Source organism: Dermacentor andersoni, chromosome 8 (genome assembly GCF_023375885.2).
Source record: "Dermacentor andersoni chromosome 8, qqDerAnde1_hic_scaffold, whole genome shotgun sequence".
NCBI classification, from domain to species: domain Eukaryota; kingdom Metazoa; phylum Arthropoda; class Arachnida; order Ixodida; family Ixodidae; genus Dermacentor; species Dermacentor andersoni.
In genome coordinates this window covers 127,784,917-127,856,586 of record NC_092821.1, presented here as the reverse complement: position 1 = coordinate 127,856,586, position 71,670 = coordinate 127,784,917, and the positions used below count along the sequence as shown (strand labels likewise).

The window sequence follows — 71,670 nt, the reverse complement described above, 5'->3', positions numbered from 1 at the left end:
GTATGATAAGATTACAGCGTGACGACAGCATGATGGCCACTGTATTACGACGATGAGGTGACGAGAGTCGGATGACAAAGCTAGGATGACGATAATGCAACCATCACGACGTCACAACCACAATCCCATACCTAATGGCCCAGCTATTAGGCAACTTGGGCCGCTGGTTCGGAATAAAAGGCGGCACGATGACGGCATGACGACAGTCAGATGAGGAAGCTGGAATGACAATGATTGAATAATTACGGTGAAATTGCTGTGGTGGTGTGACACTGAATGCGTGACGACTGCATGACGACAATGGCCAGACGACTAGCACGGCAAAAGTCGAATAACAAAGCTGGAATGACGACAAAGCAACAATCGTGACTGCATCACGACCACGAGTTTATACCTAGTGACCCCAGCTATTAGAGAACTTGGGCCACTGGATAGGAGTAAAAGGCGGCTCGACGACGGCGTGATGACTGTCAGATCACGAAAGAGGGATGACAACAATAGAATGACCTCGATGGCATCACGACCACGAGCACATACCCAGTGTCCAAGCAGGTAGACAGCTTAGACTTCGCTCGCTCGCTCGCTCGCTCGATAGATAGATAGATAGATAGATAGATAGATAGATAGATAGATAGATAGATAGATAGATAGATAGATATATAGATAGATAGATAGATAGATAGATAGATAGATAGATAGATAGATAGATAGATAGATAGATAGATAGATAGATAGATAGATAGATAGATAGATAGATAGATAGATAGATAGATAGATAGATAGATAGATAGATAGATAGATAGATAGATAGATAGGCTGGAAACGGCTGAAGTACACAAATAATGCTAATCGCATTAAATAACACACCTAGGTAGAGGCGACTGTCTTACTCAAGTGCCTATGCAGGTCCGAAGCTGCAGAGCTCCTGTCAGTAGAGGAAGCACCCTGAGGCGGTGTGAACATTTCGGGAGGTGTCAGTGTAGGGGTGAAGAGGTCGACGGATGCGATAGGATCGATGGAAACTTGTTTGTTCTTGCACACCAACAATGAATTCGAGGCATTGAGAGCGGCTGGCAACGGGTCACTGTTCCGCGGACTACATTCTAGCTCCTGCATCGAGAGAGAAAAAGGTGTGACACTCTTGATTTGACCGCAACAGTCCAGTTTACTCAGGTAACTAGGTTTACCAGCTGTACTAAGCATCTTTTTGCTAAAATCAGTGCAATGTTTTTCGAAAAAGGGTGGCTAAATTTCCATTTTCGTAAACTGATGTATTGAGCGCTTCTCGGCTTTCAGAAAAGCTGTAGCAGCTAAATGTGGAACAGTACTCACATGACGTTTGTTCCGGTACGTATAGTATGAACGGTACATCAAATATTATATATATATATATATATATATATATATATATATATATATATATATATATATTCACAGCAGAGTGAACCAATGTTTTCGCAAAACATATGGTATTTCACATAGCTTCACACTACTCTTGTGATACTAAATGTGCCCAAATGTAGCGAAGGATTGAAAAGTTCAGCTACCATTGCTTTTTATTATGGTACAGACATCATCATTAGCAGCAGCAGCCTATTTTATGTCCACTGCAGGACGAAGGCCTCTCCCTGCGATCTCTCTTTACCCCTGTCCTGCGCCAACCGATCCCAACTTCCCCCTGCGAATTTCCTAATTTCATCACCCCACCTAGTTTTTTGCCATCCTCGACTGCGGTTCCCTTCTTTTGGCACCCATTCTGTAACTCTAATGGTCCACCGGTTATCTAACCTATGCATTACATGACCTGCCCAGCTCCATTTCTTTTTCTTAATGTCGATTAGAATATCGGCTGTTCCCGTTCGCTCTCCGATCCACACCGCTCTCTTCCTGTCTGTGAACGTTAGGCCTAAGATTATTCATTTCATCGCTCGTTTAGCGGTCCTTACTTGTTCTCCAGCTTCTTTGTCAACCTATAACTTTGTGCCCTATATGTCAGCAACGGTAGATTGAATAGATTGTACGCCTTTTGTTTTCGATCACAGTGGTAAGCTTTCGATCAGGATATGGCGATGTCTGCCGTATTCACACCAACCCATTTTTATTCTTCTGTAAATTTGCTTCTCGTGATCAGGGTCTCCCGTGAGTAATTTACCTAAGTAAACGTACTTGTTCCCATACTCTAGAGGCTGACTGGTGATCCTGAGCTCTCGTTTCCTTGCCAGGCTATTGAGCATTATCCTTGTACTCTGCATATTAATCTTCTACCCCACTCTTACACTGCTTCTGTTAAAGTGCTCAATCATTTGTTGCAATTTGTCCCAAGACATAAAAAAAATACTTACAGGCAGTTGATGACGGAAACTAGATTACATTTTTATATCCGTTATTTTTACCCTTAAAGAAACATGTTTTCCACTCTAAAATCGCAGTGAAAGTTCTGTCGCAGTTCTGCAACGATATCCATTAGGACATTGCAGCGAAAAAAATTTATATGTTCTTTTCCGCTACGGGTAGCGAATAATTTGTAAACAACAAGGGCGAATAACATATATGCAAATTAAAAATTAAATTAAATTAAATTAAATTGGGCCACTTCTGAAGCTCTAATGGATAACGGATACAGTTTACGCAACGACAAGAAAAGTTGATGCTTGATGCTTCACGTTATTTTTTCAAAAGGATTCAAACTATGCAGTGTGCAATTCCATATACAAGTCAGGTTTTCTTTAGAACTCTCCATAATTTCTGGTGCTTGCTATGCAGACGTGTTTCAACATTAGCATCGACCATTAAATCACGTAGCCAAATATTTATTCTCGGTGCCTTTCGCAAGCGAGTAAGTAGGACAAGATATTATCAACGTATTATTGGACGACCAACGTGACACTAATATGAACGCCAAACACCAACTTTATTGTAATGTAAGTTGTCTACCATGCGTTACGCTTCATTCCAAAGAGAACTACGGACGTCAGTTCACGCATCTGTCATCCAGTGACGTCACATCCTTATTGCAACAAAAGTCACCACAACAAATGGCTACGAGTAAGTAGTAAACCATAATTATCGTGACGTTTCACACAAAACAGGCAACGTCTGCTTCGGCAATTTTTGTCAGGCTTCGGTTCTACAGTAGTTTGACCAGCGTGGCATTGGTACTTTCGTACCTGAAGCTTTCCGTGCGGCCCCGGTGCGGCCTTCGGTATGGGCCTGGCACCGGACCCCGCGTCGTCCTGGCTGACAGCCACGGGACACTGCTGGTAGGGAGCGTCGCCCTTTGTAAGTCCCGACGAGCGTCTCGGCTTGAGTATCCCCTTGCCCTGGCTGAGACTGCACTGGGATGCCCTCTTGACAGACTCTTCGAATACCGGCGACATATCCATAGCAGGCTGCAACAGCCTCGGAACTTGCGAGCCTTGTTCAGTCCCGTGCAGTTGAGTGCCACTGGTCGTCGGTGCCACCAGGTGGACGAACCCCGGCCGAGCGCAGACCTTCTCCTTGCCGTCTAAGAAAGATAGCCGCTCGGGAGAATCGCTTTTGGGAGGGCCAGAAGAACGTCTGGGCAACGCTAGTTCGCTGTCCCGCGAAATAGAGCTCCCGGACGCCTTCCTCGCTGGCTGTCCTAGGACTGGCGACATGTCCATGGCGGGCTCTAGCAGCTTAGGACCCTGTGACTGAGTCCCTTGCACTTCCCGTGAAACACTGTTCGTCAATGGCACCAGGTCGAGGAACCCCGGACAAACCAAGGCCTCTTCGCTGGCTAAGAGACACTGCCGGCCCGGAGAATCGCTTTTGGAAACGCCGGAACGCCCGGGCTTTGGTAGTCCCTTGTCCTGGGAGAGAGAACTCCGAGATACGTTGTTCATCGGCTGTCCTAGAACAGGCGGCATGTCTATGACAGAGTCTAACAATTTTGGCACTTGCGAGTCTCGTTCATTCCCGTGCAAGTCTCGCGTACCACTCGTCATCGGAGCAGCTTGGTCGGCGGAGCCCGGAGGAACGAATACTTCCTCTCTGTCAGCTAGGAAGTATTGATGGCCAGCAGAATCATCCTTCACAACGCCTGTAGAAAGCCTGGGCTTCGATAATTCGTCGTAACCCGAAAGGCTGTGCTGTGGCACTTTCTTGGCAGGATCTCCGAGGACCCGTGGCTTGTCTTGAACTGGCTGAGCCGGTTTACCAGCTAGCGAGCTTCGTTTGGTCCCGCGTGCAATCTGCACGCCTGAAGTCACAGGCTTGCTCTGGCCTGTATACTTTGAAGGAGGGCAGTCTTTCTCATGGTCGACGGCTATGAGACCTCGCCGGTCCGAGAGTGCGCTCTGGGAAACGGCCAAGTTGGGTGCGGACTGGGACATCACTTTGGACTGCGAAGGACTGCACTGCAAGGTACTCTTATCAGGCTCTACAAGGTCCAACGGCCTGTCCTGGATGTGCGTCACCAGTTTTGCAGATGGCGTGTTATGTTCGGGAAGATTGTGGTCTGTAGTCGTGGTAGGTATCTCGGCCGTCTTCTTGGCAGGTAAGCCAATGCGCCCACCACTGGAAACGTCCCGCAGAGGCCGCTCCTCGTTGCCACGTCCCCGCTTGCTCATTTCGGCTGCAGCCCTTCGTGTACGGTTCGGCTCGATGGGCCTACCTCAAGCCTAATCTTGCGGGCCCAGTTCCAAAACACTTTGATGTTGCGACAAATGAGGGACGCCGTCGAGAACGATACTAAGACCTCGAGAAAGCGTAGCAGCTGCGCCTTTCCAAGAAAGATCGACTTCTTCGTTCTCCGAAACCCGCGCGCTCACGTGAACGATACCGCGCAACCACTTTTTTTCATCATGCCGACGATATTCAAACCAGAAAAAAGATATTACTTGAAGCTACACTCTGCAAAGTTGGGCTATGATTAAGTACATCAGTAATAGTATCATTGGCGGCCTCCACAATAGATTATAGTCACTGAGACGTTTGTTGCGCAGTGTTTTATTTTTTTTAACTGAGTGAGAACGATTACCCTGCTATAATTGCACATTTATCCTACCTATATGATCAGCATTCATTTCAATGAAATTGGTTCCTCCACATTCTTAGTAGCACTGTCCTCATTCTTTCCTTGATTATAACCGCTTTTAATATTTTCCCTTCAGTTAGTCTGACTGCTCGCGCGCATACTAGTCTAGTTATTCCAGCATCTCCTTTCGTTCTTTCTTTTTCCTTTTAACTTGTTTTTATCTTGTTCAAGTAAGAATGTTCTTAAGCTACCTCCCACCACCCGATTCTTGGCCTATGCCCCTTAATGGGTACGGGACATAAAATACTTGCGTAATCATCATCATCATCATCATCATCATCATCATCATCATCGTCATCATCGTTATCATCAAATGCATCAACTGCTTCTTGGCCAATGCCCTATCGTGGATATCACCCACCCGCGATGCTCAACAACAGCAGCGTGCATGTGCAACTTGGACGTTGGGCCAGCTGGGGGTGTTCGTAATGTGGCACGCTTATCGCATACGCTGTGTCTATCGTCCGTGATGCTTTTCTTCTTTTCGGCGCTGTACTCACTCTATTAGTATTGCTGTGGTCGGGTGATTAGGGTTAGGAATATACTGAGGAGTGTGGAGCTTTAGGCTTTCGATGCGTCTGGGTAACCAAAATAAAAGTTTCATTTTTGGAAACTTAGGCTATCATTCACTTCGATAGCCATTCTGTGTCTCAAACTGGGCATCTGCATTGGGATTCAGCCATGAGGACGCTGTTTATTCAAATGTATGTTCAAACGATTACCTTAATATATTTCCAAAAATGATCTGTTCATTCCTTTATTTTGTGTTTACATTAAGTTCATATTTCTGAAATTGTTTATGCCTTTCAATTTATTTCTGCATTCTGCACTACATTTTAGGTTCTATTTTGCTTAAAAATCAATTAAAAATACATTGACCATTATTTCACCCCTTGAGTACGGACTTCAGTCGGTGCAGATGGGTCGAAATCGGCCAGAACGGGAGGCGTTGTGAGAAGGTCGATTAGATGCGAGAATGCAGAGGCCTCGTTATCGTCCCACTGGAAAGGGGCGTCTTTTTTCAAAACCTCGGTTAGTGGTCGTGCTATGGCCGCAAAATTTTTAACGAAACGGCTGAAGTACGAACAAAGGCCGATGAAGCTGCGCACATCCTTGACACACTTCGGAACAGGGAAGTGCGCAACAGCATGGATCTTGCCTGGGTCCGGTGGCACTCCGTTCGCATCAACGAGACGCCCAAGGACGGTAATCTGGAGACGGCCGAATTGGCACTTCGATGCGTTCACTTGCAGACCGGCTCAACGAAAAACGTCCAGGACTGCTGAGAGGCGCTCGAGGTGCGTAGCGAACGTTGGGGAGAATACTATAACGTCGTCCAAGTAGCACAGGCACGTGGACCATTTGAAACCGTGAAGAAGGGAGTCCATCATGCGTTCAAAAGTGGCAGGAGCGTTACATAGACCGAACGGCATCAGTTTGAATTGATAAAGACTGTCTGGTGTTACAAAAGCAGTCTTCTCGCGGTCGAGATCGTCCACGGCAATCTGCTAGTAGCCGGAGCGAAGGTCAATAGAGGAGAAGTAGCGAGCACCGTGGAGGCAGTCAAGGGCTTCATCAATCCGAGGTAAGGGATACACGACCTTTTTGGTAACCCTGTTAAGTTGCCGATAATCCACGCAAAAGCGCCATGAGCCATCCTTCTTTTACAACAGTACATCAGGTGACGCCCATGGACTACATGACGGTTCAATAATGTTCTCGGCAAGCATTTTGCGAACTTCTGCGTTAATAACTTGACGCTCAGCCGGTGACACTCGATACGGGCGGCGATAAATAGGAGGGGCATCGCCGGTATTAATGCGATGTTTGACAGCTGCAGTTTGGGCAAAAGGACGATCATTAAAGTAAAAAGTATCGTGGTAGGAAAACAGAACGCGGTAGAGCTCACGAGCGTGCTCGGACGGCATGTCGGGCGCAATCATTTTCTGTAAGTCGGCGATGGTACAAGTTGCCGACTGCGATGGTAGAGGAGGATCAGCTGAAATGTCGTCTACTGTAATAGATGCTACTGAGTGATCCTCGAATGAGCAAAGTTGGGCCAGAGACATCCCGCGTGGCAGTACTTGTGTCGTCAAGCCAAAATTGACCACTGGCAGGCAGACGCAATTCGCCGTAATAGATAAAACTGTATGAGGTACTGTGATCCCGTGTGTAAGTAGGACGTCTTGCATAGGAGCCGCGATGTAGTGACCCTCGGGCACTGGTGGGGATGACAATAAGTCAACGTAAGTCAGTGGCGAAGGTGGCAAGCGAACGAAGTCGGCGGAACTGAGGCGACTGGGGTGTGGTTCAGCGGGATCCAGAATGGGCAGGTCAAGGCGGAGAATACTGGCGGAACAATCGATGAGAGCAGAATGTACGGAGAGGAAGTCTAAGCTGAGGATGATGTCGTGGGGACAGTGGGCGATGACTGTAAATAGCACGATAGTGGAGCGATCGGGGAAGGAGACGCGGCCGGCACACATACCAATTACAGGGGCTGTTCCGCCATCGGCGACACGGACAACAGGCGTCGTGGCGGGCGTGATTATTTTCTTCAGGTGGTTGCGAAGGTCAGCGCTCATTACTGACGAATGCGCCCCAGTGTCTCTGAGAGCAGATACGGAAACACCGTCGACTTGCACGTCAAGAAGGTTCCGATGAGTGGGCAAAGTCAGTGGAGGATTTGGCGGCGTAGGAAGCAATGCAGCGTCACCTCGAGGCGCTACATCGTCTAGTTTTCCAGCTGGGAGCGGCGTCCGAAGGGAGTCGGCGAAAAAGAGTGACGGGGCTGGGGAGAGCGAGATTGTCGTCGTTGGGGCGAAGGCGAACGATAATAGGGGTGGTTCGGCGCAGGAGAATCAGTGGCGGCATTATCGGAGTGTGCGACATAGGGACGAGAAGGGCCACCTAAGGGGCGAGAGTAGTCAGTATAAGTAGACCGGGTCGGCGAACTCCAGCGACTGCGACAGTGCCGAGAAATGTGCCCGATTTGACGGCAGTGAAAACAAATGGGCTTGTCGTCAGCAGTGCTCCATTCAGATGGGTTGCGGAAACGTGGTGGGTAATAAGCTGCCGGACGGGGAGGAATCGATGAAGCCGTGTGGTTATCAGGGCGATGGGCCGAGCAGATGGTGTGAAGACCCATGTTTGCGAATTACTGGCGGACAACTGCCTGGATCAGGGAAACCGTGACTGCAGGGGCGTTGGAGTGGCTGGAGTCGATTAAATTAATTAATTAAATTATGGGGTTTTACGTGCCAAAACCACTTTCTGATTATGAGGCACGCCGTAGTGGAGGACTCCGGAAATTTCGACCACCTGGGGTTCTTTAACGAGCACCTAAATCTAAGTACACGGGTGTTTTCGCATTTCGCCCCCATCGAAATGCGGCCGCCGTGGCCGGGATTCGATCCCACGACCTCGTGCTAAGCAGCCTAACACCATAGCCACTGAGCAACCACGGCGGGTAGAAACATCGGCTGGAGTCGAAGGCAGCCAGATAGGCGGCCTCGATCTCACGGCGGACGATCCGGGTAACATCGCCAGTGTTGTTGGGACAAGGAGTGCCGGCACAGGAAGATGTCGCTGGGGTGTTGGGCAGACGGGCAAACTGCTGGTGAATCCGTCGGCTTTTAGCGAGTTCCAGGAGGCGGCACTCTTTTATAACTGCATCCACCGCCGCCACGTTGTTGAAAACGAGCAAGTTGAAGGCGTCATCGGCAATGCCTTTGAGGGTGTGGGAGACCTTGTCGGACTCAGTCACGTGTGCGTCAACTTTGCGGCACAGAGCCAAGACGTCCAGAATGTACGTGACGTAGGGCTCCGTTGACGTCTGCACGCGGCCGGATAGCGTCTTCTGCGCGGCAAGTTGGTGACCGTAGGGGCTGCTGAACAAGTCTCGGAGCTTTTGCTTAAGCGAATCTCAACTGGTGAGCTCATCTTGGTGCGTCCGATACCAAACTCGAGGTGCGCCACCGAGGTAAAAGACTACGTTGGCGAGCACGATAGTAGGGTCCCACCGGTTACTGCGGGTGACGTGTTCGTACAGGCTGATCCAGTCATCGACGTCTTCCCCATCTTTGCCCGAGAAAATGCCAGGATCACGGGGAGCGGGGAGAGTGATGTAGGTCGTCGAAGTCGCAGCAGGTGTCGGAGCCGGCGGAGTCGAGTTGTCGTCGTAGGGAGCCATGAAGAAAGGCTTGACGTACCGTCCACTGCGAAGCTCCGTGACGAGGTACAGGGAACGTCCACTTCCACCAGATACGTTACGTAGGAAGACGCAGACGAAAAACTATATACAAGCATATTTACAAGGGAATACGCCGCACTAGTCTTGTCTTGTATTGTGTCCCAGACAGTGGCGCGTACCCACTATGGGGGATTGGCCAAGAAGCAGGCGGTTTTCCGTAAGTTTAGAAGTATAGACAAACTAGATTTGAATAGTGGAGCGTGGGACGATAGAACTGTAATTTAGACTTGCAATGAAAGTATTGTTAAGAAATTTGATAAAATAATTTAACGTAAAGAAATGAAATAATAGAAACTATGGATAATTGTAGAAAATCAGCAAGGTACTCTTTTTGTCTGTCTAATAAAATTGGCCAAGAGGCAACAGCCCGCGCTAGCCTCTAATCGTCGTCGTCGTCTTCTCACTGCTCGCCTCTACGTCATTGTAAACACTGTTCCGTAGTAATATTGCCATGAATTCTGCCACATAAATTGAAGTGTAATCGGGAAGTCGGATAGCAAAGCTCCATGGTAGTGTTTCAGAGCAAATGCCTATCGTTAGTTTTTCATCCTTTTGTGAGGCGTCCGTGGACACTACTTTATATGAGGGAAATCTTCTAGATATTCATTCAAGAGTCCAACTTGTCTCTGTTTGACTATGAATTTCGTATTCTTTGGAAAGACATATAGAAACTCACAAGTATTACGTGCTTTTATTGAAGTGACACATTAAACTTATCGCAGGTTAACGTTTATCGTTAAAAGGCTCTGCGTAAACATAACCTGGGGAGCTTGTATCTTGGCAACATAGAATAAAAAAGAATAGTGCCGGTTGTGCTACATACCGGTTAACTCGTCCCGGGAACATATTCATATGCTCTAAACAAAGTTTTCACTGTTAGCAGCTGAAATCTCGAAGCTAAATTTGCTATGTTTGGTTTTTGATGCAGCACACAGTTCGCAACATACTTAGGGACGTCAATGCACTGACGTTGGGCCCATGTCTCTATCATAAATAAAGGTTGCAACCTATAATTTGGAGAGCCAGATATCAGCACACAACCTAATTCCAGAACGGGTCCTACATAAGCGCCATAAATGACCCAGCATGGTTGCTCAGTGGCTATGGTGTTAGGCTGCTGAGCACGAAGTCGCGGGATCGAATCCCGGCCGCGCGGCCGCATTTCGATGGGGGCGAAATGCGAAAACACCCGTGTACTTAGATTTAGGTGCACGTTAAAGAACCCCAGGTGGTCGAAATTTCCGGAGTCCTCCACTACGGTGTGCCTCATATTCAGAAAGTGGTCTTGGCATAATTTTAAATTTAAATTTAAAGCGCGATAAATATAAAGCAGATTTCCTTACGCATACCAAATTTCCTATTGTATTTTCTTGTCAACCGATCAAAAGGGATTTCAGCTTTACTCACAGCGTTTTTTATATGAGGACGCCAATCTAGGCCAGTATCTTAAATGGGTCTCAGGTACCTTATAGTGTTTATCTTCGAAATCACTTGATTCTGATACACAAAAGATAAGGAAACCGATTGATGCGAAGGAAATACAAGAAGTGAACTTTTGTTAATGTTGAGGACCATGCACAAATTATCCAGCCAGACCACAAAAAGATTTAAATACGTTTGCAACTTTTGGTAAAGCATGTGAATAACTTTAGCGCAAGCAAATAATGCAATGTCATCCGCATACACAAAGAACGTGACTTCCCGCATAATTGGAATATGATGCAGCAGTATATTAAACATTAGTGGGCAAAACACTGAATACTCAGGTACACCTCTGGTCTGGGAGAACCACTCAGAATGATGCTTTCTATCTAGGCAGAAAAATGTTCTTCCGTGCAAGAAATCCTTGATCCAAGAGATGATTTACGATGGAGGGTTTAAGGCAGCAATTTCTGAGTAGACCATAAATATGGTCGCTTGGCGCAAACAAGGAAGGACGAAAAGGAACAATGGAAGGGCGCCTTTCCGACCTTCCTTATTTGCGCCAAGCGATCATATTTATGGTCAACTCGGCAGTCGGAACCAACTAGCTTAGCAACATGTACTTCTGGTTTAAGGCAGCATGTTTATTCAGCGGAATGCTATATTCTGCTCTGCCATAAGCGTTTTTGACATCTAATGTTTCTTTTAGCTAACCGTATCTTGCTTTCTAAATCGAGATGCGTGGACCAAATACAACAACCACTGCGAAATACCATGTGAGACGTGCTTAATGCAATAATTTTAGAAATGGGCTCTTATAGACGGTTATAAAAAACTATTTCAAACAATTTTACCATATTAGAAGTTAGAGCGACTGGCCGAATGTTGTCGAAATCAAGTCTTTTTCCGGCGTTCTTAAGAAGCAAGATAATTTTAGCAATCTTCCACTTGTTTGGCAGCCATGTTTTCTGAAGGGAAAGGTTCACAAAATTTTGCAACTCTCCCATATCTTGGAGGCTTATAATCATCTTCTTCTTCTTCATCATCATCACCATTACAAGATCATCTAAACACACCAGCAACGAACGCTGACATTCCGACAGAGGCATCGCAATGCGATGAAATCGCTAACATTGGAATATTTTGTCCTGCACGACTGGATTTTTCTTTAATATTACGTAATCTTGTGCCTATTTATTATTCCGGTAGAGTTTAAGGCAGCAGTTCTAGCGCTAAGTAAATTGAACTATCAAAAATTTTAGCTATTCTAACTAATTCACTGTGTGCTTGTTCTTCGATTTAGGTATCTAGTGATTCGCCTATGCTAAATACTATCTCACTCTATACTTCCTGCCCATCTTCAATGCGTTCGTTCCATTGGGGCATCTAGTCATAAAGGTTTCTTTTTACACGGTACTGCCAGTTCATTAGCAAGGACGCCACATTGCGGACCAGTGCTTGCCGGTCTACCACTGCCAGCTCACATCACGGTGGCTAGATTTCGTATACGTTCAGTTTTGAAAGCGTTAGCACACCCACTACAGATTGCTTGTTAAGATTATAAGCAGCGGGTATTTCCCTAGCGTCGCGAATTTTGCAACACAAGGATGCTTGAGGCCTCCCTGACAAAATTGCGTTGCCGCATTCGCTCCCTGGTCTTATATTTGCGCAGGTCAGGTTAGCTGGCCTCCCCGCCACAGTTCTTTTTGTAATGAGGAAGAAACAATTCATCACTTATTTCTATCTTGTCAGCGCTTTACTTTGGCAACAAAATGAAAATTCAAACTATGTCTTCGAGTAGATGACTTGGACTTGACAGAACCTGTTATTTTTTCGTCTGGGGACTCCACTCTGGGATTCAACTAAAGGGATATTTGCTCTGCTCTCCGCAGACTTCTCATGCAATCTAACCGAATGGCCGGTTAGACACTTACTTTTTTCTTTTCTTCCTTGCTTACCTTTCAATTATTGCTTAATTATTTTTCCCGCTATCGTTTCCTTAATTTTAACAGATGATTCCAGCTTCTACGGCACTCCGTCGACAGCGACTTTGAAATTTTATTTGCCATTATAGCTCGCCCATATCGGGTAGGGGCCACGTGTTCGGGAGGCAACGGCAGCGAAAACAACGCTAGGACGCGTCCACGTGAAGCGCGTGCGTTGGTTTGCAGGAGGAAGCAGAAGAAGCAGAATTGCCTCGGAGTGCGGATGCTCTGGTCTCTCGCTCTGGACGGTTCGACTCCCTGCCCTGCGCCAGCCTTTCACCGCCACGACACCCCGCAGTGACTGGTCTGTTACTTCGCCTTCGTCATGTCGTCCAGCGACGACGAACACGAGGTACATGACACCGCCTTTACCTACTAGCGTCTCATTGAAACCAATCGATTTCCATGTTAAGACTGATCGTTCTCCCTCCCAACCATAGCTTTTTTTTTATTTCTTATCTATTATTAATTCTTCTTCTTATTACTATTATTATTTTATACCCGGTTTTTATCTGATTATTTCCTTTTTTCTCCAAACACCAAACGTTTACATTTAAACTTCAACGCTCAAATTGTTAACTCCCTTGTTATTATTTTTTTATGCACCTAATTGAGCCACCGGATTCTCGGCCAATCCCCCACTGTGGGTATGTGCCACGGCTACTCAGGACAACAACAACAATGTCTGCGGACTCTTGTCGGACGCGCTTTTTTCGACATGATTCCGTTCTTGCCTTGTGACGTTGGTAAATGTGTCGACACAGATAGTGGGGTCCATGACTGAGGTCATTTTGTCACTCTATGGGTGATTCTAAAATTTATCGAAAAGCATTAGACACACTAAAGAGAAAATGTAAATCAGCTTCGAATATTAAGATATTTTTTGAGAACTCTGCTTCGAACAATTTTGTGATAATTGGATGATTATGAGAAGGGAAGATGAAAATAAAGTTTAAATTTCTTTCTTAATTTTGCGTTTGAACTCCAACGACGGTGCGCCAGTGTGTAGCCAGGATTTAAAAAAAAAAAAAGAATTTTTGTTCGTGCTGTTTTGGCTCAGTAATAGTTCCTGAAACCTGCTAAGTTTAGTCCTTGGCTCTTACATAATGCAGTGCAGTCCATACTCAGCAATAAAAGATTAACTAGACATGATAACAAAATTGGCTACCGACACTAATAAATCACTTGGTTACGTCAGACCTACCCTTGCGCTGTGCCCCTCATCCACAAGAAAACTAGCTTATGAAACTTATATTTGAAGTAAACTTGAATACGCCTCAGCTATTTGGAGCCCGCACCAAGCTTGCTTAATTAATATGTGAGAATCAATACAAAATCGTGCCGCTAGATTCATCACTTCCAGGTACAGCCGTGAAGAAAATGTCAGTGCGATTAAATCATCTCTAGGACTCGAACCATTGGTGTTGCGTCGGAAAATTGCGAAACTGTGCCTTTTCCAGCGACTTTATTATAACTTCCCCAAACTGCATGGAAGGCTTCTAATCCCACCAACCCGTACATCTCGTCGCCTTTTTAACTCTTGCAGCATCCAGCGCTTGCATGGTTTGCCTAGCGCGATTATAGAGTGGAACAATTTACCAGATAGAGCTGTCAATGAGCGCTACCCCATTATCTTCAAGCAGCTGCTTACTGATCACCTTAAACCCTAACCGTATAATGACCGTACTGTGCTTTCATTCTTTTGCGATTGCCATCTCACATTGTGACTGTTCTGCTGATTTGCTTTTGCATTCTATTCAGTGTGCCTCTTGGCTTTTTGTTGCTGTTGTTGTTGTTTGTTTGTTTGTTTTAATGCGAATCCACAGGCTGAGTCTTGTAAGAAATTGTAACCATATTTTATTTCTATCCTTATCTTCTGTAACTCCCCCCCCCCCCCCCTTATGTAATACCTCGACAGGGGTCCTTAAGGAAAAATAAATGATAATGATGATATTAAGGCATGAGCGCTTCTGATATGAAGGTAAGCATGTGTGGAAACTTCAAGGTGGTTAACTAACTTTCGGGTTAACTAAGGTTCCTTTCGCGGCAAGGGTAGTTTGTCGTTCTTATAGGGCAAGTTCCCAGTAAACATTAGATTAGTTTTCTCTTTAGTGTCACTTAAAAGCATGTTTTCTTCAGTGATGTGAGACTGACACGAAAATGATAAGCGACATGGTGGGGCTAAGCACCTGACCCATTGCGTCATCTCGACAATGTTCAACAAAGTTCGACAATGTTGCACTAATTAAAGGAATTGCACGTGCATTTATGCGCAAGTTGGAACTATTCTGCACATGGGCACACGCCAGGACGAGTGATGGATTGGTGGGGACTAAGAAAAGGCTCCACCCCATCTAAAGTCTTCGTTTGGCAAAGCGGACTTAGAAACGAGGTCTGTGCCTTATAAACCGTGTCCAACAAGGCCCGTACCTGACTCGAGACCCGCTCATCACGTTACGTGAAGTTTCACGAAAAATAGAGGCTTTTCTATTGCGAAATATGATTTGCGAGAGAAAAAATGGGAGATAAGGTATTGGTGTAGATACTAACCTTTCCCATTGTTGACTTTAGCTAGCAGGCTTCAAACATTACTCAGCTTTTTTGTCCGCGCTGTTCTTTTCTTTACTATTGGACGATATTTCTGACGTGTGCATTTGTTTTGTGGCACATCTCTCAGGTGTACGGCCGCAAGCACTACAACAGCCGTGTGCACAAGCTGGCCACCCTGTTCATCATGACTGCTGGCAGCGCCAACGCAAGACAGTTTCCCACGATGTTCATCGTAAACGGAGGAGGTGAGTGTTTTGTAGCTCTCAAGGGGAGTATTGTTGTTTACAGCGGATACCTCTCAAATTTGCTGAATTTATTTCTCACAGACAAGTACGCTCAGGTACATGATGTACAGAAGCAAGCAGGGAAGGAAAGCTGTGTGGATCTGGAACTCCATCAATCTCCGGTTTCATACAAATGTCAAACCAGACATATGAACACATCACACGGCCTGTAGGGCGCGAAAATACACATAAGCAGCACGATTGTTTGAATGCACCAGTAACATGCTGAAAGGAATATTAAGACGCGAAGGACATCAAGAAACGACATCAGGAAATGACATCCCTGCTGCTACTCGTAGTGAGTGAAGTACAACGAGCCTTGTTTGCTTCCTGCAAGCAGATACAAGTTTATTCATAGATTCGGGAAAGTGTTTAGCGTGCTTTCCACTTTCCACATGCAGTGCCGTTCCTGCTGGCGTATCTAGCGTTCCTCGGCGTCGTGGCGTTCCCCATTATGCACCTGGAGAGCAACCTAGCCCAGTTCGCTGGAGATGGGAACTTCGGAGTCTTCAGCACAGTTCCGCTCTTTATTGGCAAGTTCGCGTGGCATTTCCACACCTGAATCGCTATACTTTGAACAATTAATCATTTCGCAGCGTGAAAGAGACTTAAAAAAGCACGTCAATTTGCATATTTTTGAAGTTTCGCTATTAGTTTCACCGTGCGAACTCTCGATAATCAAAATTAATCTGAGCCGCAATAACGCCCTGCCCCCGTTCGCTCTCTAAATCACGCTCGCCTTCCTTCTGCCTTCTGCGCCAAGTTGTGACGACGCTCTGTGTGCGCACGTCGCAGGCGTGGGCTACACGATGAGCCTGTACGCGATCGTGCACATGGTTGCCGACTCGGTGCCGGTGTCCGACCAGCTGTACTACCTGTTCGACTCGCTGCGGCAGGCTGGCGGCAACGAGTGTCGGAACGGAGTGCTGCTGGCGTCCAACCGCACCTGCTACGTGCCGAGGCACACGTTCGTGAGTCTCGCTCGTTGCGAGCGTGGAGTCCTCCGCGGTGCAGTTTGAATTGAGCGGAGTGTGGACCTGATGGATACGCGACGCAGACTCCTCTTGCGTCATATCCGCAGGTTGCGAATCGCAATCAAACGCAACGCCATTTCGCTTTTGAAGATACCTGGGTTTTTGCTCTTGATTCCCTCAAGACGCATGGTGCATTGGAGAGGATTCGGATTACACGCTATAGCTGTGACACACTTCTATGGTGGCACTGTTGGTAATGGCAACATTAGAGGTAGCATCGTTGATTCATTTTATACTAGGGCGGGTAATGAAGGAGTTGAGGTAAGCACTCAAGCAGCAGATGGGCTCCCTTGGCTCAGATTGATGATCAACACATGATACGAAAGGCAAGGTGTTCCTTAGAGGTCGGGTTAGTGTAAACAATGTTATCAGTAAACATAGACGCGAATTCTTGCGCGCATGCAAGATGGCGTAAGCGAAGGCTTAATTTCATAGTTAAGGGCTTAGCATATCGAAGATAATTGGACTGTTCGTACTTCGCCATAAATATTGCGGCGTGTTTTCACCAAGGGTTCTGGAGAAGACTTCGCGGTAAAAGGGGAGCATTGCCTATTTCCCCATTTTTCGTTGCAATCCCCATCGTTGTATTGACAGGCGACAGTAGCTAACATTACGTTTTTGAGCACAGCTTCGTTTAAGCACTGATCTTCCTCGAACGGCATGTGTCGCAGGACAGGTGACGTACTAATATTCCATCCATTTTTGCGAAGATCGTATTGTTGTATTAGGTGTGATCTTCAATTTCCTCCTTCGCGGCTTTCACCATGGCCTCCGAAACTGTAAGCTCCGGGACGCGCCGGCAATCTCGAAGCCAATGATTGCTCTTCATAACATACGGCCGTTTACTTCTCTGTGGCTGTCTCGCAGTCACTATGCAGAACCACCCGTGCTCAGCTCGCACAGGCGTTTCGACGGCAGTCCCTGAATCAAGGAATGCCGGTGGTGGAGTCAGGAAGCAAAGGCGCGCATGTGGTCTTGGTACCTCCCGAGGTCTACCGCCACGACATGGCCGGCTGCCTGCCCGGAGTGTACAACTACCTGCAGCCGTACCAGCCGTATGTCTGTGCTCATAAGCATCACTTGCGGAGACTGATTCGTTAATGAACAAGATTTCTGGACTGGCTCGTTGCAAGTTCAGGGGAGCATGATTTACCGTCGTCAAATACAGATCAGTGAGATGTTCACCACAGACAAACGTCGAGCTTGGCACTTCCGGTAGACAGAGCTACGGAGTTACTGCTTTCTAGAATTGGGAGCAGTAGGGCCGAATATCAGTGTAGACTTGCAGCACCAGACAGCAAAATTGGTTTTGGAAAAACAATATGCTACGCTGGCTAAGCCTACGCCGCACTTCAAATCGTTATCTTCCGCAGGTGGAAAATGGCTAAATGTCACCGAGTCCTCCAAGTGCCACGCTCATCATTTTTATTTCACTCGTATTCCCACAGCCTCCGCCATGCCAACTGGCTTGAGGGGAGCTCCTCGGCCCTGAGCGAGATCCAAGCGCAACCCCTGCTGTCACTGGCCGCCGTCTGGATGGTGGTGTTCGCACTAACACACCGAAGATTCAACAAGGTTAAGTGGGTACGCGCACACAGGTGTTGAAGTGTGTACTTTCGGTGGATACGGGCCCGTGGTTTTGAACAGCTAAAGGTCTTCCGTGTAAACGCTCATATTTCAGGTGAAGTGCCACAAGAAAGAGCTGATAGGAGTTTACTATAAGAATAAAAAAAACAGCATGCAGATGGGACACAGCGGTGAAAGGCAAAGAGAAGTGCTGTCTCCGCACTACTGGCTTTTGCTACTCAGCTACTTACCAGTCGCTGTGGCTTAGTGGCTATGTTGTTGCGACGCTGAGCTTAAGGTCACGGGTTTGATTACCGACCATGTCGGCCCCATCCTGATGGAGTCGGAATGCGAAAACGCTGGTCTACCGTGCGTTGGATGCATGTAGCAAGAATCCCAGGTGGTCAAATTAATTCGGAGCCCGCTACTGCGTTTGCCTCTCATGACCTACTGTGCCGTTTAGAGACGGTAAACCCCAGAATTTAATTGGTCGTTATAGCAAACCCCCGCGTAAGCACAATCCTGATGGGAGTGACGGACTGTCTACAGCTGCTGTACTGTAATTCAGGATGGAGGTGACAGCATCCGCCATATAAAGCTACGTCTTTCCGATGAATTGGTACATTTATCGAACAAATATTGATTGACTGACTGACTTGGCAGGTTCTGTACGTGATGGTTTGCATCCACGTGGCTACCACCCTGCTCCTGCTGGTGCGAGGTGCCACCCTGCCTGGTGCAATGAGCGGCCTCGGCACGATGTTCTACACCGACTGGAGCTACGCCGTCAACTTCGAGGTCTGATGGTCACCGTCCATCAATAGCCTTACTTTCCCATTGCTCAACTCTAAATGCCATCGAGGCTACGGCCATAAATGGGATACCCAACCATCTGTTTGTCCCCAGGCCACTAGCTGTAGCACCCACCAGCTACGGGTTGCTTTCAGTTTGAGACTTCTTTTTGTGCGCCGCCTAAGTGAGACAAAACTCCCGCTATACGTGACATGCGCAATCGGAGCAGTGTTTGTAGACAACCAGCACACCGTGTCACAGTCTTTAGGTGGTCACATGCGCTGCGTAACATCGCCCGCAGATGTGGTCCAACGCACTGTATGTGTCCCTGGAGAGTGTCGGCGTCACCGGCTCCATTTACCTGGGAATCGTTCGGTTCAACAACTTCAAGAACGTCTATCAGCGGTGAGAGGGCTTGCCACTAGCTGGGAGATAATCTTTGGGGCTGTTTCGGTGAGGCTCAAAGGTGAATTTCTTTTTTCGTCACGCGATATCATGTTATATGGGAATTTCGAGACAAGTTGGGCAACGCGAACATCGAGTGTCGACTCGTTTTATTTGTCATGTATGTGTGTTAGTAATTATGAAAGTGTTTTCTTAGCCTTCGTCATCTAGAGTAATGAAGGAAAATTTATTCTGCGGTCACTTCCTAGACGTCTTGTTCGATTTTGCATGATTCGAACTTGCCCGTTAAAGCGTTTCCTGATGTCCAGTTTCAAAAGATTATGCGCCAAAATGTTTAACGAAGTTTGAATTCTTGCTTGTTTTGGGTTGCTTTTGGCTATAGTTATTACAACCATTTGTTGTATAACGCATAACTTAGCTTCTCAATGAATATAATTAGACTGACCTCGACAGCCGACATCAAGGGCTAATGAATACTCGTGAACGTCGCATCTCGTCGCAGGGACATGTACTTCGTGTTAGTTGCGGACACGGCCACCGAGGTTCTTCGGACGGCGATCACGTTCATGTTCCTTGGCCACCTGTCGTCGACCGTGGGAATTGATGTGCGCATGCTTCTCGGCATAGGTGCGAATCGCTGGCGGTGTCTGCCCTCTTACTACGGTTCTTTAGATCAATGCAAAAACAGACGAAGCTGTAAAAGTGAGGTATGATTGTTGAAACTGCTACCTAAAGCGTTTTGTGACAAGCATGAAAAGTTCTTCAGAAAATTTGTGCTACAAGGACACCACAGATGCTCCAGTGTGCCGAAGCGTCCGACCAGCTCCTCAACGGTCGCCCTTCACTGTCACATCTAACCTGGATATTTAGTTCCTTTAGGGTTTTGGCTATTACTTGAAATAAAATTATCGCAGAAAGAGCCACATTCTTACCAGAGCTTGCCATAGCGGTATATAAAGTAATATGCCTGGTGTTGCTCTTTCTAATAGCGAAGCACTTCGACGATCATATATTTTATATAGTAGAGGCGCTCTGCATTCTAAAGACCATACTCGCATGCCCGCTTTACTGACTGCCAAGTTCTTCAACTAGAAGTCTCCTCTTTCTTTATATTTTATACATATATCTATACATAAGAATGGATTTGTCATGCCAACAGCTCCCACTGCGCTGAACGCTCAATTTGATCTGACACAGCTCTGTATATTTCCAGAATCGCGCGTAGTCGTGGGCATCCTGCCGCAAGCCATGAGCGTGGTGCCGTACCAGGAGCTCTGGGGCCAAGTCCATGCCCTCTGGTTACTGTCGACGATGCTCCCAAAGGTTGTGAGTGCACATTCGACCAGGCTTAATTGCCGACAGTGCACCAGCGCCTCCTACCGGTGTGTTCTTTCTGAGGCGGGGGTAATGCCGCATTGCTTGCTATTCTGTTGTGTTATGCGAGTCCTGATAGAAAACGTGGAATGGTGTACGCATAACTTATGTTTTCTCACAATCCTTCGTGTAATATACCATTGAATGAAAGGTTTTACGTTGGCTCGAGCGCTGCGGAGCCTATGAAGCGAAGGCCTTTCCTTGGCTTCTTCGTTTTATAAATAAAAAATGGCTGCTGCGAGACAGCTTGCGATTTCGTAAAGAGTGATGCTGCTCAAGCTGATTGCAATGAAGGTGAATGACGGCAAGCATCTGTGTCGTATGTTTATTCTGATTGCTACACTGAACCACAGTGAAACGGTGACAAAGGTGTGCCTTCCGCTTCTAGAAAAAAAAAATTATACCGTCATAGGGATTGTCGTACAAGGGAGCTGTTCGAGGCGTAGGTTATAATGAATTAAAGCGCGTGTACGTGTTAGCGATCCTTCCATTATACTTGCTCATTGTGAGGTGCAATTTCTTGACAGATGATTGTGACGGCAGCGATTTTAAATCGCCTATCGGCATGATCACATCATTTTGATCATTGTATATCTATGTTATCTTTCACCGAATAAAATTTAGTTGTAAGTCTGAGCGCGTCCTGCCCACTTCTACTTCTGCTGTCCGTGTGTTTGTAGCGCAGTAACCCCCTTATTACAAGATGCGCAGTTATCGAGGCATAAATAAACCCATTACATTATCTTCGCCTCGCGATTTTCGCAGTAACGTTTGATTCAGTGACTTTTGAGAGTGATTCAGTGACAGTTGAAAGAACTCAATTGGCATGCTGTCCCATTTCCCACAGCTCATAGTGCCCGACATCGTCATCGAAGTGCTCACTCCCGCCCAGCCATTCATTTTGTTGAACCGGACGCTGATTTACTTCTTCCTATGCGTATCCTTTCTCATGACCAGCGCGGTCGTCTGCAGTCCGGTGAGTTTTTATGTCCTGTTCCGTATTTACACAACGCCACGTGCTTAGGTTTTACCAAGGAGCGCACTGCACTGTGTTTTCCAAAAGCAGATAAAAAGTGCCTATTAATCCACAATTAATGGTCTGTAGACTCACAGTTTCTGTCACAATACGCTACCTGCATTAACTGCACACGTCACAGTAGCGTTACGCACTGCGTTCTTCCATTATCGACTTTGAGGTCAATGCACTCACACCGTCGTGTCATCGCGCTTGTAGGCAGGCTGTCCTGCGTATCTGAACCTAAGTCATGCGACATGGCATCCCTTATAGGCAACGGTGAAGCTTCATTACCTAAAACCCCGAAAATATTTATATTGCCGCAAGTAGTCATACATGAGCGTCTTGCGTGCTTGACTAGTACGGAAGAGAAAGAAGAGAGCGTCTTTTGTCAGTTGTTGGTGAAGATGTTGGCTCTTAGCAGTTCCTACATAGATTACGCGTGTCGATATTGCTGTGGACGTGGCTTTTGCCGGGCATGAAATTCGACCGGCTATTTAGGTTCCAGGACAAGTAAAGACGACACGACAAGGCACTACTCTCAACTGACATCATCTTATTGCGTCACTCCTTTATAGAGAGCAGAATCTAGGACAACATGCGCAGTGAGCACCATGTGCAGGAACCACTACAACAGCCGATCACCAGAGCGCACTCATGTGACAGAATCCAAGAAAACCACATTCAGCGCCGTACAAGGTTAAAGAAGGCGCACAAATGCACTGCGAACCCAGGGACTATTAAACAAGCTTCCGATAATTCTCGGGCGGTGGTATCACGGCGCTTTTTCGAGATCGTAGTATCATGAAACAAAGATATTACAAAGCTTTTACAAAACAAAGTAATTATGGATTCGCACCAACTAGCCCTCCAACGCATTGTGCTGAACTATCCTTAGGCTCGCCTGTCGCTTTTACAACCACGTGTTCTTCCTTCGGTATCAGAAGCCTTACAGTGAACGTCGTGTTTTAACTTTTTGGAACGCTTCTGGGACATTGCTGGCCGCGGCTGCCGGGAGCTGCAGCCGTCCTGCCCAATTTGAATAGCCGCTTCACAAAAGGTTCGCTTCACATGGATTATAAGGTGTCCGTTGGATCTGCACAGTTTCTTTTATTTACGTATTTGTATCTTGAGGTCCATGTGCGTAAGTTCGTGTACCCAAGTATCTGGACAGAGGGACAGCCGTCGCAATAGCTGAAATAATAAAGGAGCACTCCAGATGTGGCCGTTGTGGATTAATTCGACTTCAAACTGCGACGAACTTCGTCTTTTTCTTGCGCTTTATATTTCGATTTCCCTTCATTAATATGAAGTCGGTGGTAAATTTACCATACTATTTTTAATGTTCTGTGCAACCTGCCATTATATTTCAGGGTGGTGCCAATGTCGCCGCTATTATTGCTCACAATCATGACCAGAACCTGCGCTTCGTGGTGCTTTTTCTGGAGTCCATCGTGTTGCTACAATTCTATGGTAGGTTGCTGCACGATTGCTATAAATTTGTGTGTAAAAATTATGACGGCTATAAAAAAAAAAAAGAAGTGACACAAACGCTCAAGCAGTTACTGCATTTCTCAGAATAACACCTGCAGTCAGTCACGCCGGAACGTACTTAATTTAGCCAAACTAATCCATGCTTTTGCATTTGACATGCTGATCATGATCGTTTGGTTCATCGTCGCTGTTACAGGTGCCCGCCGACTTGATATTGCTTCCAGAATGATGACTGGGCGTGAATGCAGCGAATTCGTGAAAGTCTGCTTGGCATCCGTCATACCGGTAGTAATTATTGTAAGTACAGCCCTTGAATACATAATGACGTGCGCGCAACTGTGTTCAATGGGAACTGCGAGCTTTTGCCATCGCCAGAATTCTTTATAGGAACCGTTAACCCCCTAGCCAACTCATCCATGTTCGGCCTAACGCATACATGTGCACATACGTCACAGCGTCGGCTTCCTAGAGGTGCACGTTAAACGCGTTAGCACGTCAGCAGCGTCGGGGTTTTACTTCCTTTGCTCCGTCACTAACCTCGTGCTCTCGCTGCCGCAAAAGCTTGAAATACTGGTTCCCCATACAATGGGAGTTTTTGTTCGGTTAAGGCTCGGCGCATCAAATTTAATGAATTGCTATGCAAGTCGCAAAAGCTAGCTGCAGCACATTGGAACGTTCAATTACAGGCTTTGTGCGAACGTGCTGTGGGAATTCGTTTTTTTTTTTTGTTCTTTTTTTTTGGGGGGGGGGGGGGGGGAGGGGCATATTCTGTGTCCCGTTAACATTGGTGGCTGATGGTAGGTTTCTTGCATGCTAACGCTGCATCTTCTCGACTGGTCAGCGGTTCTGTGCACGTTATGCGAAAGTGAAAAAGGAAAACAGCAAAAAAAAAAAAAAAAAACAGGGAGGACAAGACCACTGTGTTATCCCTCTATACTGTGTCAGTTATTCTGTTTGAGAACAATATGTACAACTACACCAACAAGAAGTTCCTCAGGGAACAACGGCACCTTGGTGGCTTAGTGAACTTAGGCAGGAACTCATTGTCCCGAAGCCGTGATCCAATTAAACGGTCTAATGGATCGTGTGCTGACAGGTAGTGTTGGAATGCATGTTGCAAGTCGATACGAAGACGTTGTTTGGTCTACGTGGGTTTGCGTGTCACCAGTGGAAAGTCTACTCACTCGAGTTTTCGTTGCAGGCAAGATTACCAGTGAAAATGAAGCATTTAAGGTTCTCTTTGTGCGGTTCTTAAACGAGATAGTGCGCTCCAACTACGAAACGTCCGTGAGCACTCGGACATAAATGGACGAGTTCTTTCTGTATTGCACGCGTCTAGCTTTTGCCCTACCGTGTGGTCTTGCTTCTCGCGAGCTCGGTCCCACAGTCAAGGTCTCTCTCTCTCTCTCTCTCTCTCTACGCTCCTTATTTTCCAGATTCTGTTTTTAGCCAAGATCGCGTCAAAGCTGTGGGAAGGCGGTAATTACCCGATATGGATTTACGCCGTGATCACGTGGTTCTGGCTCGTTGAATTGAGCTTCATCCCTGTGTTCGCCGTTGTCTTGTTAAATGATCAAAACCTGGTGAGCAAGTCCTCGCTCTTCGTTACCTTTGCGTGTGTGTGTGTGTGTGTGTGTGTGTGTGTGTGTGTGTGTGTGTGTGTGTGTGTGCGTGCGTGCGTGCGTGCGTGCGTGCGTGCGTGCGTGCGTGCGTGCGTGCGTGTGTGTGTGTGTGTGTGTGTGTGTGTGTGTGTGTGTGTGTGTGTGTGTGTGTGTGTGTGTGTGTGTGTGTGTGTGTGTGTGTGTGTGTGTGTGTATGTGTGTGTGTGTGTGTGTGTGTGTGTGTGTGTGTGTGTGTGTGTGTGTGTGTGTGTGTGTGTGTGTGTGTGTGTGTGTGTGTGTGTGTGTGGTTCTCGCTATTCTAAAACTGCCAAATAGTTGACAGTATTAGAATACTGCCAATTGTAAATTGCCAGTCCAGTGTATGCATTTCAAGGAACATAACACTAATGGGAAAGAACAAGATAACCAAAAAGCTATTTCCATGATAGCAATGTGAAACTCATTGTATGATTACCATTTATTTATTTATTTATTTATTTATTTATTTATTTATTTATTTATTTATCTATCTATTTATGTATTCATTCATTCATTATAAGGGTCTTATTTATTATAATTGCCTATTGTCGTCCATCTTATCTTTGTATAGTTTCAATAAATTTAGTAATATCCATCAGTGATCTTGAATATGTAAGGCACATATTGCATTTAACTTAAAGAGGCAAGGTGTTTTACATAAACACTTCCAACGAAATGCTCAGCTTAACGCCCACGGTTTATCTGGTTATCGTGTTGTGGTGTTGGAGTTTGGTTCCTGGCCTCGGAAACCGCGTTTCGATGGGTGCTTTCGAAGGCAAAAAAACGCTGTCGTTAATAGCATATGCGTAGCTTCGGAACCCGACAAATTTACAGATTACAGCTCTGCTGCCCAAAGTAGGTTAGTCTTAAGGTGAGCGTGGTACTAAGAAAAAATTTAAAAAGCAAACGTGGGTGGCCAGATGCCATTTCAAGATTCCCGCACCAGCAGATCATGACGTGTGAATTTTGAGTGCCTCTCTCCCAAGCTAGCTAAGCGTTGATCGATCAAGAATGTTTACATTCCACTCGAAAGTCTTATGTGGCAACTTTTGGTAACACTTCCGGCTCGAAGACGGCTGATACGCAAACAAAATGAAAAAAAGTCGCAGTTTCTCCCGAAAGGAGAAGCATCGATTGCGATAAGAAATTATTTGACAGCTATACGAACTAAGGAAGGTAGTTTTGCCGGTCCTATGAGCTTGTAACTATTTCCTTACTACCTAAATTAACAAGCATGGCGTCACGCGCGCAGGCAAACATGAACAAACACATCTCACTCGACGACCGCGGACACTCCCTGTCAAAACACTAGCGTGAGGAAGAGCGGCAGCAGTAGCGAGCGAATGGATCTGCGTGCTGCCTCTCGCATCAACGCGAACAGAGCGCACACGAAGCTATTAGCACTCGGCGCACTCTTTCCCCGTCGCAGGTTTTCAAGATGGATTCCGCGCGACCGCGCAGTGGCGCCAGAATAGGACCCATCCCCCCCCCCCAACGCCAACAAAGCCCTCCCCCCTTTACCTTGCGCGCGATGGAGGACGATTCGCTTCCTCTCCGCCTTCCTCCCCTGCAGGTGCGAGATCGAGTCATCCTCTGCTCACCCTCGCAAGCTTTCACTCGCACACACACCATACGGCGTTCGGCCACGATGTTATCACCCTTGGACTTTATACGGAACATCACGGTGACGCCGACGACGTAAATGCGCCTGGAGTGTCCTTATAATTGCTATTGCAATAAAGGTGTCATCGACGTCACGCTTAAGCCGTCGATATTTTGATTGGGACGCAGGATTTAAGAAAGGAAGTCTGCCTTTTATTTCTCCAGTAGGAATCAACATTTTAACGCCAGAGCACTGCTAAGTGTGTTAAATAAATTATAAGACAAAGCATGTAGACTGCGAAAAAGTTAAAACCCTTTTACTGTTTACCTTGCTCTACAACAATATTCGTCATCAGTCTTGCATGCATATCCTTTCGTTTACGCAGAGCATCTGTCACTTTTCAGTCTCAAAGGTATCAGATAAGCTCAGGAAAGCGTTCCTGAGAAATAATTAATGATCATAGAGCGTCAAATAAAAATGCGTACAAAATGTTCACCATGACTATTGCTGAGAGACAATATGAGCTCCAAGAGGTGCACAATTATTTTCCGACGCATTGTTTTGCTTAAGTGTCATTATAAGTAAACGTGAGGCATTATAGAGAAACGCTTTTCTTTCGTACCATGCCCGGACAGACTTGCGAAAACTTACTAGTTCCGTTGCCCACGTGGGTTCCACTGAACTGGGAGCTGGCCATGTATTACCGGAAAACCCTCGTTGTCGAAGGGTTCGACTCGAACGCCGTGAAGAACCCCGAGGCTCGGCCACCCGTCAAGGCGAGTTGTTATGGTTGCACATTTTTACATTTCGTCTCACTCTTAATTTCTTCTGGTGTCACAGTTCTGCATGCAGCTGCCGTAACGTAAAAACAGGTGTTCATGGCAACTGCTCCCAGAAATTGCTGTGGAGTTCGACGTGCTAAAGGGCAGCCTGAATTTCAGGCTGCGTATGGGGGAGATAACGAGTGCTTTTTCAAGTAGCACGTTTCGTAAGCATTTGACTTAAGTAATATATGGTTTAATTTAGTGGTATCCCTCGAGAAAGCCAACATGAAACGAAAAAAGACGATAGTAGGCCAAAGCTCCGTCAGTATTTTTGAACTAGTGTTCTTGAAGGCAAGGTCTTCTTTGCTTAATTTATGCGGGTTTGGCGTATCTGTATGGTATGTGGCTATCTGTGCATGTAACCTCTTAAGAAAAAGGGCAATTTCGCTACTTTGGAATGTCATAGCGAGTCGCAAAAGTATTAAATTTTTTTTTAAAAACGGGATTTTTAAAAAACGAGACCTAGTCGCAGAGAGGGTAAAATAAAAGGGCTGGTGTAATTTGCGCCAACATAGTAGGCGGAACTATCTCCGGTATCGGCCCAACTAGCTTCTTGGTAAAGAAATGTGTCAATAAAAGCCGACGCGAAAGAAGACAACTTAGATGCACATGCACTTAAAAAAAATGCGATTGAGAAAACTCGACCTGAATAAAATAAATCGAAGGTCCGGGAAGCAAATGTAAGATCTGACAAGGTAACGCAGAAAAGAATACAACATCAAGAAAAATTCTATGCAATTATTCAACACTGCATCAGCTTTCATGTTCCCCATGCAGCACATATAAATGCATATACTATCGACTACGTCGACCTTGTCTTCTTTTGGAGTCGTCTTCGTGTGACATCTTTTTTTCTACATGAACTTTGCGATTCGGTCGCGCTAAGTTGCGCCGCCGTTATCCATAAGGGACACTTGGGGGGGTGAAGGGGCGAAGGGGGGCCTGAAAAGAAATATAAAGAAAACGTAAAAATAAAGTTTCGCTTTAGTTCCGCGATGTCCAAATGCAGGTCCGTGGCAAGTAAACTAGCACAGCTTTTTAGTCTTTATTTCTGACCTTGTAAAAAAGATTAATAATCGTTATCTAAGTTAAAACTTCATTACTGTAGTATTTATTAACTATAATGGGTCTGCTGAACAAATCACGATTGAGAGCTCGTTCTTAGGGAAAACTCTACTATAGGGTAGGCGTTCAGCTTGCGGCGCGAAAATTAGAATTTTTAGGTATAAGAACGGTGTATACAGCGTAAAGGATTTCGTGAGCATTACAGTAGTGAAACATTTGGATTGCACTTCAAGATACTCGCACGCAAGATGAAAACAACCAAAATAAATTTTGTAATTTCTGCTTAGATTTGCCTAAATAGGGTATAAACTTCTGCATGATTCAAAGAAAGCCGTTAAGAGCAACCTCATCACTTTGCCTTTCCTAGAACACGAGTATCGAGGTTTTGAAGTGGAAGCTATGAATACTATTTTTGTGTGGCTTAACGTTAAAGACCCGCAATTCTTGTTCTAGGTAAGGCACATCAGTAATGTTGTTCTTACGGCATTTCTTGAATAATAATGTAGAAGACATTCATACCCTGTTGAGCGATATTGCAGGAACTGATATTTTGCAAATATTTTACGAAAGCATTATTTAATGGAAGCTCGCGTAAAAACTACAACCAGAGGAGAAAAAGAAAAATGGACCGCGTACGCAAAATAAGCACGTAACATCGCACAAATGTAACAAAATTTCAGCGTTATGTCTCGAAGATTTACTTTTTTTTTTCTTTCCCAAAGCCCGCTTCTCCCCTTAACGAGGGACCTAAATCTAAGTTCAGCAATGTTCTTGCGTTTCGCGCCCACTTAAAATGCGGCCACCGCGGTTTGTCATGGAACCCGCGACCTCTGCCAAACTTCCGCCCGCTCCTCGCAGGCGTCCCGACAACCGCCACGAAAGTCGTCCAAGCGCGGAAGGAACAAGAGCAGCTCGAGTGCCAAGTCCTCGACCGAAATCATGGCTTCCGACTTCGTGGTGGCCAGCGACCGCGCCTACGCCGGGCCGGGAACGGACACCCTGCTCAGGGCACGCAAGGCCGGCGCGGATGGACGCGTGCAGAATGGCGTCCCGTCGCAGTCCGGCACTCTGCACGTGACCCGACGCCCGAGCTCGGTGCGCCGGTCCGCGAGCCGCGAGAGACTGGAGGAGGAGGAACTGCAGCACGGCAAGCCGCCCGTGAGAACTCGGGCTTCTGCATGCTTAAGCACAGAATGAAGTTTATTTCAATTCCGTCGAAGCACACATTGATGGACTGGAAAAGAAAATACTCCTTCTTTTTTTGACGGATTTGCAGCCGCGGAATAAATTTCGGAGTGGTAATTGCACTTTGTAAAACATTTTAGAGCAACCATTACTCTAAGGTTCCCGTACTAGAAAATTCATTGGGCCCATAGCCAGCGTACGTATCCGATCGTCCTTCCTTCATTTGACCATTCATTGAGAACGCACAGATAATCTCAAATGTCAGCGTTATAACAAAGAAAACACAAATTTTTTTGCGAAATAGATAACCTAGATGCTAGAGAGATACAACTAGAAGAGAAAAGGCCCACCGATGTATCAAGAAAACACACGCTGCATAATAGGAGTGATGGATAAACTTTGATTGGGCAGACGGTTGTTGTCGTCTTATGGTGGGAGGGCTCCATAGCATCGAGCAGAATAAAAAGCAGGGTTCTGCAGCATAAAAAGATTAGAAAGAGGAACAAAAAACAAGAAATATTCACTACTAAGTACTGAATATTGTATACGAATAGTGCCAATTAGATTCTGTCAAATTGGATTTGATACGCGTTATCGCACTTCTGTCGTCACCCCATATCTACTGGGGACATCGAGGGTACGTGAGCCTCAAGCGTTGTGAAGATGCCAAGAAGAGCACAAAGGTAATTAGCCGTGGTCGAAATTGAAATGTAGAAAATAATGAAGAAAATTGGAAAATAAAGTGGACGAAACGATAACTTGTCGCCGGTGGGGACCGATCGAACCCACAACCTTCGCATTACGCTCTCCTAAGTTCGTGTTATATGACGCCATCGGGCAAAACAGGCTGCTTCACATCCGCCCGCCGTGGTTCTTAACGGTGATAACACAGTCCGGGCTAAATCTGGTACACATAAATATCGAAGTTAATGGACGGATTTATCACCGCCGGTACAGCACAATTGGTAGTGCCTCGCAGGCGTAATGAGAAGGTTGCCGGTTCCGTACCCACCGGCGACAAGTTACCTTTTCGTCCACTTTCATCTGCCCTTTTCTTCAGAGCTTTCTACATTTCACTTTCAGCCCCACAGCTAATTACCCCTATGCTTTATTTGGCTTCATTTCCTGCTGACATGATATGGTCGAGATTTTTAAAAAAAAGTTGAGTTCCTCTCTTTTCCTTCTCCTCGTTAATTCAAGTATTGTGGCCACACTTAGCGAAACTGGTCTGCCTGTCCTAGTGTAGTACACTGATTATGGTGGCACGTTTTCTCGAAATTACGCGGTTACTTGAACGTAATGCAGAACTTACGATGGCATCCCTAAAAGCAGCGGACAGCATCATATCGGCGTCATTCCGTTCGATAGCTTCCGACCACACTTCTGTACAGGTATCACCACCACCGAGTCATACCTTTGATTTGGCGTGCACAAGTTCGCGCTATGAGGAACCAGCGCTGGCCAGTAAGTGCTACGGCAGTTTGAGTGTGCCACCAAAATGCGCTGACACCGTCTGGTAGGAATACCACGAAAATCGCACGGTGTTTTGCACAATAACAAGAGGCGCGTCCCTGTGTCAACGTTTGCGCATCTGTCTAGCCAAGCTCTGTCCATGGACATGCGCGTTGCAAGGAGCGGACTTGCTCAAATCTTCGGGAATGCCTATGCACTGTCAGGACAAGAGGTGGGCACACATTGGAATTTCGATGCTCGAATTGGTTCCGTAACAAAAATTTTGTCGACAAGGGAGGCGATGTAGGCTTGTTCGGGCATCTTCAATAAAGGTGGTTGTGCGCACGGAAACACGAATACAAAAGAAGTGTCCGAGCGTCTAATGTGTCCTCTTTTGTTCTCATATCTTCCTGCGCTCAAAAGTAGAACCACCCGTAGTCCTAACAAAAGTACCAAAAGGAAACTACCATACTATGCTGGGTGAGCCGGCAGGCACGCCTAATCCTTCTTTTGTTTCCTTAGTTTCTCTCCATGTGTGTTCTTAATATTGATTCATCCATGTCTAACAGGTAGCAATGCCTCTGGCTTCGGAGGCTTCGGATCCCCAGGAAGCCCGTGCGTTCCCCTTGGCTCCGGTGATCCCGTCCAGCGCCTTGTCTTTCAAGGAAAGCTCACAGGTTCCCGGAGTTGCTATCACCCCGTCTCCCGAGTTGCCGGAGAAATTTCGCCCTGAAGCGAGCAACATATCCAAGGAGGTGATTGCAATGCAGTTGAACTCAACGCATTTTTCTCTAGTTGCTAAATGCTAGAAGCATGATGTAAAAAAAAATGATGGTACATATAGCTTGGCTAGCTCACTCCCATCTATACAAGTGCAGTAGAGCAATGAGACTTTTTCAAAAGAACCAGAACAATACGAAATACACAAACGAATATTATAACCGCAAACGTTACTCACAGTCATAAATGTGACATGCTACAACAATATCAGGTGTCGTTTAACAGCCCCACAATGATAACGCTAATGTAGATACTTTGAACTGTGAACAAACTAAAATACGTGTGCACATTCGTTTAGGCGAATCTGCAAAGCATTATACCATCAAAAATAGTCGTCGATTTAGTTCATCAGCAGAAATCTGCAGGGTGGAGTCATATTTATTTTCGAAAGGAAAGGTCGACCTTCGTCAGAATGCAGCAGGAAGTTACCATACGAATTCCGCACACGTGCGCCAAAAGGAAGGTTCACAGTTGAAAACAAAATGTTTCTCTTCCGTGAATCTACGTTCATTTGACCGGTTTCTGCAGAAATAATTTCCTAACGGCCTCTGCCCTTGACTCGGATTGTCAGTTGATTCACCCTCGGGCTGCCAGCTGCCAGACTATTGCTAACTCATTTAATCGAACGACTGCCACTGTTTGTGCTTCCACGTTTGTTCCTCAAAGCGGAGTGCGTACTTCTTATTTTTCTGGGAACATTAGCTTATGGCAGACGCAAAGTTTACGTCATAAGAACTTGAATGCTTCCTGCGTGGTTCCAACTTCAACCAGTTAAGCGCATTTGCGGCCATCTTCCTTCGACAACAACGCGCAGGCCCATCCAGCCGGAGCAGTCCGCGGCGATGTTCGTACAAAACAATTTGGCACCGGAGATAGAGGCGCGCGGCATAATTCCGCTGATGATCGTCGCGCCGTTAAAGACACTACCTCCTCTACGACTGCCCCAAAGGCGTTGCCTGCCATACCCCTGTCATCGCCGTCCCCTACCGATGACGTACACAGACCAAGCAAAAGCGATCTGTGCCCGGAACCGGCGCGTCCCGAAAAGCCGAAAGAAAGCATGGCTAAGCTTCCGTCTGAGCGGTCCGCCACTCGAGGCTTCGAAAAGCCTGCAGAAAAGCCTGCAGAAGGGGAGGCAGCACCACTGGAAGCTGACGGACCACGGCCAAAAGCAAAGCAGCCGCGAGAAGAGATGGGCACCGTAGGTGGTCCGGAACAACGTGTGGCGGCCAGACCGGATTCCGCTGGAAAGAATGCTATGGACAAGCGGCACAATCTTCGAGCTAAACGTCGCAGACTGAAGCATCTAGAACAGAGGGTGAGCGTATAATTTTTTTTATTTTGATAGCAATGATACGGATAATCCAGCCGCACTTCTGTCGTCGGCGTCGACGTGGTGTTCCACATAAGTTCCAAAGGCGATAAAGCTGTCGCCGCACGTCGTATTCTCTACGAGCGAGTGAAAGCATGCGAGGGAAGCTGACGATCGCGGCTCAATATGGCGCGCTTATCGAGTAGGATGTGTTCACGTTTGCTCCTTCGAGCTGATACCATATACTTGTTAATCCAACCAGTAAGCGAATGTTTCCAATTTTATACGGCCAATAAAACTACTATCCTTACTTCGTATAGCCATGCACTAATTTACTATCGCAATCGATGCTTGACCTTGCGGCAGGCACTGCGTTTTTTCCATTTTTGTGTGTGAAGTCGGAGCACATAAATGTCGCATAACCTACATTATCCCGTATATATATATGATGTATTTTTCTTTATCATTTTTGCAGCAAGCAGCTGCGCGCCGAGCCTCACTGCATTACAAGCCCAATATGGCCATGCTTCCCGTTCAGAATGACACGATGTTTCTGGCGGGGCTGACAGCAGGAGCCAACGAACCTAAGAGAAAAAGCGTCGGGCAAGAGGGCTCCTCATCCTCAACAAAGTCGTCCAAGTCTGTGGAGTCTGACGCAAAGTTGGCTTCCTCTGAAAACGCTCCAGTCAAAAACGTAGAAGAGAAGCCGGTCAGTGCACAGAATTCGGCGAAAACCGGAAAGCGGGCCTCGTTGTCAGTCTCCAGCGTAAGGGCTTTTGGCGAGTCAGCCGCGATAAAGCGACCTCCTGACATGCCTGGGGCAAAGCCGGGCGTCCACGAAGATTCTTGTGCCAACGTGGACGCAGCCGTAGCCGCGAGAGACATTCCAAAGTCAACAGTGGCAACGGCGGAACAGCTGGGTGCCGGGGTCGACGATAGACCGCAGGTTCCTTCGGCAGAAGAGGAGCCTAAACGTGACCCGATTCCGGAGGCTAAGCGAGAAAAGAAAAGCAAGCCAAAGACTCGGAGAAAGGGACACAAGCGCCACTACAAGAAAGAGGCAGATTAAGAAACACCCCCGTTGGCCCTCCCCTCCCCGGCCTTGTCTGTCTGTGAAGGAAAGCGCAAAAGAATCGCCCCAACAAGTGATGGTAAACTGAGGGACTCTTTCCTGAGTGCTCCGCTTCACAGAAGAAACGGGGACGGGATCGTCCAGTAAGAGTGTGTGTCAGGGAAATTCATTTTAGCTCCTCTTGCACGCGAGAATACAAGCCACTGCAACACTGACAAAACGTTCCCGTATTCAGTTTCTTTCTCTGCGCGAGTGCTCGTTTAATGAAACGAGAAGTGAGCCAGATGTGCAACTACGTTGTACTCGTTGCACAATTTAGTTTTCATTCACAGTGTCGAAAGGTATTTGGGTTCGTCCTTCAACAAAGTTTGACCAGGGGGCTTTCTATGCATATAAGTTGCCTTATCATTATAGGTTACTTGTGACATCCTAATATTTACCATGTACGGTGCCCACAATTTAATCTTACCTTTTCACACCTTTGGCTATGGACGCGGAACCAGCAGTAACTTTCAGGTCACCGTTTTACGTAGAGACTGACTTAAATTTGTGCCGGTGATATGTTGTTGTATAGAAAGTACTTCACGAGGAAGACAACAAAAATTGAGACGGAATTCAGTGCACTGTCTATTTTCATTGTTTTCCTTTTGATTGTCGCCCATTCCCTACAGCCCATTCGCACCTGAGACGCTCAAAAAGCGCTGACTTGAGTGTCTTGGATTATTGATGACTATGGAAGAACGAAAGGCCTTCGCTATCACCGAGAAAGTGTGTCTGATGCCTGCGAGATAAAAATGGCGCCTACAGGGCATAGTTTTAACATTTCCTGGCTCTTCTCCCAAACTGGGTTAACAGGTGAAGCGCTGAAGACCGACATCTAGGTGCCTGGCTTCGCAAACTTGGTGACAAAGCAGAATCACCATGAAGTTACGCAGTTTAAGAACTTGTCAGTAAACGTTTATGCGCCTCTATATCGCTTCGAGTTTACTTCATCCTCCTTCCTTGGCGTCTGTCACAGGGGCCATGATCACGTTTGCCATCACTACGCTTCCTATGTTAATCGGATAACTTCTTGCGAAAGCTTCGAGGCAGCGCACACAGTGTGTTTGGCTGTGCTTTAAAGCGATTATTCTTTGGCGAACCCTCCCCCACTTTGCTGACAGTGGCTGAATAGCACCCACGACAGCAGTAGTGTAACTAATCTGCTCATGTATGTATGTATGTATGTATGTATGTATGTATGTATGTATGTATGTATGTATGTATGTATGTATGTATGTATGTATGTATGTATGTATGTATGTATGTATAATAAATAAAAAGCACAGTCAAATCATCGAGTACAAAAACGTCTCGATAGACAATGCTCTTTCTTTAATAGTCTGTGCATTCGTCCTAAAAGCAACTGTTTATTATGTCGACTCTCTGGCCAGAGTCTGGCTTTCCTCAAGACAATATATTTGGCATGTATATGTACTCATATATAATATAATGTAAGGAGTTCATGGGTTCGGCTGCTTAATAATTAAAAAAAAATAAGTGCTGGCGTACGTGGAAAACCAAGAACAAACCGATAATTTCTACGTTTCTTTTTTGTTCTTTTCTACGTGCGCCTGCACTTCTTTTTTCAAATTATATATGCAAATCAGGTCCTGGTTTGAATAAGATTTGAACATTTTGTATGTATATATATATATATATATATATATATATATATGCCCGGTTTTTGTTAGTCTTTATTAGCTTAAGCTTTATTTGTCATTCCTTAAATTCATTTAGGAAAAAAAGTTACTTCCCTTATGCTGTCTATGGTGTCATTGTTAGTTTCTTACGATGAGACTAATATATATATATAGCTCTTGATTTTGCTAACTCGTGCCCAGAAAGAGAACACTCTAATCACTATGATAGCAGTGGGCGCAGTCATACGTCGTCGAATCTAACGGACCGAGCACTCCCACTATTTGTACTCCCACTAATGCAGTAGGCACGTCATGCGCTTAACGATCACTCGATTAGTGACAATATGGTGAAAAACGCTCACCGGCAAAGTGCAAAACAGTGCACGCGTGACAGTATTGTGACATCGCAAGCCATCAGTAACCGAAACTTTGATGATAAAAAACTCGTTTGAAAGAATGCTAGGGACCACGCAACGATTGTTGGTTGGCAAAATGGCTGGAGTATATTACAGAAATATCAGCAGTGTTGACTAAAGATGAAACGCGAACAAACGATTAGGCGATACATTCCATTTGCGAATAACGATCAGCGGTATTGGCTAGGTCATAATCGACAGTTAGGGTATGTGTATCTTCACATAACCTGACGAGTGTTATGTGAACATACAATCGAGGACGGCGCAGTATCAGGCGGAGGTTGCGCGGAGGGTAGGTTGGTTGAGATAAAATTTTTCGGCAACTAAGTGGGATCAATGTATGCAGGACCAATTTAATGAGTAATTGTACCCATAGCAAAGCCCTTATCGCCTAGCACAATCCAAGCACTCTCTTGGCTATAATAATAAAATCAACCTTTTGGCTAGAGTAATTCTGTATGGTACAGTGCTAGCGTCAAGTCGCAGTGGCATGTTCCATTTACGGCAGGATTCTCTGTCGCATAACTCTGGAGACCCAAGCATTGTTGCACACTGGAGGCGGGCTGAGCCATTTCCATTTCCTCCATCAAGGTCCAGCCACCACGGCCGGGGTTTTATTCCGCGACCTCCTTGTTAGCAGCGTAACGTCGCAACCATTTTACACTCCGAATTCTAACGCAATGAAATATGCAGATCCAACGCACATGACGAAATCTATGTGAAGCGAAGCTTAAGTTAGTGTGGAGGTAGCCGCACAGCAAAGACCCGTACTTCTCGAACTTTTTTTCCTGGGTTGTTATTGCAGAACATCTCTTCCTCCGTCCCGACCCACTCCCCCTTGCTACCCCTTTCTTGCCTTCATTTATTATACAACGTTAAGTATTTATGACATGCCTTACATATAGGCAGTCTTAAAATGCGGTTTTCTCGTTCGGTAATTTCAGTAAAGAAGCCGACTTTCTCGTTGCAATCGCTCTACTGATAACCCTGATGAAGGAGATTCGCACATTACAAATTACTCACCCACAGCAGTCAATGCTACTGATCTAGCAATCGTTTCTCGATCACCACGATACAGTCATATGCACTGTCGTCACTGCACTCATGTAGCTCAAGTTTTGAAGAGGAGCGGTTTACTATTCATTAAGTTAGTCGTAGAGCATCTTGCATGAAAAACCTTGCACCAATCATGCCTAGTATACGATATGTTTTCTTCAACGCTGTGCTACAAGAGCTAGGTAAGAAAACTGCAGGCTGTGCATTTGACAATGTCCTAAGAGCTTCATTTACTATGTCGTAAACCAACATTGAAAGCTAACAAAGAAAGCTAACAAGAAAGTTTGTTGCAAATACATCCCCAGTGTTACGATGATAAAAAAGAAGTATGTGTACAAGTTTCTTTAAGGTGAAAGAATAACCGTTAATAATTATGAACTATGCTTCTTGTCCCGTCATGTATAATTGTGGGTACGTGCCACGTTAGGTCACCGCCACCGCCACCATAATAATTAGGAAATGACTTTACTGAAGGGGTTCTTCACAATAGTCACAACTCTATAGTGACGGGGTAACAACAGCCGATACAGAACCTGTGGAATAGTACTATTGCACAGGTTCTGGTTTTGTGGTACCGCTGAAAAGCGTTGGACTCGTGATCATGGAGTCCTGGGCTCAAATTACATTCTGACAATCTCCTTATGTTCGGTTTTCACGTTGCTGCATTGTTAATTTTTCTCGTTTGACTTCTGCCGTACTTGTTCTTTTTCGCTAAGCTTGTCCACCACGTCTGACACGGAGGGCTCCATCCAAGGGGAGTGAAGCAGCCCGCTGCTTAGCCCAAGGTTAGCGTGAAGGACTCGTAGGTAGATGCAGCTTTAGCGGCCGCAGACCAATGAACAATGTCGCGTTGTTAGGTTGTTACTGTGCACCCTAGTGAGACAGGCCAAGCACTGGTTAGCGCAACTCTGTGCAAATACCGCACGACACAATAAATACGGGACCCTTACTTTAGCATATATATACGGTGAGGTGACCCGTCATAATAGCGTATGCACTATTATGATGTATCCCATCACTTTAGTGGGTGTCCAATATACTAGTGAAAATTTAATCAATGGATGTCCCAAGAAGATAGGACAAGGTTGAGATGAACTAAAAATACAATAAAATCTACATTTGTTTCATGATTCTCAATTACGCGAAAAAGTTTTTATTCTCGCTGTTAAGGAATATATTGTTCGAAACGAGATATCATTAGAACATTTTGCCTCTGCCACTCGTTCCCTGGTCGGTTTTTTCTTCCTTAGTGTATGCGCCATAGTTGGAAATCATCATCATCAGGAAGGAAAAGAAAAGAAGATCGCTTGCGGCGCGAGCCGCGAGATCACACCTTCTTTCTCTCGTTCGAGCTAAATAGGCGACAGCTTAGCGTCTGCTTTGACACGTCAGAACTAGACTACAAGGCCACAAAAGGAAGACATCCGGACGACAAAGTGCTGCTTTCGTAGGCGTACAAACCCTCTCAAAGTGCCGTCGGAGCTCGGGCTGTGCAGTTGTGCCCGCCGCCTCCACCGACTGACTGGTCAGCTTACGGGTCCGCTCGAAGGTCTTGCCGAAGGTAAGCGCGCTGGGGACTGTGGGTGCGATGCCTTAGTTGTAGAACCAGAAATAGTGTTGCACAACACTGTGTGCCTAAATGTATGTGAAAAGCAAAATAAGCTGCATAGACGTCAGAACAGCCAAAATGTCGCAGAGCTGTCACGTCGTCTTTGTCGGGTATTGGCTGAAGTAATGCTTTTGTGTCTGCTTCAGCATCACGGCACTACGCCACTGCCAAGAACGCTCCACAAGGCTGGCCATTAACCGAACGACGCGAACGGTACGAGCCAGTGGGCGCTGCGAGTCACAGCGGAGTAGGTATATAAAAACGCGTGGCGATTTCGTGGATCAAGACAGTGGTGTGTCGCCAGACGCAGTAGGGAACGTTGTAGCGGTAGCAACTTCGCTGGCACACGAACTATTCTATGTGGCAGCCTGAAGGGCACCAGCGTGTGGTGTCTTGCTTTCATTGGCCTCATAGTACTCTAGTTTTATTTTCGCACGCATTATTTTCCTTAAAAGAACACTAAGTAGTATGGCTGTATTAGTAAATTAGGTTCCTACAATGCAAAAAAAAAAAAAAGTTACTGTTGCCGTGACAGAACACATTGTGAGGCCAGAGACGACGCAAGAATGACAGACGGGTGGTGGCCATGCCTTCTCGGGTCGCCTTTTCGCTCTTGAAGTTCCGCTCTAGTTAGCTGTGACGTCATCAATCTTGATGGCATCTTCTCGAACCTAGTTAATGGTTTATCGCTAAAGTTTTATCACTAAAGTATTTCATGGCTATGGTAATTATTTATCGGTAGCATTGCTGGTGTTTCGCCAAGTTTGGCCTTCATATTTTCTTCCAGTTATAAACGGCTTTCCCCAAAAATAACGGAAAGAGAGATTTGTAAGATTAATTTATCGGTGCAAACTGATTCAGTATTTATCTTTAGAGTTCCTTTAATCGATCACCTCGCATATCACGAAATGTAGCATGCTGCGACAGATTCGCTATCTTTCTGCCATCTCCGGCATGCTATAGCAACGGGCTATAAGCTGCCAACGCGCCTCTTCTGACCAGAATTCTAGCTGATCCTGGCATTAACGTTCTCCGTGAATCACGACAAGGAACCAGGGCCCGAGTTAACAGATTTTCGTTCGGAAGTGGTCTTCGCCATCAGCGGCGGTCTCTTCTAATAATATGGCCAGCATCAGGATTGGCTAGGATATGCTTTTGCGAACAACTAAAGCGCAAGAACATTTTGTGAATATGGGCCCAGGGGAGCTATAGTGATGGCTGAGCTGCGATGTTGTTTTTCATTTCTGAGGCATCTGCGACAACACATTAATGCCTTAGCTCAACGCCAGAGTCTACGTTGCCTGGTGTCTTCGTGTTGGTGTCTAAGCTGCAGCTGTTTGTGGCGACGAAGGTAACAGAGTTGATGCGTTGGCCGAGTATGTTTGATGGTGTCATTGTACCGACGGAGCTGCAATTTTGAGAGCGTGATGCAGAGATCTTACTGCTAGTTCACGAACCTCTTGGATGAAAAACCCGTAAATTGCCAAAGCACTGTTTTATAGGGTACAATATTTCGTACAAAAAAAAGAAACCAGGTGATAAAATTCAACGAGGTGTTGGCTTCGGCTAGTTGGTTAGTTTACATATTGGAAACAGCGCAACAGGCACTGGATGAGCGAGAAGATGACAGAAGTACTTACCGGAGACAGAAGGCTTTGATTTCGCGCAACGTGCCGGGAGAGTTGTTTGAACAGTAATTTCATCGCAGTGCCAGCATCATCAAATAGCGGGTGCTACAAATCATTTTTGCAACTCTGCTAAACCAACACTGAAGTTATTACCTTAGAATCCACCAACTTTTCCCGTAGGTCTGATAAATATGCGTCTGTGAACGGCTCATTCTTCTTTTTTTATTCTCGTTTGACCTGTGGCACAAAACAGGTGGGGCATTTCATAATTACATGTTGCCACGTAGCCGGACGACGAAACGGAACGTTTTATAACCAGGCAGCTCAGATGTGGTGATGGCGCCTATAACCTTGGTGCCGGAGCGGGGCACTGTCGTTGGAATATTGAAGCATAATTTAAGAGATTATTTAATATCCCACGGCGCTGGCGTGCTAACGGCGGCCATTTTCACACCAATCCCGTCAAAGGGGTTCCTCTGCGGGGAAAAAAAAAACGTGTTCCTTAAGTGATGTCAATGAGAGATGTTTGGTATTTATCGAACTTGGGGCTTATAAAGGTTCTTATGTTACACTTGTTTTAAAACACATTAAAGAAACGTCTAAGTGATACAATTAGGTCTCCTTATATTTAGTTGATATTTCGAGACTGTATTGTCATTGATCGACAGCGCGTAGCTAGACACTGTTTTAGATTCTTGCCACTTGTAAATTTTTGCAGCTACTTTAGAGCGTGGGTCCTGCACTCACCTTCTATGTATGCGCAGCACTGTTGCATATTGTGGCAGTACATCGCTGGTTCTCTTGAATTAGTCTAGAAAGGGTCTACGGCGTACGCAAATGCATTCGTGATATTACGGCGAGGATTTAGGCTACTTAGACGTTGCCCCACTTTGAAGAGGTACTAACATTTGCTAAAATTCCAGCTGTGTATTTAATGGTCATATTTTTCCCTATAAAAGTAAAACTAGACCTAGCAACACTGCTCCCAGTGAGCGCTTGGCGAGTAATCTCCACCACGTAAATGGCGCTCCCCTTGTTCCCGTATGCCCTTCATTGTTTGCGCCAAAGCGATCCTATTTATGTTCTACTCAGCAATCCCAACCTAATCGCAGGGAACTGGAAGATCGAGACGGCTTCTGGAAATCTTAGGTGCACCACACTGGGGACTTAAAACGAGAATGGACCCAAGGCTGAAGAAAGAGGGTTCGGAACGCGACCACGAGGTTGTCACCCCAGGCAGCCCTTCTACCAGAAGTCTCAAAGGCGTCTCGGACCACTGCTCGATGGACGCGACCCGGAGGCACACGTCCACGCTCGAAGAGAGCTCGACGAGTCAGTCTCAAATTTATGGCGCAAGAAAGGAGGCAGCTGTATGCCAAAAACCGCCGCCCCCGTTGTCTGAGGAAACCCAGATGCCGGACAAGGTGAGAACGGTTGAAATCTGGGCTGGTGGTACATACGTGAAGGAAAAAACCAGTCAAAAAACACAAAGGACAAGAGGAGAGGTTCACACCACAACGACCAGTCGTTGTGGTGTGAACCTCTCCTCTTGTCCTTTGTGTTTTTTGACTGGTTTTTTCCTTCAAGGTGAGAACACTGGGCAGTACAGAGGTTTAGAAGCAGATCATGTACGGCATGGTACAAACCTAAATGGGACGCCTAGTTGGCGATTTTCTATCGATTGCCAGTGATGCATGAAGCAGGTATACAGGGAGTGGTAAGAATAAAGACGGCTTGAACGGGCTTAAGTTGTTTTGTTAGTTACGGCCACCTGAAACGAACAAACAACGAAGATATGAGCATAGGAGAGGCAGTCCTTTATCATTGAAACCCTTCAACATTGATTGAGCGGTTGTTCACCGCTAGGCCACCGGGTAACCGTACTCCCGCCAATTTTTCTGGGTATTACTAGAGTGTACTACACAGGGAGCGTTGGTTCAGCGTGGGCTCCCCACTGAAACGTTTTTTATTGAAATGTTGGTGGCGCCACCGTTGCCTTCACCAGTACATGCGCGTATAAGCGGCCCCGTGTGCAGATGGGAGGCGTGTCACGTTTGAGACCCTAACGCAGCTGCATGGAACTTCGGCAGGCGTTTCACTACTACTTGGACTTGCGCTACTCGGTGGGGGAAACAGTGATTTTACTCCCCACCAACGTGTTGTAAAGGAAGTGGATAAATGGCGACGCAAGCAACTCAAGTGATGCAAGAATGACGGTGCGTCGAGCAGACGACAGGGACCCGGTTCGCGAGACCGCCTTAGCCAATGGGCGCAGCCGAAACAGCAGGAGCTTCAGGATGAGGCGATGGCAGCGCCGCCGCAATTTCAGCGTGTTTGCGTCACTCTCGAGTCTCGGCATTTACCATGGCGTCAGCTGGACCCACTCCCTCATTCTAGTACACTATATAGCATGAGTATATGTATACAAGATTATCCATGATGATGATTATCATCCTGATGATGCTTATGATTATAATGATGACAACGACGACGATGATTTGAGTATCTCGTTTAAAACAGAGCCGTGACTTATGTCACCAAGCCTACCTATAAGAATTTCTAATGCAACTATCTTTGAATGCCTTTATACTGCCTTACTTTATACTCCCTTCCTTTGTACCTCTTCCTTTATATTTCTTCCTTTGTATCACCCACATTGCAGCCTTACTTTACTATTTACATAGTCGTTTCGCTCGTTATCCTACCGTCCGTAAGACCTAAAGCTAAAGTAAAGCCTGCTGCTCTAACATTAATCGCTCGATCGATATCCTGACAGTGTAAGTTAGTGCCACTTACGGCCATACCAGCGACGTAAAACATTCATTTAACTGCAGCCACCCGCCGTGGTTGCTCAGTGGCTATGGTGTTGGGCTGCTGAGCACGAGGTCGCGGGATCGAATCCCGGCCACGGCGGCCGCATTTCGATGGGGGCGAAATGCGAAAACACCCGTGTACTTAGATTTAGGTGCACGTTAAAGAACCCCAGGTGGTCGAAATTTCCGGAGTCCTCCACTACGGCGTGCCTCATAATCAGAAAGTGGTTTTGGCACGTAAAACCCCATAATTTAATTTATAACTGCAGCCGTCACGTATAACACACATTTAGGAGCAGGTCAACAAGCCATTTTGCGCTATCGCATGGCATCAAGGCTGTAAAAGGCTACATTTCAGTCAAAACAAAGTTAATTTCCTCATGTACTTTCCTTGGCTTCACTTTGTTTGCCTAATGTGGTTCTTAATAAGAATTTCAGGCTATTTATATGCACCTCATGTTACACAGCACAAATAGGATGTCAAGGTCTGTATATTTAAACAGTTAAGCCTCATCAATAGACCCATTTTCACATTTCTCTAGGTAATCGGCACTCTCTACAGAAATAACGGCGAACATCGCACCACCTTAGATAAGTTGGTTATATTTTTCTTATGTTGGATGGTAGCGCCAACTGTTATTAAAACACACAGGAACACTACACCTAATTTCAGCTCCAAGCTCTAGGATACAGTCGCAATTTTTCGGCTGTTGTAGATTTTGCTTGAATCGGGGCAAACGTTGGCGTCACGTTGTTGGAAGCTTTATATCAAGCACTGTTTATCAAAATTACAGTTATTTAGGCCACATTCTCATGTTTGGCATGGAGCACCGCTTACCTCTGTGAAATGCACCTCTGTGAAATGTATTATGCTTAGGATATACCAGTGGCTACGCTTGCCAACAGTCCCTGATTAGGCTTTGCTGTAGTGTACCCTGTCTTGTGCAAAAATATGCCATAGTGAGAGGCTGGGGGTTAAATGTGACCATGTGGACTTCTTTAACGAGTGCCTAATTCTATGCATGCCCGTAGCGTTTTTACATTCCGCCCCCATCGCAATGCAGCCACCTCGGCAGGGAGCACCTTCATGCTCATCCCGCCGCTGTCAATGAGCAGCCCTGGTATGTCTTTTCTGACTTTCATTAAAGGCCGAACACTTTCCTTCAGCCATCGCCGCAGAAGGATTCAAAGGAAGCCGTCAAGGACAGCGCCGAAGACGCGCCGCGTCTGGACCCGCGTGAACCATTGCCAAGGCGAGCATCGCTAGACCAGCACATATCCAAGGGCGAAGTGGTTCGCACCGAGACACCAGTCCGCTCCTTGTACGACGTGGCTTCCTATGATGCTGCAAATGTTGTGAGTATCTGGCCGTTGTGCTCCTTACAGAATTCTTAGGCATTTGTGCCCTGAAGTTTATTTTTTCTACCCAGTTCATGCAGCACACACACAGGAGTGAATCCGGAAAAAACTTCTGTTTCGCAAGTGCTCTTTGCCATTCGCCAGCCGTCTGCACTAAAGATGTAGCCACCGTCAGAATTCGTTGATTTTTCTTTCTTGCGAAAAATTCTTGAGCACATGCCTCCAGGCCCTTGTGCTTCAAGGGCTCTAAGGAGGCAGTAGTGCTCTGGCATTTCTTATAATCGGGATATATTTTACCTATCGTATCATTCTTTTTATATGCATCTAAATTTTCATAGTACAAGTCATACGTCATCGCCATAATTTTATCATACAGATTTTACGCACTTTAGAGCGTATATTTTAAGGCCTCTTTACAGCCACCTCACACCAACTTCATAGCAATCATAATTACACCGCAAACTCATTACCACAGACATGGCGCTCTTTGGCCACACCTGGCCCTTGCGCCATAAAACTCCACACATCATCATCATCGAAAATTCTTGCCTAAGAACTTTTTGTTAATACAGGCCCAGGTATCTCATTAAGCAGGCAGTAAACTCCAGTCCTGTGTTAGCCGAACGAATCCACTGTCTCCAAGTCAAGGTAGTCATTATGACACAAATGGAGCAATAAATATGGGGTTACGTGAGAAGCCTCAGCTTGGGTCCAGCGTTTCGACAAGACGGCTTGAGTTCGTCAGGGTAACAATTTGCGCAATTGTTTTCCGGACAAAGTCGTTTTGTCCAAACGTCTGCTCCAGGTTTAGTAAGGCACCTCTTTTCAGCCCGCTGTTGGCCACTCGAAGGCTCCATCTTTCCCATCTCATTTGTACAGTGGAAGAATAGTACGACGAGAAAGCTTGAGCAGGCGCGCGTCATCAGACTTTGCTAAGCACCATGTCATCCTCAACGATGATATAGAGACCATGCAAAGCTGCTGAAGCTTACGTTTCGTTCCAGGCCGCCACCCTGCGGCTTGAAACCCACCAGCCCCAGCGGTATTCACGTCTCACTGCTACGAACACACCCACCAGAACTCAGTCCACGCGTCACGCGCACGTCCTCGCTCTTGTGAAATCTGTAACATAAAAAAACTGTAAGAGAACTTATACAAAAAAATTTCACAGTCCAAAACCACGATCTGATTGTGAGACACGCCTTAGCGAGGGACTCCAGAATAATTTTGACTAACTGGGGTTCTCGAACGTGCCAGCTAGATTTCAGTACACGATGGTTCTTGCTCTTCGCCGGCATCTAAATACATTGTCCACTACCGAGAGTGAACCTGGAAACTCTTCCTTAGCAGTGCATCGTCAGAACTCGCACAGGCTCAAGGCACAAACAAAGGCCTGACATGTTCGAGTGTCATCCGTTTGTTCCTCAAGCTCCATCCTCCCCCTTCGCCAGGTACATAATGATTACCTAGGAACAAGCCCAACCTGCAAATTCCAATCAATGGGTACAATAAAGCACACCCAAATGACAATATGCAAGTGGTGAGACTTGTTTGGCATACCCCATACTCTTTTGTTAACTGTGGTGTTAACAACTGCACTGTTGATTGGCACTGTTAATATCGCAGCAATGTTACGACTGATTTTATTTCCATATTCACAAACCTGACTGCACATAACTGAGAAAAAATAAAGTATAGTGCTGTTATACATATTCAATAACGCAGAAGCTGCTATAGCTCAATTTTTGATGTTACCGATGTTTTGTAGCATCCCTGTCTCTTTGGACTGATCAATAGCGCCGTTCCCGCAAAATGATGTCGTTTGATGATTTTCTTCCCATGGCCAGGAAGATGCCCTGAGGGCCAAGAAGGACTCTCCTCAGGCAACAGAGCTCATTGCCGAGCAGCCACAAGTCGACCCCCGCGAGCCCCTGAGCAAGCGTGCCTTGATAGACAAGAGCGTGTCTCTCGGCGTGGTCATCCCTACGGAGCACCCGCCTCACCCTCCTATCGAGGCCATTACCCAAGCTATCGACACAAATGTGAGTGCACATCTAATTGCGGGGAACGAACACATCAGTCGTCTCCCTCAGTTATTGTTATTGCGCAATTATACCGCGACTGCATAAAATAAATTGTGGAGTTCTTTATTACGTGCCGAAACCACGATCTGATAATCAGGCATGGCATAGTGGAGGACTCGAGATTAATTTTGACCACCTTGGATTTTTGGCATGCACCTAAATCTAAATAGACGGATGCCTTATTTCTTGAATTTCCCCCTCATCGAAATTCGGCAGCTGTCGCCAGGATTTGATCGCGCGACCTCGTACTTAGAAGCGCAACACCAAAGCCACTAAGCAACCACGGCGAGTGTGACTGCAGAGCAACTATTTACGCAGCACCTATATTCAGTTACCACCTGAAAACTAGGTACCAGCTCTTCCATCAACAAAACAGCATTAGCTGCCCTCTGTGCCTTTGAGCTCGAAGACCTAGTTCCCAAGAGAGTGTGATTCGTATTAGCGAGTGCCGTCGTCGAAATGGGCGAACGTAATTGGCTGACGCCTTCTCGCAGGAATAGTGTTCAGCGTGCCTTTTTTGCGTTTTTGCTTGAGTCAAAAGCGGGCGCCGGAAAGGGTACCATTGAAAGGGGCATGCTCCGCGTCCGGCTCCAATACGCAAATTTTCTAGCAGCATGAATTTTCTAACTGCGTATCTAGTGGTCTTGCACAGCCAGTATGAAGGTTGCGCAATTTCCCAAAGTGGATTAACGCATCTGGCTCGATGATTAGCACCTCCCGGAGACACGGTGGCGACTACGCTCTGCCGCTGTGGCCAATGTTTTGAGTTTCACTCACAATAATTGCTACAATGCTCGCATTGTACCTCCTTGAGGTATGGGCTGCTCTGGTATACTAGGCAGACAGAGACACTCCAAGGCAAAAAGTGTCGAGGCAGCAGAGACAACAGTAGAAATTTTGATACTGTGCAGACTTCCTTTTCGCCTTCATTTTTGTGTACTGCTTTTGAAGAACGCGAGGAAGGCACTGAGAGCTGAACATTTTTCGAGGAAAGTACAGAATGTGATTCGCCAACTAAAAAAGAAAAAGTAGAGCGAGAATTTCGTTAGATGGAAGTTAAAGTTGTCGTTGACCTGACTGTAAGATATTTATGAAGATGGAACCCCTGTGAAGTCCCCGCAAAGGAGCGTGGTAGTTTTCAAAATCCTCGTCCTGACTGCTAACTAAAGAAGTGGAGCATGGAACCAGCCACTGTCTGGACGTCCCACTTCTAAGCAAAAACAATCCATATCGCATTGAACTCTTTTAGGCACCGATTAATTCTGTCCAGTGGACATTTAGTTTCACGACACTATTTGTACTTACAGGATCGTGAAAAGCGTACTGCGAACGCATTAGGAATTTTCGGTTCTTAATTGTGTTTTGTCAAGCTTGCAGAAAGTTGACTCCATGCAAGAACTCTCTACAGAAACGCCAGCTATGCGAACATCAATTGCTTCATATCTAGCGTATTTAGAAAGCACCCATACAGCCACTTCAAATCTGTACTGAATGTAAGACATACTGAAAAACAACGAAAGAAATGAACCCGCTACACATTAAGACATACCGACACCGAAAGTAAACATCCGACCGTGTATCTTCCAACTCGTTTTATCAAAGCTCCTTACAAATTTAATTCAAACTTGAATGCTGCATTATGTACGCTACACTCAGGTGAATAACCAGCATTGCATTTCACACGTATACGTCACCTTTGCCGGTTTCTGTACAACTAGCTTCATTAAACCACACGTGCATGTCCTACACACTATTCTGTCTGCTTTCAGAAAGACGATATTGGTGCCACGGCACAAGTGCTCCGCGGAGTCGAAGACATTGCGGAGTCGCTGTGCGTCGACCCTCGCGAGCCCATGAGTAAACGGGCCTCGATAGACCAGAACATCTCTCGCGGCGAGGTCGTCCCCACCAAGCCGGCGCCTCACTCACCCATCAGGACCGAGCCCGCTACTGATGTCGGCTATGTGAGCACCACCTGAAATTTCTTCAACGCTATACCGAAATCGCCGGTCTGTCCCTTGTGTGTTGATTGTATCGAAGGCGCGAAGAGACGCGCACTGATATCGAGACACAATAAGCTCTTCACTGTGTGTCCTTCTGGGCACTTCAACTCCAGGAATCAACTCGCCCAACTGTCGACCATTCTGCTTCTTGTTGACCGTTGGGTCGTAGTACTCCGGTATAGCACATAATATATCGGAGCAGCGCTGTTTTAAGACCATGCTATCGGGCTAGTTGTAATTTTGGATCGTAGTGAAGACTAGTTAAGCTATTCATTATGCAAAAAAGAGGTGAGGCGTGTAGACAGGACACAAGAGTAGAGAAGTGGATAGCACGAACGCCGTAGGGGAACATGGAAAAGGCTCAGAGTACTAGAAATGAAGCTTATAACGACAGAAAGCTGAGCTAGTTGGTAAGGATTCATTATGCAAAAAACCACTTCTCTACTCTTGTGTCCTGTCTGCACGCCTCACCTCTTTTTGGCATAATGAATCCCTAGCAACTAGCTCAGCTTTCTGTCGTTCTAGTTAAGCTATGCCGAACGATACGACAGAAAGGAAAGACAGGCTAGCGTGAGCCGAATAAAAAAAGAACACAGGACTAGAGCCGGTCTAGCATGTCTTTTTGCCCCGCTGCTTTCGTCCAGGTTACGCTGCGTTGCCACCAAGTATGAAGCAACTTGCCCAAAATGTCTGCATTTTCTCAGCTTTTCTTTCTTTCTTTCTTTCTTTCTTTCTTTCTTTCTTTCTTTCTTCCTTTCTTTCTTTCTTTCTTTCTTTCTTTCTTTCTTTCTTTCTTTCTTTGTTGAGACTACAGGTGGTTAATTGAGCTTGCCAGGAGCGGAGAAAATCCTGCTACCCCGTACTAACCCGCTACATTTTTAAGGCCATGTAGCAGTTTATGTGCGTAAGGCATGGCCACTACGTTACTCTTACGTTTTTCAACGCCCTCACTAACTTCTGCAACTTTAAGAGCACATTGAGGGTGATTTTCCCGGTCGTAGAAAAGCGAGCGAATGTTAGGTGTGTAAATACCGCTGTTCTATGTGAGGTCAAGCATGTTCATGAGTTTATATCATACAAAGGTAATGTTATGTACGCCTTTTCGCTTCCTTGGGGCCCAGTATACAAAGGCCAGACAGGCCGGTGCACTAATGTTAGGCTAAGGGCATGCTGATTAGGTTTTGTCAATTAAGAAAAATTATTATACGCATGTTGCATGCATTGTCGTGTCTGTAAGTGCTAGCCTCTGTTCGCCTTAACCTTTATTCAGCTTAAGCAAAGGCATCAGTGCACGAAGTATAAAACCCGCTACACATGAAGACATTCTGACACCGAGAGTAAACACCCAACTGTGTATCTTCCAACATGTTTTATCAAAGCTCCTTACAGATTTAAGTCAAACTTCAACAATATTCATGGAACGCTAAGGTGAAAAGGAACGGGCGCACTTTGATAACTCGTTTTGTAAAGGGTACTGGTGGAGAGACTTGTTGCTTTTAATGCATAATTTTGTTACTTTATGTGGGTTAGCTTATTTTGGCTGAGTAAAACATAGTTGCGAGTCAGCCATTGTTCCATTGCCTCCTTCGTCTTTGTGTGTTGCACGTCGTGCTGTTAAAATAAGACCTCCCCCTTCCCTACAACTGGCCTAACTTTCTATAGTATTACACTTTCGTAACTGCGGGGTATCCAAAAATTTATTTTCACTGTAGTGTTTCCAACCTGATATTGACTGAGTGAGTGTTTTGGCATGCTCGTAAATTGTTTCCTTTTGCTTTATAATTAATGTCTGTCCTGATACTGGAACGTCACGCTTGATTACACTACTAAATGCTAAAGTAGAATACGTTAAGTTCACTGGAAAATACTAATGAAATGCACTCAACAACCTAGAGAATGAAATCTCAACTGCCAAAGCGTCTGCAACAACATATATCAACATGCTTCTGCAACAACTTGCGAAATCTCTCTTTGAATTTCTTTTTGTTATTGGCTGTATTTGCTACAGTAATGCACTGCCTAAGATAATGTTAAGTAATAATGTGTGCGCACTCGTTGTTTTATTTTTATTCAAGCGATAAATTCTGCTTCTGTTCCGAATGCATAAAATACGTCTACGGGCTCTTCTGTGTTACAGTATATATTGCTCTTTTTTTATTAAATGATATAACAGCTTTCTTATTTCCACGCGACACCCTTTATTGTTAGCATTGCAAGTTTGAACACATGCGGGGTACTATGTCGGGCGAGTTAGTGCATCGATCATAATATGGTGTCCTTTATAATGTTGTCCACTTTTTTCTTCCGTATGTTGTTTTACATTACACCACGTTACCATTACTAGCTACGCACGCCTGCCCTCTTGTTATTGTGTATGCTGCGGCCGTGGGCCAGTCAAGCTCGTTTTAGCTTGTACTCGCGTTCCATTCACCCTTCTGAGTTTTAGACGTTTTGTCTTCCACACGAAAGCCTCGTTCGCGAATAACTGACTCCTCGGAATGACGAGTGCAAATATATCTTAGTACAGGACTTAGGCATCACGGGTATACAGGCGACAGAGTGTCATTGTGCCGATTTACAGCTGGCGATGGCTCGTGATTCAGCTGGTGGCTCAGCTAGCGATGGTTACAAAAAACGCTGAATTGCAACGATGGCAACCTTCTGCCTGCATACTGTACATGAAGATGCCTATATATGGTCGGGCACTAAAACGTACTTACGGTACATTCGACTGGTCGCTCTCGAGCACTCTCGCGGGGTAGTTTGCATTCGAATGGTCGGAATACAGTGCCCGAAACACATTCGCCTTGGTCATTCAGAGTGCCTTGCTCGAGCTCAGTGCACCCGGACGCGTTCTCCCTTTTCAAGGTGGGAGCGTGGCCGAGATTCGATGGAGTTCCGATCATGTGATTGCTCCGATTGCTCTGGGTGCAGCAGAACGTTTTACTCGAGCACGCTTTCTCTTGTTCCAATGTCAATAGGCCTCCGAATCGGTGCCAACCGTGTCTTAGCGCGCTAGCAACGAGTTGAACGAGTTGATGTGTATAATTATTCACTTACTCTTTAACACTATAGCTGAATAGAATAGCCTAGGCCCGCAAGCTTTCAGTGGTACAACTTTCGTTAGTTGTATTTATTATTGTTTTTCTCTCGTGATGTTTGTTGTTTTCATCGGGGACAGATTTTACTCTATTATATATGCATATCTCAACCTGTAACAGCCCGTACACGCTTATAGTATTCTAAATTAATTAGTTAATGCAATTCGCCGTTTTTAACCGTTAGTGTCTATGTGCGAGGCTTCCGTGCGGAAGCCGAAATGTCTAATACTTGTTAACAACACTTCGTTGGTCCGATCTTCTTGTTCGCCTTGTCACGAATCGACTACACTGCCTGGTAACACGTCAAGCTATCAGTCTCGTTACTGCCATAAAAAATAATCCCCGTCTATCCTGTTCTATCCAAAGTTCGCAACTATAATGTTCAAATCGGTGCACATTTTCTTGTCTGTTTATAGAATGACGCTGCCGGTGTAGACATTGCCGAGGATTTGCCCGTCGACCCCAGGGAGCCGCTCAGCAAGCGAGCATCGATCGACCGTAGCGTCTCCTCGGGCGTCGTGATACCGACCAAGCCCGCGGCCCACTCTCCGCTCAGGACCATCTCCGGAGTCAGTGTCACCAAAATAACCCTGCTTCATCCCGACGAATCATAATAAAATAGTGAGAACGGAAACAAAACGCGAAATTTAATCACCATTTTCACACTACCCTGTTTCCATATTCTGCTTGAATGAAGAACATAACTCTTGATTAAACCTTAACCCTAAAAGAGAACACTCTAATCACTATGATAGCGGTGGCCGCAGTCGTACGTCATCGAATCTAACGTGCCGAGTACGTCCACTATTTTTACTCGAACCGCTGTTCATTCGAAGGTGTATAAGATCACTTATGCAAACGCACGTTCGAGAGTGCAGGACACTACTCACGTCTCGCACCATCGGATCAGACAAGACTCTTTCGGTAACTATATAGAATCAGTGACAATACTGTAAAAAAATTATTATGCAATAGGCGCGTTTTGCGCCTAGCAATCACTCAATTACTATGTGGTGAAAAACGCTCTCCGGCAAAGTGTAAAACAATACACTTGTATGACAGTATTGTGACACTTGTGACAGTATTGTGACATCGCAAGCCATCAGTAACCGAAACTTAAGGATAACAAGAGCGTTTCAAACAACGCTAGGGATCACGCAACGATTGTTGGTTGGCAAAATGGTGGGAATATAATACAGAAAAATTAGCCGTGTTGACCAAAATATCAAAAATGATTGGGTGATTCATTCCACTTGGACAAGTGGTATCAGGCAGGTCATGCTATTCGTAAAGCAGGTAATCGACAGTGTATCAGTCTAACCTAACGAGTGTCATGTAAAAATATAATCGAGGATGCGCAGAATCCGGCGGAGGTTGCGGTGAGCTTGGTTGAGATAAAATTTTTCGGCAACTAAGAGGGATCAGGTTATGCGAGGCCAAAGCAATGAGTAATTTCACCCGTAGCAAAGGTTGTTATCTTCTAGCACGATCTAAGTACTCTCCTGGCGATAAGAATAATATCAACCTTTCGATGCCGATTGTTAGTTTTTTGTGGTACAGCGCTAGCGTCAAGTTACAGTGGCATGTTCCAATTACGGCACGGTTCTCTGTCGTATAACTATGGAGACCCAAGCATTGTTGCACACTGGAGGAAGACTGCGCCGCCTCCCTGATTTCTTCACGTTCGAGACAGCATGACTCTCATACTAAAGTAGAGCCACTTAGTTGATACTAATGAAACACTCTTTGTAAAGAAATATTTTATTTACCTGGAGGAAATGATTGGTTGCAAGCCAGAAACACGAAGCGCAAAGTGTTCCCCTTTGAATTTCAAGCCCAAGCGTCAACTCCGTTCCACCGTTTGGCATCACAGATTCCAATATAATATCGGAAATCAATTGTGGGGTTTGAAGTGTGAAATGAACACCAGGCTTCTGAGAGACGCTGTAGTGAAATGGCAGGCCTCCGGGTTAATATTGACCATTATCGGGATTCAAATTGTCACAGCGCCACTCGGGAGTTGTACTTAAATGTAGAGCAGACTAAAGATGAGCGTTGGCTTCTACTGCGAAATTTCTATAACCATCGAGAAAATTATACGTCTATGTATTTCTACGCTGTAATTAAAAGGGCTGGTGTTCCGCAGGGATGATTTGTTTGTCAGGTAGACACATGATCAAACACTGAAATAAGCTTTAGGGGCCATGGAAAACCTTAGGACCCGTGTCGTCTCTGTGTGTCCCTCGACGTCTGAAATTAGCACACTCTTGTGTTCGACCACGCACAGGGTCGGTCATTGATCGCGTACTTGTACAACTGCAAACAGTGACCAGAGTTAACATTCTCGAGGGCTCAATCTAACAAACGAAAAAAGTAATTTCAGTTGCTATGTAGATTATTCTTTCCTTTCTGCAGAAGGACATTCTGGGTGCCATAGAAGGAACGCTTCAGGGAATAGAGGACATCGCCGAGATGCCGTACGTTGACCCTCGCGAGCCTCTCAGCCAGCGTGCCTTGATAGACCGTAGCATATCCTTGGGCGTGGTCGTCCCCACCAAGCCAGCGCCTCACTCACCCCTCAAGGCTATTCCCACAGATGACGCCACGGTCGTAAGTTCCTTCGAACTCGATTGTAATCACTTTTCTACTGAGAACCTGTGTCATAATATGTGGTGCCAGTGTAGCAAGTTGCGATCAAAGCACGTGTTCAGTTTTGCTTACGTTGCCACCCTAACGGCTTTGATGGATGCTGGCTTGCAATTTTGGATGGGCGTACTGGCCTTTTGAATTTTTCATCAGGACATTCCCCTGTATTTTTCTTTCTGGAGGGAAAGTTGAGGGACAACGGCGCTGGTATTATTATTATTGTACCCCTTCACTTACTGGTTCCCGTTTATTGCGAAATAAAAAGAAAAATACTCCCGCACACTGAGATCATCGCATGATTACAAAACAGATAATCAGCGCCAATGAGTAAACAGAAGGTAAGACTAGAAACACCTGCTTTGATGTCGACAAGGTGAAATCGACGACGATTCAAAGCAAAATGATGGTTCCAACTACGTTATCTTTTTTTATCTCGTAATAAACTTTTACTTGCAAGTTCAGCGCCGTGTTTGCCGTCTCGGTTTAATCTCTTGCGAGGCGCACAACAGCGAATCTATACAACGCCACCCAATCTATAAAAAAATAATAATCTGAGTTTTTTTACGGGCCAGAACACGATCTGATTATGACGCCCGCCGTAGTCGGTGACTCCCTATTAAATTGGACCACCTGCGCTTTAAGAAAATATTACACAGTTTGGCGCGTACCTTGATCCCAAACAATAATCGTCATCCGTCTTCCTTGCGTTTCCTTTCTGAAAACTCTGCGATCGCTACTTTCCTTTCAAGAATGCAATGTCAAGCTGGTAACGCGCATGCATTCCATGTCCTCCAAGTACCAGGAGCGCCGCTTCAAAGAGATGGTACTCAAGATAGATTTTTGCGAACAAGATAAGCCCTAATAGGTGGAAACTTTTCATATGTAGCGAGGGTCTTTTATATGCACTACATCTATGTACACGAGCGTTCTTGCATCACACTCTTACTGAAATGCGGGTGCCTCGGCCTTTGCCCTATTTTCTGTCCTGTAGCTTTGTAGCTGGTTTACTACCGGTTAAAATGTCTATGAATATGGATTTGTGGGCTGCTGGCATGAGCGAAATGACCGCAAAAGGAACACGAATCATGAAGCGATCAAATTAAGAGTACACTAATGCAAACTAATAAGTGGATGAATCGACAATATGATGAACTACTCCTTTATAAAAGAAATATGGCGAAGTCCTCGTAGCAACACGGGCTTACTTGTCGCAGAATTGCGGTCATGACGAGCCGGCTGCTGACCCACGCAAGCCCATCATTTGCCGAGCGTCGATAGACCAGTGTCTCTCAAGGCCACATAATCCCGACCTCGCCGTCTTTGAGGTCTCTGCATAGTTTCACCGACAGCGCTGTAAGTTTTTCTGTACCTTCGGTGAATGAATTGAGGGGTGAAGCTTCGACCTCAGAAGAACCTAACCACCTGACCAACTTTGTGTTTATCTGCGGTTGCTTGACCCTGTCCCGCTGAGGTTCCGTGTCTCCTGTTCAGATGGAACCATCTGAGCGATGACGACCGTCTTGATGACGACCGACCCACCAGCTCATATCAGCCGGACTCATTAGTCTGGCTCTGGATACCTTCCGCCAACCCCGGCCTTTCTTCTAAACTCCTAGCCAAGTACGGCGGTCCCTACTGCGTCGTGCAACGGACATCTCCTGTCATTTACCTTGTCGAGCCACTCACGCCTCCGTGGAAGTCAGACGGTGCACGTGCAGCCACTCAAACCTTACTGCGACCCGGTCGTCCTCTCCGCCCCTTGAGTCGCCAGGATGGCGCCCCCTTCTCCGGGGGAGAAGTTGTAGCGAAGAAGACAGGCGTGGGCTTCAGGCGCATCGTCAACGCCTCACTCGAGAACAGAGCTCGCGCTGGGTGCCCGACGTTTGATCGATAGGCCTGCCTGTATATCGTGTAACGTTCTGCCTTGTTAATTAAACTAACTTACAATATATATATATATATATATATATATATATATATATATATATATATATATATATATATATATACATACGAACTCTTAATTGATAACCGCATTGCTTTACGGGCTATTCGATTCTTTCACTAATCCAGGGCCTCACGTCCCGCATTTCTAACCGAGTAACGAGAGAGAACAGGACAGGTTACTTTCTGGACGTGCTCTATCACAGCTTCTATTGCAATTATATTCCAAAGACTGGAAAGGATTAACCGCTGCACCGCCTTTTTTTCTGGTTCGTTCCATCGCCGTGCGAGCAGAGTCAGCCGAGCGCCAGTGCTCCGAAGGCGTACCAGCGTCACTACAAAGAGGGCGCCGCGTCGCGACCTCTGCTGGGCGCTGCGCTCGGCGTGGCGGCCCTGGCTGTGGTCGTGCTGTCCGTACTGGCAGTGCACCACGTGCAGAGCCCGATGCACACGGCCCCCGACGTCTGCGACACCGAAGACTGCGTTGAGCACGCGCGGGCGATTCTGGCAACCTTGGACGAGTCCGCGGACCCTTGCGTCGACTTTTACGCGCACGTCTGCGGCCGCGGTGGCGAGTGGACGTCTGGAAGCAGGGACAAGCTGACCCACACCTACAGGCGAGATGTCATGCCCGCCCTCGGCGATCCACAGGCGAGTCTGAGTGGAAGGCCTAACGCTCGTAGCTCATCGTAGTCACTCATGGGCACACTCATCTGTACCTACTCATGCTCATCTCAGTCATGATTTGCGAGTATGAGCGACAAGGGGTGTGAGTGGAGCTGTATACGAACGGGAGAGAATGCTGTTGAATGTGAGCGGTCGTGAATGTGCGCAAGAGTGAGTGTGAGGGAGCGCGAGGGTAGTTTCAGAATGAGTTAATGTACGTTAGTATGACTTGACGCGTGTATTAACGCGAGTGAGTGTGTGCCGGTAAGCATCAGTGCCATGGGCGTGTGTAAGAACGCGAGTCAGTGCCGTTTCGAGTGAGTGCACATATCAGTGCTGGTGAGTGGCTGTGAGTAAGCGTCCACTAGCTTATTCTTCCGACCAACACTAGCGTTTACACTCTTAGAACTAAGGGAGTCCTTGCACTCCTTTTCTTTTCAATATGCAACAACTACTCTAGAATTTAACATCATTTCGATAGTTCCTATAATTACATGGAATGCAGTCGCATTTACGATGAAACAAGTCTGTTGCTAGATGAAAATACACGAATTTCAAGCGATTATAGACCCAGAAAAATCCGTAAGAAGTTTGAGCATATTTATCTAGCCTAGCAGGACGAATAATAAAGCGTACAGGGACAAGAATGACAAAGGAACTGCTAGAATATCGACTAGCCTTGTTCTTTTTCAGAAAATAAATAGAAAATGTTCATTAAGAGATATTGCAGCAACACGTGTTTTTCTACGGTATACACAATAGATTTGAAGATTTACGATATCTACTGCACATATCGAGGGGCTTTATCTGTGTGACTATTATATCTGTTTCCTCAATGCACAAGAAAACCATGAAATGAAATATCTAGACTGTATTCTGACAGCCCACAGTATAAAATATCTGCACTGCATTTTCCGGATATTTTCATTTACCAGTGACCTTTTTTTTTACCTATATGACTCATATGTCCTTCCTGTAGTCCACTAGTTGACACACGAGCGATTCTGTCTTTTGGTCAGTCTGCTATGAGAACGCGTTTTATGAACCTGAGCCATCTAGCACAGCTCGTTATCCCACAGAAGTTAGGATTGCGCAAAGCACTGCCATCGACGCTTTCGGTGTTCGTTTATTGACAACTTCAGAGTGCGAGAGAGTATATACGCTATCTATCTTTTTCGTCTCGGCGCGCTTTGACCGCAAGCTCTGCTTCTTTTCTTTTTTGCGCGCAGGCCCTGCTCGCCGGTGAGACGATTCCTCCTGTGGCATCCATGACCTTCACTGCTCTTAGGCAATGCCTAGATAGGGGCAGAAGCTCGAAGGACGAGAACTTCGGGGCGTTTATGCGCAACCGGCGAATACCGTGGCCGCTTTCCGCGGTTACTTCCGGCCAGAGCGCCGTGCCATCTGACGTGCTCGACGTTCTGTTGGACCTCGCCGTCAACTGGAGGGTGGCCCTGTGGTTCGACGTCACCGTGTCGTCAGCTTTGGCGCACGACGTCGCCCCCGTCGTAATCATCGGCGAACGCGGCGACGTTCCCGCGCTTCTCGTGGAGCAATTGGAGAAGCTCGACGACGCGGCTTACGACGACGTCGCTAGGAAATTGTCCGGGTTTCTGAGCAGTGGCCGAGTCACCCTGGATGGCGTGGCGCTCCAAGAACTGCGCCGCGACGAAGCAGCCTTCAGGAAGGTCCTGCTTGGCGGAGACGACGAAGACGAACCGTTCGACGACCTCGTCCCGCTGAGCTACGTCACCGCCGTCTTCGGCAACGGTGCGTCTTCGGCCGAGTGGGCGAGACTTTTGAACAAACACTTGAACAGCGCCGTCAACATTTCCACCGACGCGAAGCTGCTTATAATGAACGAGCCGCGATTTGCGAAGATCGGTGGCCTGGTAGACTCGATGCCGACGTCCAGAATCCTTAACGTCGTTGGGTGGACGTTCGCTTACTCGTACGCCTGGATCGTGAACACCGACTTCGACTTCCTGTCGTCGAGTACCGAAGGCCTCTCGGAGTACATTCAGTGCTTCGTTGTGGTGCAGGAGTCGTTCGGGATTGCACAGGCGATTTCCCTCTACAGGAGCGCGTTCAGCCCGTACGAAAGGCAAGGCGTGAACGCCGCGCTCAGCTGGATGGCGCTTGCCCTGCTCAGATCCCTGCGGGGCTCGCCGAGAATCACAAAATCGACGAAGACGGAAGCACAGAGCAAGATCTACTCGCTGGCTTCGTCGCGACAACTGTGGCCGCCCGAGCCTGACTTGCAAGGAGGCACGATATACGCGAACTTCTCCAGGGCTGCCAAGAATTTCTTCGAGACGTGGCTCGAGTCCAGGAAGGCCCTGAGGGCGACGCTGGCCACCCCGTATTATGACAGCCTAATGATGTCCAGGTGAAGATCTCTGATTATTGCTTGAATTAAGGATGTTCAACTATGTGTATCCTTTAAAGTTCTCGTTTAATGAGCAGGTACCCACAAGGTGTACCTTAAAGTTTATTGTGAAAGATTTAGTCTTTTAATTTTCAGTCGTGTGGTTCACTCAAAGATGCACCATTGAAACCTCTACACTCCACATTTATCTATATATTCGCCAATAAATGCGAAGTGCCGTTTTCTGTTTATAGTGCCTCCAAGTCTGGCACCACCAACACAAATAATTCACTGCCGCGGGGCCACATGCAAAATCCATTTTTAAGTATTACCATTCGTCGCACCCACCTCTTTGCGTTCAGTTTGTCTTCAGAGCGACAATTAGTGGACTTTCCTGAAGCCACGTGCTATCGTAAAATTTGCATATCCGCATATTTGTAACCTACCCCTTCGTGCTCAAGTTTAAGCTTTTTGGTCCCTCTTATACGCTCGAATAAATATTCCCACGCCATCTCTGACAGGTATCGCTGGCCCTCGGGAAGCGTACTCTACCTATACGCATTGAACGAGCTTCGCCTCAGCCTGACCGCCCTGTTCCCGCCGTCATACCGGCACGGTGGATCGGCCGTCATGACGTACGCAGGCCTCGGGTTCAACTTTGCCAGGCAGGCACTGCGTTCAGTGGACCTGCGTCGACGCGCGCTGGACGCAGCAGGCCGCGACACCTCGTGGTGGCAGCCGGGCAAGCCGGGAGAAAGCCCCTGCAGGTCAGCAGCTGTCGAAGAAAAAACTGCAACGAAATCTTGGGCCGCGTCAAGAAGTTTGGAGCTCGCTCAAGCTTCGCCGTTAAGAGTGGAACGCGATAACGTTCAAAGGCCCCTTACTGCTTTTCATGCTTCCCGGCAAATGCAGCTTATGTAACCGTAACATTTACCTTGAAACGCTGGCTTCGAACGCTATGCACGAAGGCGAGCTTTCTGGTAGAAACGCGGCCTCTTGCATGGGTCGATCTGCTCTTATTGTTGAGCACTTTTAATATTTCAGTCTGAGAAGTGCTAAAATAAAGGACATGCGCTGTCGGTTTTTTTTTTTTTTCATTACATTTGTGGGCTGCCGTTCTCAAAATTCCGAGGAATAACTTTGTAAAGAATGAAATACAAGGTATGAGCAACTTTGATGGTAGGTGGTGGTGGTAACAACTTTATTTCGTCAACAGAATCTACTTTGTTAACTTTAGTGGGCTGCCAGGGTGCGTGAGGTGGCCGTCCGATCAGTTCCTCTAGTGCCACCTGTTATGGTAGTGAGGCCCTGTCTGTCGGCGACTTCCAAAGCCCAGCTGACGGCCTGCAGTTGAACCGCTGGGTCCGAGCTGGACACCGCATCCTCCCACTCTTGCTCGTTAGAGAGATGCCATTCTCTTTTCGGTTTTAGATTGTCGCAATCGAATAAAATGTGTTTTAAATCTGTCTTTGTGACCCCGCAGAGCTTACATTCGGGGGTGTAGACTCCTGGGTAGGCCTTGGAGTATATATAGGGGTTGGGGAAGGTGTTAGTTTGTAGCTTCCGCCAGGTCACTTGTTGATGTTTATTAAGGCTTTTTTCCGGCGGCGGGAGCGTCTTTCTGTTGTTTCTGTAATGTGATCTCGTGGTAGGTGGTCAAAGTCTCTCTGGCCGACCTCAGGACCGGCTCGCCCACTGCCCGGTTGACGAAACCTCGGGCTAAGTTGTGGGCCGCCTCGTTCCCAGGATGCGACGCGTGGGCTGGAACCCATATGATTCTAATGGGTCTGGCGTTGAAATTTTGCGGTTTTAGTATTTGTTTGGCGGGTTTGTGGACCCTTCCTTTTGCAAAATTTCTAACGGCTGTTTTCGAGTCGCTAAAAATTGTGTTGGCTTTAGTCCTTATAATGGCTAAGGCGATGGCTGCTTCCTCCACCTCGTGTGCCTTTTTGCTTCGCACAGAGGCGGCTGAGATTGGTTTTAGGTCCATGCCCATGACGCCTATCGAAAAGGCATCGTGATCACAGAGCTCTGCAACGTCCGTACAGACTGCCTCCTTATAGTTTGAATATTGCCTATGGAGGGCTTTGACTCTCGCCTTCCTCCTTTCTTCGTGGTGTTCGGGATGCATGTTTTTCGGGATTGGATCTATTCTCAGATACTTGTGTATGTCTCTAGGCATTTGCACGGCATCCGTCCCTATGCATTCTTGGCTGATATCCAAGGTCCTTAGAATGTGTCTTCCCGTGGGTGTTTTTGTTAGCCTCTCGTACTGTGCGATTCTGTGCGCCTCAACTAGCTCGGGAAGCGTGTTGTGTATGCCTAACATTAGCAGCCTTTCTGTTGATGTATACTTAGGGAGATGAAGGGCTGCCTTGTACGATTGTCTTATGAGGCATTCAACCTTGTTCTTTTCCGCTGCCTGAAGTTTGATTTGATGGTAGAGAAGTGGTTCGGCCAGTGCATCCTCTCTCCGATTCCGCTCTCAAGAGGGCTCCGAATCTCTGATTACCGAGTTGTAGCACGGCAGGAATCAGCCCAGTGTAGCATTAGTGCGACTATTTTTGTGAATTGTTTTTATTTCATTTGATTAAGGTGACGTCATCGTATGTAAGGTTAATTTAATTCTGTGATTTGGCGTGTAAAACTCACGATCCTATTACGAGGCACGCTGTAGTGGAGGACTTTAGATTAATTTCGACTCCCTGAGGTTTTTTTACCGTGCGCCTAAATCCAAGTGCAAGAGTATTTTTTTTTCATTTTGTCTTTATAAATTTCGCCACAGTTTCAAACTAATTTTATTGGCTTGTTGCGAGTTAAATCCAAATGACATTGAGGGAAAATGCCGTTCCTACTGAACAGCATAACGGGCTCGAAAAAAATTAAATTATGGGGTTTTACGTGCCAAAATCACTTTTCTGCTTTTGAGGCACGCCGTAGTGGAGGACTCCGGAAATTTCAACCACCTGGGGTTCTTTAACGTGCATTTGAATCTAAGTACACGGCTGTTTTCGCATTTCGCCCCCATCGATATACGGCCGCCGTGGCCGGGATTCGATTCCGCGACCTCGTGCTCAGCAGCCGAACACCATAGCCACTGAGCAACCACGGCGGGTGTAACGGGCTCGAGCCTATGAAAATAAATGAACAGGGGTTTTAGGGCAAGATGTCCAAATCGACAGGCTTTGTAGGAAAATACCAATTGGGTAAACGTAAAATGTGACCAACAGCACGCTTGGCATCCTAAGGCTTGATCAGCGAACACTAAGGTCCTCAGCGAAGTGCCCCCGCCGCGGCTGCGGAATCGAACCCGTAACCTCGGCAGCAAAACGTTACGACCCCTAAGCTATACCGTGGTGGGTGTACGCGCAGGTTGGACGTTGCCGGGTCTGTCGCCGAGCGCCGCTGGGTCGCCGACCTCTTCACCCTCGATGTGGCGTTGGCCGCCATGGAGCTCAGCTCGGAGGGGAACCCGAACAAGCGACCCCTGCGGCTCAAGTCGCTCGAGTCACTCACGGCCTCGCAGACTTTCTACGTCAGCTACTGCAGCCACTACTGTGCAGAGCCCGACGGCCGACGACGGTGCAACCTGGCCATGAACGGCTCCGAGTTCGGCACATCGTTCGACTGTCACCCTGAGCAGCCAACACCACAGACCTGTGTTTTCGTCTAGAACAGAAATCGGTGTTGTCCGGTTCATCGAATTCGCTGTTGTGGTGTCTTTTGCCGTTGATTTGTCGTAGGTTGGTGAGACTTATAGTGCATCGCTGAATAATCGGGTAGCTTAATATAACGGTTTTTTTCACGTGATTGAGCCAAGTTTAATTATCGTCGCGGCCGATATAATCGTGACGGCTGACACAGAGTTAGCAATAGCAAAGTGGCATTTTTTTTTTTTGTCAGTGGTTGAACCGAGTCACTGGGGCAAACATAACATAAGGTTATGCAGTACGCAGTTATGCAGTCGCAGTGGTTATGCAGTTGCAGTACGCCTTCGGCGCTCTGTCGGTGTCACGGTCGCAAGCGACGAGAGGCGATGTCCACAGGATGTTTTGCGTATGCCGCGCCCAGCTATGAACAAGAGCTTAAGTATAACCCGCAAATCAATACTTCACAATACATCGAAGTCGAAGTAACGACGAGTCAGTATTCATTGGTCTGCGGCCGCTAAAGCAGTGTCGACCTAGGCAACCCTTTCGACGACTGTTCCTGTGTCTGGGGAAGCGATATCGCTCGAGCTTTTGTCGAGTCCGTATCCGGTCACAGTGTGGTGAACATAGCGCGAACATTTGCCTAGTTCTCGTGTAGCGGGCACCACAATAATTACTACTTTTTGCTGGGCGCTAACTTACCTGTGGGGTAAAATACACTCGAAACTACATTTCCATTTTTTTTTACATCACGAGAAAGATAGACAAACTTTATTGTTCCAGGCGGACAGCTGAAGTATTCCAGTTAAACCAGTCGGACAGTCTGACTAGTTCAACTAGAATACTTCAGGTGCCAATTTGCTTACAACGGTGCCCAAGATTACGGCTAAAGCTCTCGAACACAGCGCTGCAGGGCGCAAAGAAAGTTAACGCCACAGTATTTGCGAATAATTGTCTCGGGCTGCATAATATCTTTCTCAATCGTGTGCCCGTCTTGGTATACCTATCTCGAGACCTGAGCCAGTAACACAATAAATATTAGTTTATTTTTCTTGAAGCACGCAGTTCAAGCTCTCTGAACGGAAAATGTGGACGGATATGCAAAACAAGAAATAGCGATAAATAACAGAAGAAAGAAAGCTTAACAGGTTTCATATCGGTAGTGGCAGCCGACAAAAGTAAGAGTAGTACTTGTGATGCCACAACTGTCCTGGTGCGTCCTGCTCCAGTCCTTGTGCAGGGAAACCGTGCTTTGCGCAACTTGAACTTGAGAACCGTCAAATGGCTACCGCTGCACTGAGTGACGGGAAAGCCGTGCTACTCCGACTCCGTGTTGAAGTTGAAGTAGCCCTGCGACTGCTCCAGGATTTCGTCGAGCTTGCTCACGATCGCCGAAAACGTTGGCCTGCAGATGGGGATGGCGTTCCAGCATGAAGTCATCAGGTCGTACCTGGAATGAAGCCGCGAAATCGATAGTGAAACGGGAACGATCACACTGGCAAAATAAGCACAGGCCCCTTGAGCACAAGCATAAGTGACACAGAATGCAAAGTTGGAATATTCGTTAGGCTGGCAACATCAGTTGCAGCTGACAGCCCTCTCGACTGGACCTGCCACATTTCCGAAAATGTTGAGCGGGAGCAACAGAAAAGGTGGTGTTATTTTTCCTGTTTCTCTTTCACAACATTTTGAGAATTTATAGCTTCTATTATACCAGCAATGAAAAATAATTCTTAAATACATTCGATAATTGCGCAGAGATGATTACGCAGGGATAATTACGCAGATGCCCGAAAGTGTGTCTGCTGTATTTTTTGGCCTCGACAGACCTCTGTGCAACATCCAAGAAAATTCTTCTTCACTACCATATCACTGTCACGGGGGACCGGTACAGCACGTAAAAGCTCAGTTGCCAACTCGAGCCTTAATGAACTACATAGGCATCAGTTAACTTTACCGTCGCTGAAAAGGAATTTGGTCCCTCTCGTTACCTCCAGCCTTTCGCGAAGGGAACCAAATCTCTTTCCATCAAGAGAGAACAGTTTCTTTGAGTCTTTGTAGTTAATTCACTTCAGGGTGGGGCATTCGCAAGCCATATACACACAACGCGCGAACGAAAGGCAAACTTCGCAGCTGCGAGTCTGCTCCTACAACACTGTTGTGAGCACAGTTTGATCCAGCGCGCGTAGCTTTAGTAGTCGGTGAACAGTGAGGCTAGTTTCGGTATTGACAGCAAAGTGTCGCCATGACACTGGTAGCCAAAGGAAAATTCGATAACTTTTGCACGTGTGGCTCTATCTTTTCAACCTACATAGCAATAAAGCGATGTGATGCAATTACATGTAGAAATAATATGTGCTTTTGGCTATTTTCCTTTTCGGCGTCTTATATCTTTATTTGGTCGTTTCAGTTGTTGCTCCAGCGGGCGGCGCATTCGCTCTTATCAATTCGGCTGCCATTATGTTCGTCTGCTCCTGCCGCTTTCTGTGCACGTGCAGGTTTTTTCGTATGGCCTGCAGTTTAATATTTCCTTTCTGTGTCCCCGGAACGTTCCAGCAATGTCGCAAACTGTGAGAAAAGGGCACAAGGCGTGCTGCGCGGCTCTGTCGTGTGGCGACTCGGGGAGGAACCGCAGGGCGAAATTTTTCCCGTCTCCAGATGGACTAGCGGTAAGCACTTTTTCTGCAGTCGTTATGAAGAAACCAGCGCTATCCTTATCAAAACAGCTATAGAACGAAACGAAAGGTCTTCCACGCTTGTATTCAAGTGAATATCTTTTTTTAGTTTGGCGCGGCGCATTTTGCTGCCGTTTGGTAAGAAACTGAAGCTACTTGTTGAAAGTTTCACATGGGCCGATTGATGCTAGCTGACGGGCAAACGGGAATGTCGCTTTGATATACGTTATCGCTTGCTCTTCATTTTTTTTCCATGAGTACAATACTTGTAATTTATATTTGTAGAAGATATTTGAATGCTTGTACAAACTGGTTCCGCTGGAGGGCATTCCGGGGACCAGTTTTTTGTTGACATTATCGCCTTTGAATGTTCGTGAGCATGGCAGAAGCAAAAAAAAAATTACGCAGCAGTCAACGTTTACGTTTTGAATTACAAGAAGTTCCATTTACTTGCGCGAAGACCGAGCTGCACTTCTTTTCAACCTGTGCGTAGGACAACAGAACTTTTTCGCCGCTTCACCGTGCTCTCAACTTTGGTTTCGCTTTTAGGTGTTATTGAATCATGACCACGCGGTATTTTGCCCGTTTTTAAGATCTGACTTATGGCGAAATTACGCTAATGGGGGAGTCCTGGCGGGCCTGACATGGGAGCAGAATGTAACAACCGCTACCATCTGTGTGCGGACTTCACAGAAAGGGACTACGCCGACCCGGTCGAAAGACTTCTGTTGGGAGCGGAAGAGCGGTCCCTTGTCGATGGAGGTAAAGAAAAAAAGTTATTAGTGATTGCGAATCTGTGCTTCCGTAGTTCATTATTTTCGTAGAGAAACCAATTGATAGGGTACGGCGCAAGTGCTATGAGCACGGTGAGCGCTGTTTTTTCCACGTCGTCTGCTACGGCGCCGGGAGCCATGGGACGTTACGCAGCGATATTTGCTCCGCGTGTGCCAAGAAGCCGTGTGCTTATCAGTTTCTCTTTATCGCTTGCTCGTCTGCGGTGTGCGATGTTCCAGATTACAAGCCAAACTCAAAAGCCGAAGAGTTTTCGCTGACAAAGACCGAATTCACGTTCGTAAAACGTCGCGCCGCGCTTGACCCTACCGCATGCGATGCGGCGAAGCCAGTTCTTGCCCCGCGCTGCCGTGTTCTACCGGTTTTGTTTGCCACATTATAGCAGAAAATTATTCCGGAAGAAAAATTCCAGTGTTCAGTTTTCCAGCACCTTTAAACTATTGGTAGTTTTCCTCGTACGGGCATCTTGCAGAAAAGTGAAGCCGAGTAAAACGCCCAATTACCGAATCCTTAACAAGAGTAATAAAAAATTTTCATCGATCAAGAAAACTGGCTCTAGAAAACTGATGCCAATTATTCTCAGCCAGCTATTGAGAAACCAGCACTGCTTAAGACGTTACATGAATCAATAGCAGCACTAAAACTTGGAACATCGTTTAAATTTCTGAGACATATTTCTACTTCAAATGCTCCAACCAAATATAATCACAATTGACCTGCATGGATTGAAAGTACCATTTTACGAAAACAGTTCTTTTTTTCATCGCATTTAACAATGAACGGGCTTTCATACGTTTAACAATGAACGGACTTTTCATGTCGTGCTTCCATAAATGTGACGCGATGTCATAAGGCACGCTTTTGTCGCCAATAGAATTCGCTTTACAATGGAACATGACACTCAAGCATAGACAGAACGCTGGGCTTGTCCTGTCTGCCTATGTGTAGTGTTCCTTGACACAACGTGCTACGTCGGCGAAAATTCGCCAACTGACCTCACAAGATGTTCTTATGATGTATCTGGCTTTACAAGTTCTGCACTGCCGTAGCGAGGCCAACAGCGGATAATATACTCACCAGAGACCACGGGCATCATCAACGACTGAGAGATGACACACAAAGGTATCGCAAGTCAGCGAAGTTAAAGAACTGCCCAAATTACCCAGAGGGAAGCTCTAGAGAAGTTGATGCATCATGTGAGCCCAGAGTTCTACCAACTCTTGCAGTGTCAGGTGACGCTCCATTGTCGCAAGAGGAAGAGAAGGACAAGGATAAATGTTTGTCCGGAGCACGTAGGTGTGGTCGCGCAATTGTGTGGTGTGTACACTGTACTGAAAGATAAGCTAACAGTGTACTGTAAGAAATCTTTTCCTCTACTAAGTGTCGCATAGACATGCTGCAGTAGTTCTACTATGCGTGACTTATGCTGCACATAAATGACATCAATCTGGATGGCGTTTCCCCTCGTGCATCAACAGAACCGTTGCCATGGCAGCACGCTTGACTCTGTTTCCTTTCTCACCCCGGAGTTTGGCCTACCAAGCACCAGCGGAGAAAATGGCGCTCGTGTGACGCAATTCTCGTTTACCCGGCCGGTATACCACCTGGCATAGCCGTGGCGCAGCCACGCGCTCACGTGTTCACCCTAACTTTGCCGATAGCTGTACGTCGGCGTGTTTTCGAATGTTTATTTATATGAGTCTGTTACGAATGTTGTTATGAACATTCTCCAAACAATGACCCAGAGGGCGTCCTGAAAGGTAGGCTACGTTTTCCAAACGAAACTGAAAGCTTTATATGTAGAAAGAAGACGCTTTAAAACTGTGCTGCCGTTTTCCTATAGTCGTCGCTTTTAGTATTGTATACTGCACAGCAGATAACTAAATGTATAAATTCTGATTTTTCTTATGTGTTTTTTTCTTTAAGTTTTAATGGTCCACTTTTTCTTTGCTGAAGAAAGCTTGAAGAAAACCTTTTTCTTTCCTTTTTTTTAATCTTCGTGGGTTTTCTCCTGGCCCTTACATCTCTGTTCTCGACTACATGCTTCAATACAGTTCAAAGTTGACGCTCTGTCGCACTCTGTACGTTTGCAGTAAAGCCAATGTCGAAGCTTTGGCTGCAGTCTGAGCAATTACTCGTTCGATCACTGTTAATGACTTCAATCCTACGTCTTGCTGTTTTCTTTTTTTTTTTCTGGATTTTCTTCTACGCCGCGAAAGTCTAGTGATTCGTGTAAGCGGTCAGAATTCGGCCCTTTCATGAATATTTTATTTGTGTATTGCAAATTATATGTATGCACCGTTTAAAACGATTATAATGAGACTTAGAACGGCAGAAAGCTGAGCTAGTTGGTAAGAATTCATTATGCAAAAAAGAAGTGTAAGAGAGGGACTATGGGACCATGAGATCAGACCATGAGACCATGAGACTATGAGATCATGAGACTATGGACATTTGTTTCATCTAGCCAGAAGTTGAGCTACACACGCGGCAAGCTGAACAAAAGTTTCCGAACTGACAAATTTATCGGCTGCTTTGGCTAGAAGTTCTACTTGCACACGATAGACAACCTACCCGTGGGGAGGGAATACAGAAATGATAAGGCTAAAAGCAAAAACACTTGTGTACTTCGATTCGGATGCAGCTAAGAAACCCAGGTTGTCGAGATTATTCCGGAGTCTCCCACTAAAGTGTGTCTTATGATTAGATCGTGATGTTGGCGTTTAATATCACCAGAATTTATTTGAATGGCCTTGCTGACCCTCATCGTCGTCAACTTTGCACCGCACGAACGAGCTGCGAACGAGACAAACCCCCAAAAGAAAAGCGCGCGTTCTTACGTTTCCTGTGGACAACTGGCCGGCTTCTCTAAGCGGTGGCCTGTCGACAGAAGGTCCAACAGCTGGTGGTTGGCGACGCCAGGGTAAGGCGTGGCGCCCAGACTAGCCACTTCCCACAGGAGCACGCCGAAGGACCACCTAGACAGCAGGGGGGTGAGGCGAGTGAACTTCCGTTGCCGAAAACTATGCAGACCTGCCGTGTATTTTTGTTTCTTTTTTGCGTATCATTTTTGCGCAAAGTGGCAAGGGTAATAGATTTTCATGAAAGCTGAAATTGTCATCTACCCTACAGTCGCTCGAACGTATACTGTCAGGTGCGTGACGATCACAAAGGAAACGACAGTATGTAGCATGAAGCTACTGTCGTTTCCTGTGTAACTTAGTGCTACTGCAGCTTGGGCGGCAACTTTCCCGTTGCTGCTTTTTCCTCTTTACAATATTTAACATCTACGCACATGCACGGAAGCAAGACGAACGCAAGCTCCTTGCTAGTTATTCAGCAAAAGTACGGAGATAAAGAAAGGTAAAAAATGAGAACCGCGCGGGCGATAGCAGTGGTAACAGTGGTGACCCTAACAGCAAGAAAACCTTGTCACAGCCGTAGTCTCTCTTACGGGCACTGCATTGATGCGCTCACTGACATGTTTTATTTTAGAAAAGAATACAAAATAAGCCCAGCATATATGATATTGCGTTTGCTTTGGATTCGCATATCGCCGTGTATTATCGGTAAAACCCACAAGGGATAATAAAATTCGAATCAGTCTTGTTAACGTCGAAATCGGTGGCTACAGATTAGATACAGTTAGATAGAGATTAAATCGGTACTTAGCTCATTCGTTATGGATTAATGTATCTGCCAGTCAGTCAGTGAATTGGTTAGATAGTTGGAATTGGCGCCCAAGTTATGACTTCGCGACTTGCTTTTTTTTTCTTTTTATTGTGGTGCGCTATCACCTGCAAGACTAGGCTGCCCGTTTAGATGGTTTTGACGTACATAAATAAAAGCCATAATCAACCATAGAAGCCAACAGGCGTCATGAACCCTGTTGATGAAGAAAGGGGATGTGAGCGATGTGAAGAAATGCTACCTAAAGTGCACTGATGGAATAATACTCAATTTTTGACATCGTAACAAACATTTGTGCGGTGTTAAAACAAACTCCACATGGTTCGATTACCGTCACAATGAAACTACTACCACGCGAGACGTCCGACTCTGTTTGTGTCTTCCTTTCCCACCAATAACATTGTTGGCCGGGTGATGCCTTGATCCTTAAACCTCCGATCATCTGAGCTTGTGACGGACATCCTGTAGACGAGTGTGAAAGTACGCAAGCAGACACTCCTCACGCACACGTCGCTCATGGTGGTGAAGGTCATGTGGGAGAGCGACTCCAGCGCCATCCAGCGGGCCGGCAGGCGACCGGCGCCTTGCTTGCGGTACAGGCCTTCCTCGTACATGTCCCTAGAGAGGCCCAGGTCGGCAATCTTGGCATGCTGTTCGGTGACGAGCAGCACGTTTCGGGCAGCCAAGTCGCGGTGCACCACGCGCTTCGAGGACAGGAACTCCTGCAGTTCATGCAGAGTAGAATGGAGGCGAGCTTCAGACAGATAGACAGACAGAAATCAGCTATCAGCTCTACAAGCTTAACCTTTCCAGGGCCACTCTTTGAGCACGTGATCCCAAGTGCAAGTGATTCACAAGACTGCGCGTTTGACTCGCACACAAATCTCTCACCATTCCTTGGGCGACTTGCCGTGCCAGCGACAGAAGATGCAGCAGTGACGGCACTTCTCCAAGATCTGAGAAAAAGAAAGCATGCACAACCTGTGAGAACTCTGATGAACACTGATGACTAAAGTGCGCATCTAATTGACACCGGTCCTATTCCTTCCTTATTCTTGTGGACCATGCTCACAATCGCTGTGCGACCAATTCGAACTGACAGTGTGATGCCGCCCTACCACTGCCACCAGCAATGCCCGCCATGTGTGCTACCTGGCGGTACGCATCTATGGACTTTGACAAGTTATGTGTGCCAAACATAGCATGTGGAGCATGCGGTAATGACTGGATGGTTAGCAAGAGCCAAAGTTATCTGCAGCACGCTTTGAACGTTTTCAAATGAATGTTATGTTGCTACATTTATTTTTACTCTTTGTCTACTTT

The 71,670-nt window shown here is 46.4% G+C and overlaps 3 protein-coding genes across 3 annotated transcripts; all 3 read left to right on the top strand.

Moving 5' to 3' along the window:
* The first annotated feature begins 32,601 nt into the window (after window positions 1–32,601).
* On the top strand, window positions 32,602–35,124 carry LOC129383242 (uncharacterized). Its single transcript, XM_055067621.1, has 2 exons — window positions 32,602–33,099; window positions 33,569–35,124. Exons 1-2 carry the CDS (start codon window positions 32,842–32,844, stop codon window positions 34,160–34,162), a joined length of 852 nt encoding a protein of 283 aa, XP_054923596.1. The 5' UTR covers window positions 32,602–32,841; the 3' UTR covers window positions 34,163–35,124.
* Window positions 35,125–38,559: 3,435 nt separating this feature from the next.
* LOC126526008 (uncharacterized) lies at window positions 38,560–52,537 on the top strand. Its single transcript, XM_055067620.2, has 6 exons — window positions 38,560–38,880; window positions 41,669–41,980; window positions 44,537–44,725; window positions 46,576–46,770; window positions 48,582–48,776; window positions 52,333–52,537. Exons 2-6 carry the CDS (start codon window positions 41,735–41,737, stop codon window positions 52,528–52,530), a joined length of 1,023 nt encoding a protein of 340 aa, XP_054923595.1. The 5' UTR covers window positions 38,560–38,880; window positions 41,669–41,734; the 3' UTR covers window positions 52,531–52,537.
* Window positions 52,538–58,412: 5,875 nt separating this feature from the next.
* LOC126525583 (uncharacterized) lies at window positions 58,413–64,247 on the top strand. The gene is made up of 3 exons (XM_050173513.2): window positions 58,413–59,561; window positions 60,062–60,307; window positions 62,913–64,247. The coding sequence occupies exons 1-3, from the start codon at window positions 58,441–58,443 to the stop codon at window positions 63,211–63,213; spliced, it is 1,668 nt and encodes a 555-aa protein (XP_050029470.1). The 5' UTR covers window positions 58,413–58,440; the 3' UTR covers window positions 63,214–64,247.
* Window positions 64,248–71,670: the final 7,423 nt, after the last annotated feature.

Excerpts from the sequence above, each read along its gene's own strand:
- LOC126526008 (XM_055067620.2), top strand. The coding sequence starts at position 41,735 with ATGGACCCAAGGCTGAAGAAAGAGGGTTCGGAACGCGACCACGAGGTT. Across the intron at positions 41,981-44,536 it reads AAACCCAGATGCCGGACAAG|CCATCGCCGCAGAAGGATTC; the intron begins GTGAGAACGGTT and ends ACTTTCCTTCAG. Across the intron at positions 48,777-52,332 it reads CCGCTACTGATGTCGGCTAT|AATGACGCTGCCGGTGTAGA; the intron begins GTGAGCACCACC and ends GTCTGTTTATAG.
- LOC129383242 (XM_055067621.1), top strand. The coding sequence starts at position 32,842 with ATGGCTAAGCTTCCGTCTGAGCGGTCCGCCACTCGAGGCTTCGAAAAG. Across the intron at positions 33,100-33,568 it reads TGAAGCATCTAGAACAGAGG|CAAGCAGCTGCGCGCCGAGC; the intron begins GTGAGCGTATAA and ends TCATTTTTGCAG.
- LOC126525583 (XM_050173513.2), top strand. The coding sequence starts at position 58,441 with ATGACCTTCACTGCTCTTAGGCAATGCCTAGATAGGGGCAGAAGCTCG. Across the intron at positions 59,562-60,061 it reads GACAGCCTAATGATGTCCAG|GTATCGCTGGCCCTCGGGAA; the intron begins GTGAAGATCTCT and ends CATCTCTGACAG. Across the intron at positions 60,308-62,912 it reads CCGGGAGAAAGCCCCTGCAG|GTTGGACGTTGCCGGGTCTG; the intron begins GTCAGCAGCTGT and ends GTGTACGCGCAG.